Genomic DNA, 72,089 nt, shown 5'->3' with positions numbered 1-72,089 from the left:
TGAATATGTCCTAGTTAAAGAGAGGTCCCAATATTGACTTAGGTATTTTTAAATAGTAAATTTCAATTTATGAAACCAAAGTTTAGGTTTGAGAGTACAATTACGCATGAGGAATGCTACAGCACCCCAACAGCATCCATCCAAAGGATGTACCAACTAGATTTCAAATTATCCAAGCCAAAAAATGTTCTTGCTTTGCCAAAATGTTTAATATTGAAAACTAATCATAAAATTATCCCAATAGTTTGGTAGCAATTTAAGATAACTTTTTCACATCAGGAGTATTCATGGACTAATATCTCACTTTGAAGAGACTTCGTCATTGGATTGTTATATTTTATTCTAAAAAAAATTTAGTAAAGTCTCCAAATATTTGGTAAGACTTACTTTAAAGTAGATTTCTCAATAGTTTAATAAGATTTTATTGTAAAAAGATTTATAAAAATTTACTCTTTGAAAAAATTCATTAAGTCTCCCAATAGTTTGGTAAGACTTAATTTAAGAAATAATCCTCTAATAGTTTGGAGGATTAAAATTATTTTTATTATTATTTTTTAAAAAATGATTTTTTTGAATTTTTCAATAATATGGTAGATTCCATTTTTAAAAATTAAATCCATGAAAAATTTTTAATAGTTTTGTAAAATTCATGAATTTATTTTGTAAGGATTTTTATTTGAAAAAGATTTTTTTATTTTTTTTTCTTTATCATTTTTTTAAAAAAAAATTGATTTATGAAATTTTTCAATAGTTTGGTGGATTCCATAAATTTATTTAAAAATTCTTTTTTGAAATTTTAAACTTATTTGAAAAGATTTTTTTTTATTATTTTTTGTGTTTGTTCTTTGCTTCTTTTATTTTCTAGAAAGAAAAGATTTTTTTTTATAAAAACCAATAAAATTAAATAAAAAAATAAAAACTTAATAAATAAAATAAAATAAAATTGGAAAATAAAATGAAAATGAAAAAAAAACTTACGATTGGGTCGAGTCAAAGCATGAGTCGACGTGCGAGTCAGCAGGTCAGTGCTTAAATCTTGGGCTACTAAAACGCTGTCGTTTTGGGTTGCTATATAAGCTAAGTCCTAGCATTTTTTCTCAAAAACCTTTTGCTCTCTCTCTCTAAACCCTGTTTTCTTTACCTTCTTTTTAGGATAGCCAAGAACACCCACAGAAAACTTCAACCAAAAACTGGAAAAGCCATCGGTTTCTAGAAAAATTATAAAAAAAATTCAATCGAAAACTAAAAATTCCATCGGTTTTTGAAAAAGCTATCAGAATCCCACCAAAAAATTTCAACCCCGCCAAAAAATTCAACCGAAAAATTTATCTCGAGCCTAGATTTTTCCAAAAAAAATCTCAAAATTTCCCAGATTTGCCTATATTTCTTCCAAAACTCTCTAGTATCCTAATTCAAACTTTAAAAACATAAATCAAACCAGAAACTTCAAATCAAACATAGGATCCCCAAAATCAAAATCCCATAAAATCCCTTACTGTCTAAAAAAATTTCTCTAAACCACAACAACCAAAATTTTTTCCAAATTTCACTGTGTTTCCCAAAAATCAACTTTATCTTTCCTGGAATTTTTTCGTTCAATTATAGGTAGTCCTCAATCAATTTAAGGATCAGGCAGAATTTAATATCAGGATTTAAGCCTGGGTTGGTTCTATTCGAGCATGATTTATGGCTAATTTCTTGTTGATTTATTTGGATTAAAACTTAAAATGAATTAAAACCTTTGACTGTGTGAATTCAATTCCAATTTCAGTTTCTTGGATCATCGATCAAGAAGAAAGGAAAATGAAAAAAAAAAATAAAAAATAATATGATAATAATATGAAAACAATATAATATAATATAATATAATAATATAATCATACCATAATATAATAATATATAATAACATATCAAACTATATAATATGACCAAAATGATAACAAATGACCCTAATCGACCTCGAAACACAAATGAATGTGTATAAATATATTGAAACATTTTAAGAGTTTTTCAATAATAAGATTCTAATATATTTTTCAAAGAAAAATGAAATAATAAATTTTCATTTAAAAAAAAAAAGAAAGAGAAAATTTCATAAAAAATGAAAAAAAATTATGATAAAATAAAAGGAATTAAAGAAATTATTTAAATATCAAAATTAATATTTTTTTAAATTAAAAGACAACACAAGATTAATTAATTCAGTTCTTGGACGGGCTATGTTAATTCTTCTCTTTTCGTGTACTTTCAGATCCAAAATATTTTAACATATTTAAAATTATTTTTTTAATAAAATTTTAATTTATTTTAAAAAATTTATAAAAAATAAAATTTATTAAATAATTAATCACACCTAAACTAGAAGAAATGAATGATGACTGCTCGTGTTTTAGCAATCCCAAAACCGACACAAGTAATCTTTCCTCCAAGAACTGCTATGAGATAGGGGGCCGCACGCAAGCTATCAAATATCTCTAAGAACAAAAGGAATTCTCGTTGGAATTCCGAGGTAGATAAAAAATGGTTTAAAAATCCTAAACGGAAAGCTAACTTCGGGACTGCCGTTGAACTTGTCTTTAACCACGAGATGAAAACATTTCCTGGGGACAGGGACAAACATGGTAAGATTCATAATAACGGTTTCTTGATTTATATAAGAAATCTCCTTCAACATTTATATGACAGGTTGGGACAAAGAACCGATTTATCGTGGGCAGCGGTAGCTAGGGAATTTGTTCTCTTTTCATGTCCATTATTTTTGTCCCAACCTGTTTCAATTTTGTTTTATGAAAAAGCACTTGAAAATTGCTTTTAGCTTTTGTAGTTTTTTTTTTTTTTTTTTTTAAATTGTAAAAATCTTGTATGGTCCACCATTTTCTTAAACTCCTAAGTTAAGTGGAAAATATATTTTTAAAGTGTCTTTAAGCAAGATTTAAGCAGTGTTTAAAATTTGATTAGATAATTATTTTTTGAGTTTTAAAAAAAATAAAATCAATTAATAAATATACTTTAAAATCGACGAAAGTTTGTTTTTATTTTTTAATGTTATATATGAATGATATTTTATTAGCTCGTAATGATGTTGAATTATTTCATGAAATTTACACGTCACTAATTGCGTGTTTGGCACAGCTTTTTGAATGACTCCTATACTTTGAAAAGCTGAAGTCGAATATGTGGCAGAGTCTAGAAACCTTATGCGGGAAGTGGTTGATAGCTTCTAGAAAACCAAGAGCTGAAGCTACGATTTGTAGCTTCAATTTAATGGACTGTCTACAATTTATGCGTGGAGTGTAAGCCGGCGAACATGATGAAAATTTTAAATTTAAATTTTATTCCAAATTTATTATTTAAAATTTAAAATTTAAATTTAAATTTAATTTAAGATAAAAAATAAATTATTTAAATTCATTCGATTAAATTTATTTATCAAATAAAAAAATTTTAATTTTAATTTTTAATTTAAAACTTAATTATTTATATTTAAATTCATATATATAATAATAATTTTTTAATTAAAATAATAAAAATATATATATTAAAATATAAAAATTTAATTAAACTCATTAGTTATTCAAATTAAATATTAAAAAATTCAAACTCAATACCATTGATAAATGAAATTGTTCGAACTCGACGTCAACTTAATAATAATAAAATTAAATTTAAATTTTATTTAAATGATATCGAATAATTTACGAGTATTCTCGTACTTATAAAAATAGAGTTTTGATATTAATAAATTTTTATTTATTCTTACTTTATATTTAACCAAAATTTTAATATTACAAGCAAGCCACATGCACATGCACATTTTTCAGATATAATTCTTCCAAACCAAAATTTTTATTGAGATTTTTTTTTCTTTTTACTTAAGTACAACTATAAGAAACGAATAAATTAAGGTGTGATCCTCCAAAAAAAAAAAAGACTCTAACATGTGACAATAATTAAATTTTTCCAAGTCAAATAAATCAAACCACTTCCCCTGATATTCTCTAATTATCATGATTAAACTAAAAACAACAAAAACCCATCTCCAGATTGCCTTCTTTTATTTATTTTTTTTTCTTGTAGCCACCGTACTTCATTTTTCTTCTTTCATTTATTCTTTTACTTCTAAATTCTAGTGATATAATTCACTTTTCTTTTCTTTTCTTTTTTTTTTATTATATTATACAATCCAAAACTATCAAAAGGTACATGACATTATCTGTTAATTTTTTATTTTTATTCTAATACATTAATTTATTCTAGTACATGATACTGAGATGCTTAACACTCAGTGATCCAATAGCTGAATCTTTAATAAAGGGCATATGACATTCTTTTTTATTTTTAAAGCAATACTTTTACATATTTCTTTCATTTTAAAACTTATGACTTGGGTTTAACGAGATTATTTTTTTTTCTTTATTCACATGTTTATATGTGTATAAATTTATATATATTTATAGTATTTTTTATTAAAGGTTAAATTATTCTATTAACCAACCGTAACAGATTAAACAAAAATTTCAAATAGCAAAAAGTATAAATACTTCCAATATTATAATTATTGTGCAAAGACTAAATTCAATATAGTACAGATTAATAGCATAATTTGACCTTTATTAAAGGGTATCAAGTTTTATTGTATCATAAATTTATACTATTGTAATTCTAATAAAAATTATAAATACAATGAATATTCAATTAGTAGAACAATTAAATATAAATTTAATAAAAATTGCCTTACCAAATTTTTTTTTTTTATAATTTTAACATTTCTCAACTTTTTTATAATATTAATATCAAACAACTTTCTATATCTCAAAGTACTTTTGTGTTAATTTTACCAAACGTTATTGTAGTTTTTTTCTTACAACATTTTTATTTTAGCTTTATTCGAATAGTGCTTCTTACAGAAGCTTCAACCGAGCCAAATAGATCTTAAGCAGTTGTTATTCAATACTTTTAACATAAAAGCTCTTAAGATGCCTCTTTTGTTCTTAAAATTGAGATTAATAAAGATAGGTCTCAAAATTTGTTGAAACTTTTGCAAAACTCTTACATTGATCGTATGTTTAATAGATTTAACATGCAGAACTGTAAAATTAGAGATGCATTTATTTGAGAAAGGTGATAGACTTAATCTTAGTCGCTATTTGAAAAATGATTTAGAGAAAAAAATTCATGAAAAGCATTCCCTATTCTAATGCAGTTGGAAATATTATATATACACTGGTTTTGTACTATGCCAAATATTGCTTTTATAATAGGAATTCTTGAGAGATATCTTTCTAATTGTGATATGGATCATTGTGCTGTTACTATGAAAGTGATGAAGTACTTATAAAAGACTAATGGCCATATGTTGGTATACAAAAAAATGGATAATGTTAAGATAAAACGATATACAAATTCTAACTTTGCTGCTTGTTAGGATAACAGAAGCTTACCTTAGGTAATATTTTTATGTTCATTGGAGAAGCCATTTTAGAAGAGTGTGATTAGCTTTTTATACAATGAAAGTTGAGATTGTTGCATGCTATGGAGCTATTACGCAGCTATTTGGCTTAAAAATTGTATCTTAGGCTTTCATATTGTTGATTAAATCTCTAGATCATTGAAGATTTATTGTGATAATAAGTCAGTTGTGTTGTTCTCTTAAAACAATAAAAGCACTAATGGGTTTAAACATTTAGAGATAAAATATCTTATTTTATGTTATGAAAAAATGTAAGAATGTAGTCGAACATATTGGGATTAACAACATGATTGCTAATCCTTTAACTAAGGGGTTAAGACTTATAGTGTTTGATAAACATATTCAAATTATAGGTAATTTAGGGTCTTTTGATGTACTTCATTAATGAGAGTATATCATTTGTATTTCATACTCACACATCATGGTTTGCTTTTATGTTGGACTCTTTTGTGTTGTTATATCTATGTGATACTTGATTCCATACTTGGTTGATAATTATTGTTGGTTGAAATTCATGTTATTATTGAACTTTGGTAGTATATGTACACTTAATTAATTAAAATTTGTTATATGTTTATCAATATATGTATTATGAAATCTTAAGATTAGGTGTCTGTTTAAGTATGACTATTTTGTCACAAGGGTATGTCTCATGAATGGCACCATTAAGGAACCTCGAGGTGTAAAGTAGAAAACATCAAAACACATCAAGATGTCATAAAAATTTTTTAACAAGTTTAGAGAAATCGACAAAAAAACTGACAATAAAAAATAACCTACCAAGACCATAAATGGGTACTATTTTCTTACTATAGAGCCACACTTAGATCCATTATCGATAAAGTCACTAGTACTTATAACCACGAATTGGTTTTAAGTCAACAACAGACATAAAGGTTGACATGATTCAGTGTTAAATGGTTTTATTAGACAGGATGATTAAGATGCTGTTTCAAAGGTTAAATTATTTTTTAAAATTGTGATATGTCAAAGTAAACTTAATCAGTTTGGAGTCTTGTTTTTTATATCATATTTTCTTAAAATCAAATAACCTAGTTGATATTGCCCAAGTAGGAAAATGTTAGATTTTTCAATAAGTGGGTTACAATTACTTGATAATTTTATAATTTAACAAAATTACCAAATAAATTTAGTCCTAATACAAAATATGTATAAAAAACCAAATAATTTAACAATGATTACTTATATGTGAACTTTACATTTTTTTTATTAATCAATGTGATTAGGCGGTTTTATAAGTCTTTGACCCAAGTTTTTGATAGAAAAACTTCTAGTGTTTCAATACTAACATCCCCTCTTTACTTTTAATTTATGGCATTTACTTAATAAAAACTGCGGATAAAATAGAGCGAGTAGAAAACCTAATATCTCTAAAAAATGGCTTTGCTTTGGCTTATCAATTAAGGCTATTCAAACAGATGTCTCAATTCATTTATTTATTTATGGTATTCGAATTATCAACTAATGATCTTGGAGTTATGTTTAGATTACCGTCATTTACAACTACGTTGTTTCCCTTCAGCCATAGCCTTAAGATACCTCAATTATTCACGACTTTGAAATTTTCCTCTACACTGCTACCATGATCGCAGACGTCACTTCTGATCTCACTCCAAAAACTAATACGAAATTTTGATTAATGTACTCTCATACACATTTATATATTTTTTTTACAAAAGAGACCAAACAAGATAAATGATTTTAAGCATTAAAATTTAAAATTATGTATTCTTTTTAAAAAAATAATTACATAAATTAACCAACTAAATTTTAAATTCACATATTTTTATATTTTATTACTGAATATAAGGAAGGAACATTAATTAATTGGCTAAATATATTTTAATTACTTATCAATTAAAAGATAAAAATGTTCAAGATATTATTTGGTCCAATTAACTATCTTTGCTGTAATAATTAAGCAATCACATCACGAAAAAGGGATACAATACATTTTGAATATATCCTCTGAAAAACCTAAGAGTGAATTCGAATTGAATCTTCTTGCTCTGCTGGTATAGGAAGGTGACCCTTTTCTTGCAAGCTCTTGACAGTTTGATATAGGCACTGCTTCACCGGGGTGAACTCTAACCCCAAGTCCTTGAGCTTTTGGTTTGAAAACTTGTAAGGTTTTGCTCTTGGGTTCCTCTCATCTGAGCACCTTGATTTGTCAAATGTCACAATTACAGCATCTTAGTTTCCACATTTGGTTGAAAATATTGTAAAACACAAACAAGGTACTTAATTTCATCAAAATGTACATCAAACAAAATTGATTATTTTACCCAGTGTACCCAACGATGAATTCAAAATTTTTTCTACAAAATGTCCACTTATAATATATAAAAAAATTTATTGATGAATTTATTAATTTTATTGAACAAAAAAATTTTCAGAAAAAAATTTTGAAAAAAAATTTCTTTCAAATTTTTTTATTTTTCATTTAAAAAAAAAATCTATGAACACTTCTTCAATCTTGAAACCGCCATTGCTTCTACCGCTTGTTATTGTTATGATGGACTCGTTTTGGTAGGAATCACGTTATGTTCAGCTACCCTTCCAATTATGGCCCATTAAAAGACAAAAGGCTAATCTATCTAAAGGATATGCATGAAATTTTCAAATAGAATTCTCATAAGAGAAGTTGGGGACCCTGTTTTGGACCTACCTGCAGCCCCAGAATTCATTGACTATACAAAAAATAAAAGCTTCACCTAAATTTCCCATAATTGGGAAAGCACCATGATTGAACTTCAGTAGGTGGATAGAATAGAATAATCCTTTTAGCCAACTCTCCTGAGAATTTGACAAAGACATTGGGGGTTGGTGAAGATCAATCAGCACCACTATTTATATTAACTTATTGCTTTTTAAATTCAAATTAGAAAAAAAGAAAAAGAAATCATCACTTGCTCTAAAAATCCACTTCTTGTAGGAGTAGTAGGTAAAGATCGTGACATTTGTCAAAGCTGATACACCAAACTAGAAAATGAAAGATTGCCGATTCATATGCTTATCTTCGAATGCCTTCTGCATCTTATTTTCCTTTAATTTTTCGTCTTCCACTTTGACAGAAATTATGATGATGTCACCAGTGATGAGAAATATATCAATATTAGTATCATATTTATTATTATTTTTTTTTCATAATGGGATTCAACCTTTTTTCCCCAACTTTTTGGATTTCATGAAGAAGTTTAGCCACATGCTCCACTGCCCTCCACCTCTGTGTTTTTTTTTTTTTTTTTTTTTCGTTTATTTCTTAAAAAGAATTCAGCATGTAATCATGATTTTCTCCATGAGAAAATAACTTATTTTTTTCTTTTCCAAGTTTTTCAGGTAATCTGTGAGAACTGTTATCCAATCTAATTTCCTAGAAAGTGTCCCATCTTGAGAATTAAACTTCTCAGCACAGCAAAGAAGAGTTGTTAAAAGACAAGTAAAATACCTAGCGTTTAGTAGGTTGAAGAATATGGAAATAGACTATTTCTCTTCCACCACTATCTCATGCCATGTAAACCCAAGGTGGACCCTATTATTTCATTGTTTTATGAAAAAAAATCTATTTTTAAAGCAAAATCTTTGATAAATCCTTATTACGTCTCATTTATCTTATGTTTCAACGACTAAAATGACAATAGTAAAATTCAAAACCTGTTAAAATTTGTTATGATTTTCACTTGCAGAAAATTCAAAGAGCAGAACCAACTTCCTCGCCAAACAGCAAACAAGGGTTGCCCCCACTTACCTACTGCATTACCGAGTTATTATATTAAATTTAGAGCTAATTTTTTAACCGATTATGTAAAGCTCATATGATAAAAACAATTCAGAGAGTAATTAACAGCAAAACACTTACTTGGTAGGGATGGGATACTCAGGGAAGAACTTGGTCAGAATCTCCACCACTTCTCCACGGTGGAGAACGCTCTCTGCACAGAGGTATCGGCCGGAGGCAGAGGGATTGTCAAAGACAAGAATGTGTGCTAATGCAACATCTCTCACATGAATATAGGCTTGAACTGAATTGGCATAGGTCTTTGCTGAGCCGGTTAAGTACTTGAGGATGTGAATAATGCTAGCATTTACAGTTGATTGCAGCAGTGGACCTAGCACCAAAACAGGGGTTATCACCACAAGGTCTACCCCTTTTTCATTGGCCGTTTCCCAGGCTGCCTGCTCTGCCACAGCCTTCCCGTAGCAATACCAATTCTGCAATTTTGTACATTAATCAATCATTAAATCAAGTTATCAATGTTCTATTTTAATTCAAATTCTTGGTTTAGAAGCAACTGAATTATTCAGAACTATAGGAAATCATTCATTTCAAAAATTTAATTAGCTCTAATAACTAATGACCAAAATAATAACATAGAAAGAAAATGATCCCTATCCTTTTATCGGTTGAGGGGATGATTCTAATGATGGCTATCCTATTCTAGTACAAAGTGTAACATCGAGTATACATTCATAGTATTTAGCTGATTTTGGGTACAATATTTATTAAATAAGCATGGTGGTCGGATATTTTACCAAAACAAGGAGTTTCTAGGCCCTTCTATATTTGCAAGATGCGTTAATTCAGGTTATAGACAAAGGCCAAACCAGACCCAGTCCAGAAGCAATCAGGAAAGTACCCAGTCAAGCACCAGGTCAGTTAAACTTGACTTTTCCCAAGGTTTAATATTCCTAATCATTTGTGTTTGAGCCCACACTTTTGAACTCATGTCCTGCCATTGTTTCTATTTGTTTGTATTTTTGGAAGAGATACCATAACTAATTAGTAATTACAATCTCAATGAAGAAAGAAATAAAGTCACCTTGGTATTCTTGCAGAACTCCAGGTCACTCCAGCAAGACTCATCGACCACTACATCAGGGCTCCTGTTGGGGTCCATATACACTGCACCAATAGAAGACGTGAACACCACTCGTCGAACCTTGGCCTCTGCCGCTGCTATTATCACATTCTTAGTCCCATTCACGGCCGGTTCCACCATTTGTTCCTTTAAATTAATTAAAAGCAGCCAAACCATAGCCTTCAGTTTCACATCTCATCATAAATGTAATGTAGTACACCTTGTGAATTCCATACACGTAAATTATTATATTATTTTACATATATATCTTGTAGTTTTTAGCCGTCTCAACCAATATTTGAATTTTAATGGTGAAATTCAAGTCTCAAACTCTCTTTAATTATTCTGATAGATATTTAAAGCAGAACTTGGTGACAAAAGTTGCTTGTTAAAAAAGCATTGTCCAAAAACCTCATGAAACACAAGCATTTCAACCTGGTCCTAGTTGAGCTGTGTCTTCAAACTATTTTGGCAAATGGAAGAAAAGTTGATTCATCCTTTTTTCCCCAAACTTTCTATAGAACCAAACGGATATTCCGAAAATTATAGTAAAACAAAAGCAAATTAAAAATGAATAACTTACAGGATCATCAGTCACAGGTGAAGCTGTGTGGAAAACTCCATCACACCCATTAATGGCTTCCTTAAGAGACTCATAATCAAGAAGATCTGCTTTGTGAAGAGTTAGCCTCTCATTCGCTCCTTCAAGCTCTCTCAAATGAGCATTCTTGGGATCATCTAAACAAAAAAAAAAAAAAAAAGAAAACAACGCCCAAAAAAGTTATTCACAAAACTGTTTAACATAAACAAAATAACAAGAATTCTGTCTGTCTCCTTAGTCTTTACATGCCAAAAAAAAAAAAAAGTAAAGGAAACCGACCTGGGTTCCTCACAGTGCCTTTCACGGTGTAACCTTTTTCAAGAAGAAGCTTGACGATCCAGGAAGCGATGAAGCCACCAGCACCGGTGACACAGACGATTTGGCTCCAAGGGGAAGAGCTGTCAACTGGCATATTTTTTGTTTACGGGGAATTTGGAAAACGTTGTAGGTGTAGATGACGAGATTCTAGTGTTTTTATATGAAAATTTGTGAACGTGGCCTTCTTGCTTTTTGGTTTTGGTGCTCTGGTTTGTTCTGCTGTTCGGGGTATGTATTTATAAGGCAAAAAATGATTACCTCACTCACCAACCACAGCTAATTAAAAATTAGAGGAGAAGCTACGCTCGGTTTTACGTTTGTCAACTTTAAACCAATACGTAAAGGTTGAAAAAAGCAAGGCTGGTTAATGAAAATATTTTCCGTTTTTACTTTTTATTTTTATTTTTTGAAAATAGTTTTTATTTTTTATTTTTTATTTTTTGAATTTTAAAAAACATGTTTGGTATATAAAATAAAAATTTATTTTCAAAAACGAAATTTATGAAAATATGTTTGGTTTGTTCATTTTCAAAATAAAAAATATGAAAATAATAATTAAATAATTAAGTAAATTGCATCTTTTAAAAAAATGTAATTAAATAATAAAAGTAAATTGCAATTAAAATAAATAAAAAATTCAAATAAAAATCAATTCATAATGTTAATAAAAAAATAAAATATACTTTAATATTATACAACTAACCTCACCTCTTAATTGTTATAACTTTTGAAATCTTAATTGTACCTATAACTATTCTATAAAGATATTGTAGATACCTTAATTTGTCTGAGCTTAGGCTCGAACCCATTGGGCTTGATTCAACAAGGGTCCATTGGATTTAGTTCAGCTCTGGCCCAATTTTAGTTTTAAATTTTTAATTTGATTTTTTATTATTTTATTATTTTCGTCATTTTGATTTTTATTTTGATTTTATTTTTATTTTGGTGTCTTGATCCGAAAATTAAGCTTTAATTTTTGTCTCATTCTGGAATAAGGGCTGGTAGAGTTGGACTGAGATTCAAGGATTAAATCCTAGTCAAAAAGGGAATAGGACTTGATCAGAAATTGTTTATGATCAATACCTATAAATAGAGGCTCAAACAGGAATCAAAGGACATGGATCAGAAAGAAATAAGGAGAAAACATAAGCAAAAGAAAAAGGTTCTGGAGAATTATGAGCAATTTTTAGGATTTTTGGGAATTTTTTCAGATTTTTGGATAATTTTTTTCTGGGAATTTTCTGGAAAAATCTAGATTCAGACGAAATTTTCGGCAAAACTTGAGTTTTTCGACATGTTTTCTATATTTCGACGTGATTTTTCAAAATCTGATGAAAATTTAATTGGATTCTGAGTTATGTTCTAGAGAGAGGGGAGAGAAAAAAGGAGAAGAGAGAGAGGTAGGAGGAGAAGTCTGAAGGAAATGACCGGACTTATGCTTTTATACCAGGGCAAAACGGTACTGTTTTAGCATTAGTAGATACCCAAGATCCGCGCGTTTCTGTCTGGGTCAACCCGACCCGACGCAACCCGTTCGATTGACCCGAGTTCCAACAAACCATTCTAGCCGAGCTGAGCCTAGCCACATTCTTTGAGCCGCGCCTTCGAGCCACTTTTTCTGTCTCAAGCCAAGCTGATTCTAGTCGTAAGCTAAGCCGTTTTCATTTTTTGGTTTTTTTACTTGTTTTTTTTTTTTTATTTATATGTTTATTTATTTTATGAGTATTTTTTATATGATTTAATTTAATAAAATAAGAAAAAATAATAATTTTGGGGATAAATATTAATTATCAAATGATGAAATTTATAAAAATTTCAAATGATAAATTTTTATAAAATTTTTAGGTGAAAAATTTTGTCTAAATTTGTCCCAAATGGTGGAATAATATAGATAAAATTTCAATAACAATAATTAATTTTTATTTTCAAACCAAAAAGGCAAAATTAAAAACATAAAAAGCATTAAAATGTAAAAATTTTTAGAATTAAATACAAATTACTCAAAGAATTAGATTTGTGAGTTAGTTACGCCTAGTGAAAGCATTAACACCTCACAATGTCCATCCTAAAATGATATTAATTAATTTTATATTATCCTAAAATTATCTTAGCTAAATGATATTTTACTTAGATCCATATCTTATTTTATTTTCTTTAGTTGCATTATTAAATATTGAAAACTTTTTTGGTTTTCCAACATTCTAATTTTCATTTTATACATTTAAGCCATATTTTGTATATTAGAATTGTCTATTCGGAATGTTTAAATTTATAAAAAGAATCTTCAAATTATGATAGGATTTTCATAGTGTATAAGTCCTAGAACTCGTCCACTAAACACAAAAAGAGAAGTTGTCATCAATATTTTTTTGTTAGGTATAATCATCCACTTAATTTAATCTATGTTGGTTCAAGAATTGTTTTCCATGTTGTTGAATATGATCCTTGCATTGGTGGTAGTCTTGTATTGGTACCTATCATAATGGTTTTTGGGACTTTTAGATGAATTTTAATAAATCAAATCAAAATAAGAGGAGTTACCACAAATATTTTTTGTTATGTGTAATTAACCACCTAAAAAATTTATATTTTTAATAAAATCTTAATGTTAATTAAAACTTATTAAAAAAAAAATTTTTGGTTTACGAAAATAAAGTTGAGTTCAAGAATACGATTAGCGTAAAGAAGGATTAGCAACCCCCATAATGTTTGTTTTAAAATCGATACTAACTGATCATATGTTATCCTTTTGCTTTAATAAAAATAGTTTTAATTCTACCATATAAAGTAATTCCCTTGATTTTTTTTTTTTTGCAAAATACTTTTTTAAAACCTTTTATTTAGGAATAAAATGAAAATTTTGGGTTTCAAAAAGTTCTTTTGAACTCCTCAATATTTAGACAAAATTTTGAAAATATTTTTCCACTTGTGATTTTCATAATAATTCTTAACATTTGACATAATATTACTTCATAAAGAATAATTATTGGGAATCCTTTCAATATTTAGACAAGGACCTAAAATTATTTTTACTAAGAATATAAGCTTTTATATTTAAAAGTCTTTTTTTTTCAAAATTTTATTTTTTTCGTTTTACATTTATTATGAATTATGATGCATGTAATACCATATATGAAATAAATTACACAAATAAAAATCACACAATGCAATTATTTTATTTTATTTTTTTCAAACTTTTATTTTTATACTTTTTACCATTATTTCTTTGATAAAAATCTTTAGTGACAGAAAATTTCCTTAGTTCCTCAATATCCAAGTAAAATATAAGAAAATTGATCATTTATTAAATAAGAAAAACTTATAATAATCTTTAAAATAAAGATAACATTTTTTTTTATAAAAATAAATATTTGAATTTCTTCTAATATTTAGACAAGATTTTCAAAATCATTTTTACTTAAAATAATATTTTTTTCTAAAAATATCTCTCATTTTTACTTTTTTAAAAAATCATTATTTTCCATTTCACTTTTATTAGCAAGATGAGGCAAATAAAAATAAAAATAAAATGCTAAAAATAATCAATTTTATTTCTCATTTTGCAAACTTTTAATTTTATTACTTTTATCATCTTTTTTTTTTCTTTTCAAAGAATATTTAATTATAAAAATAAAAATCTTTAGTGTTGAAAATTTCTTTTAATTCCTCGTATCTAAGTGGAATTTAAGAAAATTAACTTTTCATTTGCAAAATTTCTTTATAATCATCTAAAATGAGAATAATTATTTGGGTTCTTTTCAATATCTAGGCAAAGACCCAAAAATTATTTTTATTTAAAGATATTATCTCATTTTTTAATAAAAATGATTTCCATTTTTATCTATATATTAAAAATATATAAATGCATATAAACATTAATAATATGGACCCAAGTTATAAGAGATATATACCTTACTTGGGCTCCGACCCAAAACCAAATCAAGGGCCCAATTTCTGATGGGTTACAGGCCAGTTGGGTTGGGATGGTTCCTGGGTTGCGCGTCGGCTGGTTCTAGGCGCACGAGCTCAACCCGCTCAACTTTATTTTATTTTATTTCATTTCATCTTCTAACCTAAAAAAAAGAAATCCCCTCTCTGTCCAAAAAAAAGCTGCTAGCCACCTCTAAAAAACAAAAAAACCCCAGATTTCGACCGTCGTGCCAACCACTAGCCACTGCTCTCCGACGTTGTTTCGAGCCCAAATTTTATCCCGAAGCTCCTCATAATCCCCTCATTCCCATCTCCAACTCATTTTATCATAAAAACCCCTGAAATAGCCTAGATCTAAAGATCTAACCTGAAACTTTAAGCTGCTGATAACCCATCTTACTGTCGTCCGATCTTCCTAAGATTTCAGTATGTTATTCCCCTCTCCTTACTCTTCATTTCCATCATGTCTGATCGTCCAAAAGCCTTTCGCTACCGCCTCTCTTCTAATGCTGACACCGTCCGTTTCGCCGTCTGCGACCAGCTCTAACATCTTCTTTCCTTCTTATTTTCCCTTTAAAGAACCCACACAACCCAAATCACCCTAACCGAAACCTAAGGAGATGTTGTCTCTGTTTTTGTTGCTATATATATATTTTGGTGGTGGTTTGGTGCTGCTTCTTCCCTAATCCAGGGAATGTGTTTGGATTTTTTTTTTGGGCAGTTGATGGCAGTAGGGTTGGGGTATTATGTTCAGTGCAAGGGGGTGATGGGGGTTCATGGTGGAAGCTGTGTCTCTGCTAGGATGATGGAGCTGGGATTTTTATTTTTTGGCAAGGGTTCTCGGCGGTTGAGTTAGGCAAGGCTGCCAACAATGTGGGTTTGAAATGGGTGGTAGTCGGGTAGATTGGTGAGGTTGGGGGAGGTTTTTAGGTGTTTCAGTTGGGTTCCTAGTTTGGCTATAGGCGATGGTTGTGGTGGTCTCAAGGTTTGGTAGTGAGCTGCATGGGGCTCAGGAGTGCTTTTGGGATTTTCAAGCCTTCTTTTTTTGTAAAAATCTCTCCCTTCTGTCTTGAAATTTTGGTTGATTTTTATCAACCTTCGGGATCATTCGCAGAACCAAAGCGGAAGAGGGAGATGCTGGGTAAAACAAAGTGGTTGACAACTAAAGTAGCTGAAATTCAGCTGCCATAGCGGCTAGTAGGCTGGGCTGGCCGGATGGTGTTGTGCACGGCACCACCATCTCAGTCTCTGTTTTGTTTGTTTGTTTTTTTTTTTCTGATTTTTTTTTTAAATTTTTGTGTATTATTTATTTAATTAATCAAAATTTAAAATTGGACTTTCGGCTCACAACTGAACTTTAGTACTTTAAGTCCAAATGAGTAAATTTCGAAAGGAAGCTTCTAAATACACCCCACATCCTTATTAATTTTTATTTTAAAATTACATACATAACAAATACTAAATTTATTTTTCAATAAATTATAATTTTACTTTATTTTTGTTTCTCTTTCATCTTTTTTTCTCATATATCCAATCAAATTTGGTTTTTTATATTTCTAAATATTTATTTTTAAGAATATTACATAATTTTAGAAAATTTATTTCTAAAAATTATAATATATTTTCAAAAATAAAATTTTGAAATTTATATTGTATTTTAAAAGTAAGGGGTTTTGGAAATGAATTTTTCAAAGTCCTCTCGAAAATGAATTTTCAAAAACCTTAAAGGATTTTCAAAAATAAATTTTCGAAAGCTTTTAAAATTTTTTAAAAATACATTTTTGAGAGTCTTAAAAAGGTTTTTTGAAAATGAAAATGAATTTTCAAGAGCCTTAAAGCTTTTTAAAAATGGATTTCTAAGAGCCTTTAAAATTTCTTCAAAATGTATTTTCAAGGGCTTCATTTTCGAGAGCCAAAGTTTGTCGAAAATTTATTTTTAAGAAACTTGAATTTTGTAAAATTTATTTCATAAACTCTATCTTATTTTCGCATGCATTTAAATTAAATCAAATAAAATAAGTCTCGAAATCTTACTTTTAATTAATGAAAGATTAAAAAAATGTAATTTTTGGATTAATTTGATGGATTTATAATTAATTTGGGTTTAAGATAAAAAAAAGAAGAAGAGAGAAGCAAGAAAAATGTTAAGGGTATGAACAAAAATCAATTATTGAGGAATGGGGTATATTAGTAAAAATAAAAATATTTTAAGTTTGAATTTAAGGTATAGTTAACAGTGGGGTATATAGAGTAAAAATGAGGGTATAAATAAAATTTTTTATTTTGAATTAATTCAAATTGAATTGAACTTTAGTTCATGCAAAATAATATAAAAAAATTAATCTGAAACAAAACTTAAATGAGCTTAATCAAATTATCATGTTTGATTATGTCCAAATTAGTATATTTGAGTCAAAATCAAAATTGAATATGAGCGATTTGTCTTGAACAAAATTAGTTATTTATGGTACTAATTTAGAGAACTAAATTACCACGTGGCCGCAAGACACACTTGAGGAGTCATTTTTCTTTAGACTTTTGTCCCCATGAATTCTTGGAATGCAATAGGGGTAGTCAAATAACGATAACTCTATAAAATAAGTTATTTTTAGTGTCTAATTTTGTGAATTTTATTTTATTTTTTTGTGACAAAATAATTTAAGTTTCTTCCCTAATTTATTTAAATTGTTAATGTGTAGGAAAATTTTAAGAAAAAATGAAAATTTTTGGAGCAATTTGATTGAATTTTGAAGTTAGAATGCAAGATTAACCCGAGAGCTCAATGCCGCATTTATTAATACAAGTAGTAAGCTGTCTAGGAATTTTTTAAATGTTAAATTGGAGCTGAATTGAATTGGAATTCATAGTTGAAATTTCAAGGCAGAATTTGGCAGTGGAGTATGATGCAAAACAGTGCAGAATTTTAATGCAGATTTTATGCGGTCTTAGGTTTTACACAGACCAGATTTTTTATGCAGTGCAGAGCAGAACATTGTGCAGAAAATGCAGAAAAATCAAGGCAGTTCAACTGTGCTTAAAAGTTCAAAACATTATGCAATTTCATGCAGGACTTAATTCCCAGACCATCCAGTTTCGGTTTACAGCAGGCAAAATTTTTTATACCAGCATTTTTGGTGCAAAAGCATGATGTTCTCTTTAGGTGCATATGCAGAGGATAAACTTTAATTGGCATGGCATCTCTTGAATTTTAATCGAACAAAGAGGATGACTAGAATGCTGACATGGCAAGGAGCGCAAAAATTCTGTTCAAGAATTCTAAACTGAATTGGTCTCCCAATTTGCCTAGAATTAACTAATGTCAACTTAGAGTTTGCACTGGGCTGGTTTTATTGGTGCATGAAAGAGTTCAACTTCAAATTAAACTCATAATTCTTTCCAGGAGGAAGTGGCATGAGAAGAAGCTAAGAATGCATGGAGAAAAATTTTAAAGAAATATTTAGAATTAAACTTGAATTTCGTTGCAGGATTTTTTTTTTATTTTTTAAATTAGATTTTAAATATGAGAGAAGTAAAATTTTTTATATTAAATTTTAATAGATGACAATATAAAAACAAATATAAGTGTATTTATATTGTTAATATAAATTATAATTTAATTACATATAAATGTAACTTTTTATTAAAATAAGCTATTAAATAATATCTTTATTAATATAATATATAAATATAAAATAAATAAATAAATAATAAAATATATTCTTTTGTATATCTTCAGGAGAGTCGGGGTAGAGCAATCTAAACTTGATTTCAATTTGATCCCGTAGTTCAAGGAAGCAAAATTTAATTCAATCTTTATTTAAAAAATATATTTATTGGATCGTGACGAATTTAAATTCATCGAATATAGATTATTTTGTTATGTCTACATCTATTGATTTTTTTTTTATAAAATTTATCAAATAAATAAAATTAAAAAAAGAAATCAACTAAGGTGGTATATGAATTTATAAATTAAGGTACTAAATAATATTTTAATAAAATATATATACAATTATAAAATTAAATAAATAATAATATATATTTTTATATATATCAAGATCGAGGCATAATACTCAAAATCTTGCTCTAATTTGAGGTCAATTTTTTTTTAAAAAAACCTCAACTCTATTATTTCGAATTAAAAGAAAGTACACTAATTGAATTAATAAAAATCCATCAAGTATGAATTATTTTATCATCTCTATATTAATTAATTTTTTATTACAAAATTTATCTAATAAAAAATTAAATTTTAAAAATAAAAAAAAAACAAAATAAGAGAGGTACCATTTAGACACTCATGATGGAGTAAAACATTTTAAATTTGTCCTTAATTCGACTCAATTTTTTAAAATATAATTTGATCTAATCTTGATTTTAAAAAATACACTTATATTGAATCGATGAAAATTAAAACAAATTAAATACGAATTATTTTATCATCTATTTTTATTTTTTTTATAAAATTTATCTAATAAAATATAAAACATAAAATATAAATTGATAAAAAATAAAATAAAATAAAAAATAGATAATGGAGGAATGCAGGGTTGCCACGTGGATGCCCAATCTTACTCTGCAATGTTAATCTTATGACCGTCTCATGTCACGGTTTTTTAGGAGTTCACATTACAACAGAAATTGCATGCGAGGAATTTTAATGGTAAGTGGAGTCCTAGGTCGACTGAAGAGTCCAAAACAGAATTTGCATTCTGTTCTTCCAAGAAGCTAAAACCGAAAGTCCAATAGAATCCTTAAGCAGCTGCAACCCTTTCAGATTTTTTCAACCTGCTTTGGAGAGCTCAAACCGCATCAAACCTATTCCAAATTGAAGCTTGAATTGTATCAAGACAGTGGGTTAATCTCATGCAAATTGCTAGAGCTGAAAAATCTGTTTTGAAGAAAGGAATTTCCCTAAAAACCGAGACCTCAAAAAGACTTCCATCTCTTAAAGAATTCATCCAGCCGAGCCTTCAAGTCCTGTTTATCTATAAATAGTGAATAAATAAAAATAGGAAGAATATGGACTTGGGTGAAAAATTTGTCCTTAGGCTTAGGCTTTTTTTTTTTTTAAATTGTTTTTAAGGGTTTTTTAAGGTTTCCTTTAAGTTTTTTTCTGTACAATTTTCATGTTACTTTTATGCATTGCTCTTATTGGAGACCATTAAAAAATTTTTAAAATAGTATAAGTTATTATCAATCTTTTTAGCTAAATGCGTTAGTCACCTTTTAAATTTTAGTTTTTTAATAAAATTTTAAAATTAAATAAAATTTTAAAATTAAATAAAATTTTATTAAAAAGATAATTTTTGAGTTTACGAAAATAATTTGAGTTCAAAAGTATAGTTACGTGTGAAGAAGAATTATACCCTTATAATGTCTGTTTTAAAAACATTATATCTTAATCATGTGTTATTATTTAATCTTGTCAAAAGTGGTTTTAATTTTTATATTTAAAAATAATTTTTTAAAATTTTTTTATTATCAAAATTTTGGTTTTCTAAATTATTTCCTTTTTATTTGAAAAACAAATTGAAACCTTATTATTAAAAAATTCTCAAAATGTTTTAATATATTAGTAATATTAAGAAAAACATTTTCACCCAAGAATTTCTTAAGAATTACTATTCGAACTTCCTTAGAACCCTATCTTCGGAAGCTCGTATTTTTAATTAATTAATGCAATTAATATTCATACATTATTATATGTAACCTTATTTAAAAAAAAAAACCTCTTTTCTTTTTTTTTTTAATTAAGTAAATAAAAACTATTTTGTATTGAATATATTTATAAATACTCATATACTTTAACAACATTTTAGAAAAAATATTCTCACCTAAATATTTTTAAAGAATCACTACGCAAATTTTCTTAATATCTTATCATCGAAAAAATTTTGTTTTTGTTTTAAAAATATTTTTTATTACATTTCTTTTTCTTTTTCTAAAAAATATATAATTTAAAATTTGAATGTGCATAAATAAATAAATAACTTAGTAAATATATATATAAAATAATAAAGAAAAAAACTAAAAAAAATTACAAAAAAAAATCGATCAAAGTTGGTTAATGATTCAAGAAGCAATTCAGGTGGTTCAGGCTATTTAGCGTGATTAAGGCATGGTTCAGTAATGGTTTAGCAGATTTGGAACAATTCATGGGTGGTTCAATTGATTTAAAAATGGTTTGGTTGGATCGATTTAGGGTTAGGTCAATAGTAGTCAATGCTTGGCTGGGTACTTGGACCTTGGGTCGAGTCATGTCTACACATGGGTCTTTGATTTTTTTTTTCAGCCTACAAAATACAAATTTTTTTTTTTATTTTACTTCATTTCACCCTTTCTCTTCAAAAAACTTCAAAGTTGTCTTAACTTTTCACACGGCCAACCACCTTTATTTCCAAAATTCTACCACTAGTCATTGCGTTCGCCACCACCCCAACCACCAATCGCCACTCGTCACTCGTAGTTTGAGCCCAAAATTCACCTAAAAAATCCCCTTTTCTTCCTCTTTCTACTTTTCAACTTGGTTTTGCTTAAAACTTGTCCTAAAGTCCTAGATCTACTTGAAAAATTTGACAAAAAACCCAAAAAATGCCAGTCTTTTCTATGCCAAAAATCCTTACCTTAAACTATCTTTTTCCCCTTCTCCTAAGTTCCCATTACTTCAAAAATCTAGTCCTACCCTATGGAAAAACTCTTAAATCGAAAACCCCTTTTTTGTATTTTTCTTGTGTTATTTTTTTGGGTGTTTTTTAGTGCTATGGTTCCCCATTCTAAGGGATGAGCTTTTGTGTTTTGGTTTCTTTGGTATGCTAGAAAAATGTTTTTTTTTTATGTTTATTTGGGCCTCGGGTTAGGATTTTTTTTTGCGTAGTTTCAGTTCTTATGCAAATGTGGGTTTGTTGGGGGTCATTGTTGGTGGTAATGGGAAATGGGAATAGGTATTTGATCTTTGGCCATGGGCAATTTTGTGGTGGATATGGTGCTTGGACTGGTGATGGGTGAGGTTGTTTTGAGCTCTCGATAAAGTTTTTTTTCTATCTCATTGGCCTCTTTTTTTGTTTAGAAGAATAGCTTTATTTTAAAAAGTAATGTTGGGATCAAATCCCTTAATTTCAAGGCTTAAAATCCTTAATTTTAGGGATTAAAATCAGCTTGCTAGCTAATTTTTTGCTGGCAAGATGGTTCGCCTTAAAATGAAGTTGGTAGGGTGGCTCCGTAAAGGTAAAGGGGGTTGGTGTTGTGCACAACACCATGCTTAAGTTTTTGTCTTTTTTTTTTTTCAATTTTAATTATTTTGTTTTCATTAATTAATTTTTAATTAAACTTACTAATTACTTTTGATTAAAAGAAAATAGGCTTTAAATTGAAAATTGGATTTTATGCTTTCAAACCTAATTGATTTGGACCTTGGGTTTGTGGATTTTGAAAGGGACTGGATCTTGGCCTAATGCCTTAGATTTCAATTTTGGTTTTAGACTTTAATTTTAGACATTTTAAAACAAATTGCATTTTGAAGTTAATCTTAGGGTCCTTATTGACAATTCATAGCTAAAAAATCAATGTTAAATTGACTTGGTGGAAATTTAAATATAAGCTCGAAAGCTGAATTAATTTGGAATGTGAAATCATTAATCTAGACAAAAATTGACATCTACAGTTCTCTAATTTAAGTTTCAATTCCAATTGTAGGCACTATATTTTGTTTGAATCTATTAAATTTTAAAATTTACTGGACTTAGGAATAACTAGACATGTTCAAGGGCTGGGCTACCCATCTAAGCCCAAAGGCTCACTTAAGTTTTAAAGAGCTTAAATAAGAAATTAAGACCTGTTAAACAGGTTTGGGCATAATTTTTTTGCCTGTATAAATTTTGGGCTAGGTCTTGGACAAAGAATTAAAACTCAATGTCGCGATGTCTCTAGTCCTAGGGGTGAGTAATCCAAAAGCTGAACAAATGGAGAAATTTAGAAAATAGGGGCTAAAAATATTTTTGATAAAAACAAAATAAGAAGTCATCACTAATTTTTTTAAGGTGTGATAGGCCACCCAAAAATTTTGTTAATAAAACATTTTAAAATGGGTTTAACAATTTTATAAAAAGAGCAAATTTGCGATATGCAAAATTAGAGTTTAGGTTTGGGAGTTAGTAATGTGTGATGAAGGATTAGCACCCTTATAGTACCTGTAAAAAATGGTCATATTTTTTTTAATGTTTAAAATTAATTCTTTTTTTTTTTTTTGGGAAACAAGAATAAATCATTTTAAAAAACAAAAACTTTTTTTTTTATTTTAGATCAAAATGAAAACACCTTAAATATCAAAATACACCTTTCACTCTTTTATAATTAGGTAAAGTTTAAAAATATTTCTAATTTAAAGGTTTTCAAATTGCCTCACTAAAACTGACATAGCACTTTACATAAATGGTAATCACTAAGAGTCCCCTTATAGTTAAGCCAGATCTCGTTGGCTATATGTAATTGAGTTATTATCTTATTGAAAATAATTTTCTTTTGAAAACTCATTTTGAATAACTTGTGCGTGATATGCATAAAAGTAATATATGATGAATGCATGATGTAGACACTCCATTTTGTCTGGAGATTGTTCTGGGATCAAAAATAGGCCTTTGACCATATAGTGGGCCTGATTGATAAGCTTTGGGCCTAAAATTTTTAATTGTCAAAAAAAGTTAAAAAGAAGGCAAAAATTAGAAAATAAAAAAAAGGAAAGAAAAAATGTGTTTGAAAATTGAGAAATCATCAAATCTGTAGATTAATGGATTTTGAAAATCAAATCTCTAGGAATGAAACCCTAAAAATAAATGAAATTAATCAGTTGAACTTCTTCAAAATTAAAAGAGGTTTGATCTCTATAAAACCAACAACAATCAACCATACAAAACGGGGCACAACAATCAAACTTTTTTGGATGTTTAGTTTTGGGTTTTGGATTTTTTTTTTAAAATCGGTTTTAGGTTTTAAAATTTGTGAGGTTTGATTTTTGATTGCTGTTTTCGGGTTTTGATTAAGTGTCATGGTTTTGCTTTGGAATTTTGGGTTTTATTTTGGAATTTTGGCTTTTGGTGATTGTTATTTGGTTTGAAGTGTAGTTTCATTTGATTTCTAAAGTTGGGATCTGTGGTTTTGATGCTTGATTTGAATCTTAGATTCTAAAAATTTTTGGAGAATTTTTTTGGAAGTTTTTTTTTTGGGTAATTTTGGGTTTATATGAATTTTTCGATTGAAACTTGAATTTTCCAATGAGGGTTTGCATTTTTTGATGGATTTTCACAATGGATAGAGGGGGACTAAGGTGGCCATTTTATAGGTTCATCAAGTTTCTGAAAAAATTTAAAGTTTCTAATGGTTGTTTGCATTTCATGACATTGGAATTAGGATCTCTAGCTGCGTTCTTAGATTTTCTGGGAATGGATGAATGTTTAGAGAGGAACCAGAGAAAAGTCCAGCTAGAGAAAGAGAACCAGAGCCATATGTGGAAATTGAATTTTTTTTTTTTTTTACTTTTATAGTAGGGCAATACGGCATCATTTTGAAAACCCTAACCCACGTGTAACCCAACGACCCGCGTGAAGATCTTCGCTCCAAATATGACTCTATCATAGATTTTTCTTTTTCTTTTTATTTTTGTTTTCTGATTTTGATTTTTTGATTTCTATTTTTTTCTTTCTTTTTTTATTCTCTTATTTTTTTAGTATTTAATTTTTGCATGATTTTATGACTTTATTTAATTGCTTGATTATTAATTTATTTATTTGTGTGATTATGTTTGATTGCATGAGTATGTTTCATTTTATTTATGATATTTATTTTTGCATGATTTTTAATTAATTGCATTAATTGCATGAATATATTATTTTTGCATTGTTATTATTATTGCATGATATTATTTACATGATGATTTTTGTTTATTTTAATTGATTTTTTTTCTTTCAAATTAAAAAAATGTTTTCAAAAAAAAATATTTGTTAATCCTACCAAATTATTGGAGGATTTAAATCTCGAATTAAATCTTACCAAACTATTGGAGGACTTAATAAATTTTTTTGAAAAATATTTTTTTAAAAAAATCCTATTAACAGATTGAAAGATAATTTTCAATGGAAAGTCTTAGCAACAAATGGGAAGACATTTCTAACTATAAACTCAGTTTATAGATATTTATTTCTAGAAGTAAAATTAAAGAAATTTGATGACAGAGCCTCTTCAAAAAGAGATACTAATCTCCATGAATATTCTTGGGGTGAGAGAATTATCTTAAATTGCTACAAAACTAATAGAGTAATTTTAAGATTAATTTTCAATATTTTGGTAAATCATAAATATGCTTAATGTTTGGATAATTTGAAATTAAACTAGTACCATTATTTGGATAGGTGTTATGAGGGTCTTATAACCTTCCTCATGCATAATAGTATTCTCAAACCTAAAATTTGGTTTTATGGACTAAAATATACTATTTAAAGATACTTAAGTTGATCTTGAGACTCTTTTTTAAATGGGACAGATTCAGTTAGATGGCTAATCGCACCTAAACAAAAAAGATTAGTGGTAACTCTTAAAGTCGATTTTTAGTGATAGGTCCACAGATCTATATGTTATGACATATAATATGAATGACAAGATATGAATGCATATAATAATGCAAATGTATGATTGATTTGGGGGTTGGTTTGGTTTTTTAAGGTGGTTTAGGGTTTAGGCGATGGTTTAGGGTTTGGAATGTTGTTTAGGGTTTCATGGAAATTATGCATGTGGCAAGTACAAAAATGTCATGTGACAATTACAAAAATGTCATTAATGATGCATGTTACAAAAGCATGACATGAGAACAAAATAATTACAAACTTAGGTATTTACAAAACTAAATCACAAACAAGTTATGCATGTAAAATCAAGAAAGAAATGGATCAAACACAAAATTTTTTAAATTTTGTATCAATGTCCTACCATTGTTTTCACTCAAACCTAACCAAAAAAACATAAAAAATCATCCAATCAACCTAATAAAACAACATCCTTTTATTGAAAAATTTGATCCAACATCTAAAAAACTTGAATATCATAACATGAACACAATCTAATACATGGAATTAAAGAGCAATCAATTACCAAACAAAGAATAAGGTTTGGCCAAAAAGAAGACCACCATGAGCGAACATATCATGATGTTTTCTTAAGCATACCTTTATCCCATTTCATTAAAACAAGCATTGATTACTTGGAAACTTAACACATGAGGAGATTTATAACATTAAAACCATTTCATCAAGTAGGTAATGAACCAAAATTATAAGAAAATCACATGAACAAGAAAATTAACAAAAAAACAACGTATATCATTAACTAAGCAAACATCATGCAAAGCTCTAACAAATTCATCATTTAATCATCATAAGTCGCATTTTGAAGCAACAAAACATTAAGAAAGGCCAAGAAGAGGTTTAACCATGGTGAAGGAAAGCTTGGTTAATTGTGGGTTATGTTGATTGTTTTTACTTGTTTTTTTAGCTTTAGTCTAACTATTGATTGATTGGATGAAGTTTGATTCAAGCTTTGAGTAACAAAAAAAAAAAAAAAACACTATAAAACTTTTAAAAAAAGGAAAAAGTAAACAAAATGATATGAAAATGCTATGGAAAATATGATGAAAATGTTAAAAAATATAAGATGAAAGTAAAAAAAGTATACCTTCAAACAAGCAAGCCATAAAGATTTTTCCTCTCATTTTTTTTCTCTCATTTGTTTTCATGAGCTCTCTTTCTTCAAATTGCAGAAATCCTGGCTTGCATCCTTAAGAAGATGATGAGATATCTCAACCAAATTAAATCCTAGCCACTTGATCATAAACTCATATAAGGGTCTAAGTTTCACTCTTATTTTTGGCTTCAATAAGCCAACTTTCACCTTTGGGTCAAGCCTCTCAAGATGATCTAATGGTCCAAGATGCACAATGCCAAAGGTTGAACTTTTACAGCCATTAAAACCAAGTGAAAAGATTATTTTGCCATTATTACAAAGTTTTCAATTTTAAGCTATTTTCTTAGAAATCATTGATCTTTTGTTCATTTTTTGAGATTTTAAAACACCAAAAATCATGAAATAATATGAAATAATGATCTGAAAATTTTGTGAAATTCCAACTTCATGAAGTGTTAAATTAAAAAATTATCCAAAATGGATATTTTGATAATTTTACACATCCCAAAGGATTATAGTGGTTTCGAGTGCTCTAAAAATCATCAAATATTTTAAAATCATGAGCTAAAAAATTTTGCAAAAAATCAATTTTATGAAGGTCAAATTACAAAATTACCCTTATAAGGTATTTTGGTGATTTCACACCTTTCAAGGTACAATCAATGTTTTCAATATTTAAAAAAATCATCAAATAATATGAACTATGATTTGGAGTGTTTTGTGAAATTTTAACCTTGAAAAAGTCAAATTATGAAGATACCTGTAAAGGGCATTTTGGTAATTTCACATCTCCCAAGGTGTGATATGGGTTTTTAATGCATGAAGAATCATTAAAAAATTCAATTATGATTTGAAAATTTTCACAAAAATTTGAGTTCGATAAGGGCAAATTATGACAATACTCTTAAGGACATTTCGATAATTTTACACTTTTCAAAGTGCAATTAGATTTTTTAATGCTTTAAAATCACAAATTTCAATCTTAATCCACATTAATTCCAATTTGGTTGTAAATTTTGAAATTTGACATGAGTTCTAACCATTTTGACTTTTTTACTAGTTTTGATTAAGTTTGACTTTATTTGACCAAGTTTGACAAAATTTAATCAAATTTGACCTTGGGGCATTTAGGTCAAAGAGGCTCCAATTTTGATTTTAAAAACTTGTCAAAATTAAAGAAATATTAGATTTGAATCGGAATGAATTTTAAGTGCTTTACAAATGGCCAAAATTTTATCAGACAAATTTAGATGTCAATAGCTACCCCTTTTTGTGTATTTCTAAGAATAAAAAATAATATAAAGATTAAGGACATTAATTTTGTCTGGCATAAAGGGATGAGAAAGCTCTGTTTTCATAAGCTTATTTATTTTTATGTTTGAGGAGGTTTTTTTTTTTTTTTTTTTCAAAAACATTCAAAGTTGGCAATGATTTAGACTAAACTGTAAATTAAAAAATAAAATAACCAAGACTGAACCGCAAGTAAAAATAGAAAGATGATCAAGATTGAATCTCAAGTTAGGGATGAAGTGACTGTGATTGAACCGCAAGCAGGACAAGTGATCGAGATTGAATTGTAGGTTGATCGAAATGGCTGACACTGAACTGCAAGTTAAATGAAATGACTGAGACTAAATCACAAGTAAAATAAAGTGACCAGGACTAAACCACAAGTCAAACAAAATGATCGAAACTTAATTGCAAATCAACCAAAATGATAGATTCAATTGTAAGTCAGATGAAATGATCGAGATTGAATTGCAAGTCAAATGAAGTGATTGAGATTGAATCGCAAGTCGAATGAAGTGATCAAAATTGAACCATAAGTTTAATGACGTGACCAAGATTGAACTGTAGTCGGATGAAGTGATCGAGACTAAACTACAAATAGAACAAATTGATTGAGACTAAACCACAAGTCAAATGAAGTGACTAGGATTAAACCACAAGTCAAATGAAATAACTGAGACTGAATTACAAGTCGAACAAAATGATTGAGAGTAAATCGTAAGTCAAACAAAGTAATCAAAACAAACTATAAGTCAAATGAATTGATCGAGACTAAACTATAATTCGATTAAAGTGAATAGGATTGAACCACAAGCTAAGAAACGAGGACAACCGGGGTTTAATCATAAGTCAGGAAATAGAAGCTTTAATAAGGGGACTTCTATAAATATAGGTAATGAACTTTAAAAATCTCATTTTGGGAAGGGCTGAAAGTTTGATTTTGAACAAGTTTTAAAAAATCTCATTTTGAAAAGTTGGTTTACACAAGAAGTTTTGAAAAAGATCTAAATCTTTTTGAAAAGAAGCTTTCTTCTTTTTATCTTTTTTTTTTTTTTAGTTTTTTCTTATTGAAAACTATTCATTCTTTAAATGTATTTGTTTTTTTTTTTTTTCAAAATCAAATTCATTCTGTATGCAATATATGTGATGAATGTAATGAAAAAAATGAGTGTGATTTAAACAAATTTTGTTCATATCATGTGTTTGTGCTCATGGCAACCAAGTTTTTATGATCTCAACTATTTTCAAGCTCTTGATTTTTAGCAATCAATTACTATTTTCCTTGATTAAAATCCCTTTTATTAATTCAAATATTCTTTTTCACCTTTTATTTTCATCCTTTTGCCTTAATTTTTTCATTAGTTGTTTGTTAATTCTTTACCAAAGATAATTTCTTTCTTTCTTTTTTTTTTATTTTTTTTCATTTTTTCTTCATTTTCTTCATTATCAACATTCATTAGCATTCATCATTTATTCAGTTTTTTTTATCATTGTCCCATTCCCCATTTTCCATCATTTTTATTCATTATCTTTCATTTTTCATTCATTTTCCCACATTTTGTTCTTTTTTCCCTTTCTCTCTCTTTTTTTTTTTTTTTACATTTTTTTACATTTTTTTTAAGTTTTTTTGTTTTTTTTTTCCTTTTGTCTTTTTCTTAGTGTTGACTTCATCAAGTTTAATGATCTATTCAAGGTATTTGCTAGCCTGGGCTTAAATCTCATCAGTGCCAACTAGACTTGGCTTAATTCTCTTTGGTGTGAACTAATTTGAGTTAAATCTTTGTAGGTGCTAGCTAAATTGGGCTTAATTCTTATCAATGCTAGTTAGACTGGGGTTAATTGTCCTTAGTGCCAGCTAATCTTTGCTTAATTTTTCTTGGTGCCAGCTATTATAGGCTTAATTCTCCTTAGTGCCAGGTAATCTAAGATTAAATCTCCATTGGTGCTAGTTAAACTTAGCTTAATTCTTCTTAGTGCTAGTCAAACTGGACTTAAATCTCAATAAGTGCTAGCTAAAATAGGTTTAATTCTTCTTTAATGCCAACTAGATTGGGCTTAATTCTCTCTCTTTTTTTTTTCAAAATTTCTTGGCATTCACTTTTTCTACAAACTCAATTTATGATCATATCCCATTTTCAACATTTTCTCTTTTGCAAATTCTTTTTGCTACTTTTCAAGATTGGCTTTGCTGTGTCAACTGCACCTACTAGTCCTTTTAGCTCTTCTTCAATGTTTGGTTAAACATCTACAAATCTTTTTTCCAGCAGCACAAGTACCATCCATTTAGCCTAAAATCACCATCTTTGAATAGTATAGGTTTTACAACCTCAACTACTACATCAAATCCTTTTCAATCAACATCATCAAGCTTTTTTGGCCTAACTTCATCAATAACTTCAGTATTTAGTTCATCTACAACTCCTACATTTAAAATTGGTCCATCTCTTTTTAGCTTATCTGTCACTCTTTCATTTTCAATTTTGCCATCCATTTTTGGTACTAGTGGAGCTCCGATAACAACTCCAGCATTTGCTACTGGTTTAAATTTTGGTAGTAGTCAGACATCCCCTTTGTTCAATTCTACCCCTGCAATTGGGCAGACAGGTAATGCTTTTGGGCAGGTAACCTCTACCTTTGGATAGAACAATAGTAACTTTGGTCAAACAAGCATTTTCAATACACCTTCCTCTGGGTTTAGTGGGAATATGTTTTTGAGTTCTCTATCGGTGGCTCTTTCTAGTAACCCATTTGCCTTTGGCCAACAACTCCCACTTCTGCTTCACCTTTTAAGCCAGCTCAGCCAGTTCAGACCAGTGGTGCTTTTAGCTTTAACAATTTTGGTCTGACATAATCAGATGGTGGATCAGGCATTTTTTGTTAGAGTAATATTACCCTATCGAATTTGTTTGCTACACAGAGTGCTGCTACAGTACAACCCGTGACTATTACAAACCCCTATGGAACACTCCCTGTAATTCTTCAAATTTCCATTATGCGGGCTGGGACTGCACCATCTGTTTAGCATGCCTGTTGTAGACAAACCTGCTCCTGTTAGAATTTCACCCTTGTTGACTTTTCGACACCTTTCACAAAGGTAGATTAGGTTGCCTGCAAGAAAGTATCAAGTTTCTTTGAAAATACACTTTCTAAAAAATTATTTTTGAGGAAAAGCTGAAAGTATCAATTTTTCTTGAAAATAAGCTTTCTAAAAAATATTTTTGAGGAAAAGTTGAAAGTATCAATTTTCCTTGAAAATAAGCTTTCCAAAAAAAATATTTTTGGGAAAAAGTTGAAAGTGTCAATTTTTCTCGAAATTAAAGTTTCAAAGAAACATTTTTGGAGAAAAGTTGAAAGTATCAATTTTTCCTGCACAAAAGCAATCATTTTTTTTTCTTTTCTTTTTTTTTTCTTTAATGTTAAATAATTCGACGATGGAGCCTCTGCAAGTAAAACAATAGTTTTCTTACATACTTTTGAGGTGAGGGAATTTTCTCAATTTTTTGTTAAAAGTATTAAAGTTAATTGAGAATAATTTCCAATAATTAATTACTTGGTAAATTTTTAAGCCTTATTGGATAACACAAAATTAAGCTAGTACCATCTTTTGATAGGCATTGTAAGGGTGTTATAACCTTCCTCACACGTAACCAAACTCCCGAACCCTGTTCTGGTTAGTAGACTTAAACCTATTCTTTTAGAGATCCTTAAACTTAAGTAATCCTTGGAAGGATAGATTTTTTAGGTGACCAATCGCACCTAGATAAAAAAAATTGGTGGCGACTCCTTAAGTCAATGTCTAGCGATAGATCCTTAGATCTAGACGTTATGATAGTTTGATGACTCCGGGTGGGATCTCTGAGAGTTAAGCCAGCAAATAAATTTGTGCTATCCAAAAGCCTAATAAAATTGAACCCTTTTGTATAGATTTTTTATTCATTCATGTTTATTTACTTTATTCATTATGTCATTCATATGCATGTGCATAACATGAGCTCTATACCCGAGCTCCATCCCTCTAGGAATGAGTAAAGAACCTATTGCTTTTTTGAGGTTTAATGCCTCCGTAGTGGCTAACGAAATACTCCCACTCAAATTGAGCATTTTTCGCTTATAGCCTGTAATGGGTGAGGATTGGGATGCCTTACTAGTGTATGACGGACAATAATGTAAGGAGCAATTTGGGAACCTTTAGACTTTAGCCTTGAACTACATATAGTGAACCTTAGAAGTGCCTAACCCTAAGATAGAGCCATTTCTACCCAATGATAGATATACCCTAAAACTAGGACACAAAAAATGGTGTTTATCTAATCATTTTGATTGTCTGACTTTGTGCATCATTTTTATTATCATATGTAACATTATGCATCGGTATCATTTTCATTTCATCTATGAAACTAACTATGTTGTTTGTCTGATTTTATGCATCTGCATTATTTTCATGATCATGTTTTAACACAATCATTTGCATCCATTTCATATTAGATTGCATCCATAAAAATGTACCTTTCATTTGTGCATCAATGTATCATACATAAAGCATAGCATAGCATTTCTAATCATAATTATGGTGCTAAAGGTTCAAGGATAGCTCCACCAAGCAACCCCACTCACCAACACAATACAAGAGCTTAATGGAATAAGAAAATTTCAATCGTCTTGAGAAAATAGAGAAAGCTCAGGAAAAGTTAGAAGGGGAGTTGAATAAGATTTTAGAGGCTTTGAACAAGTTAAACAAGGAGAAGGCAATAGAAGAGAATGCTAGCCAATAAGATCATCCCTTACAAGAGGTGGATGACCTATTGTACCCTTATGGTTTTAAGCCACATCAAGTCTAACCTGCACAAGGTCCACCATCACAGCAGTTCACCTATCTTGTAGGGTACACATATCTCAGAATACCATGAGATTCAAATCAAGGACAATACCAAAGTTATATAAATTTTATGTTTACTGAAAAGGCAATAGAACCAATATCAGTCTCTAATTTGGATGATCTAAAAGAATAAAAAAAAATTGAAGCCCAAAGAGAAGGAGCTTGTAGAAGCCTTAAAAGCTGAACAAAAGATAAACTTGTTAGAGAAAAAGCTACAAGTAGTGGAAGGAGTAGGTTTTTATGGTTCTGCCCATGCTGATGGACTCTGTTTAGTCTCAGATGTGGTTATCCCTTCGAAGTTTAAAGTGCCAGAGTTCAAGAAATATGATGGTACAAGGTGTCTGAAAACTCACATTATTATGTACTGTCAAAAAATGGCTGCCCATGCCAATAATGAAAAGCTCTTGATGCACGTCTTTCAAGACAACCTCACTGACTCTACTGCTAGATGGTATGTTCAATTAGACAAGACTTGTATTTGTTCTTGGAGCGATATGGCTCATGCTTTCATTAGTCAATATCGGCATATAATAGATTTGACCCCTGATCATCTTTCTTTATAGAATATAGAGGAGAAAGCAACTGAATCATTCAAAGAATATGCCCAGAGGTGGAGGGATATTACTTCTCAAGTACAACTTCCTTTTACTGAGAAAAAAAATTACAGTGTTGTTTGTCAGCACTTTGAAATCTCTCTATTATGAAAAGATGATAGGGAATGCAACAAAGGATTTCGTCAACATGGTGATCTCTGGAGAAATTATTGAAAGTGCCATAAAAAATGGCAAGTTGAAAGAAAGAGAAACCAAGAAGGCACCCGAGAAGAAAGAGACCGAAGTTCAAGCTGTAGGCTTTGATAGACAGTTCAGGGGATATCAACCCTATCTACCCCAAGATTACTTTTCATACTATCTTGCTGTGAACAATGCTTTATCTTATCCATACCGACCAGCCTCACAACCATATAATTCATCCATATACCAGCCCATTTTTATCCCCTAAGCCCCTACATACAGTCTTAACATTCAAAACTCTTGCAAGAGCTCAAATTCATCTTGTTAGCCTAGCAAGTGGTTCATGATAGTAATAGACTATTCGAAAAAAGCTCGTATTTGATCAAATCCTCATGACTTATACAGAGTTAGACCGAGAGCTCTATAATAGCCACTTGATTTCCTTTAAGCCATGTGAACCCGCTCAAACCACCTTATCCTAAGTGATATGATCTTACAGCTTACTGTGACTATCACTATAGAATTGCTGGCCATTTTACTAAAAATTACACTACTTTAAAGCATAAGGTGCTATGATTAATCAAAGATGAAAGGGTAAGTTTTGATCAAAGAAGAGCAACAACACCTAATGTTAGTGGTAATCCATTACCTAATCACAATGTCAATGCTCTGAATGAGAATCAAGAATATGTTAATTCAAAAAGGCCTGAAGATTCGTAATGAATCAAGGGGGCAAGATAAAAATCCTTCACCTGATTGCACAGTGGTATGATTTTAAAGAAGGATATTAAAACTGGTTGAATGCTACTTGTCATTCTAAGAGTTCTTTTAAAGTAATGTTAGGATTTCTTTTTTGCAATATGATTTCACTTGTTATCATTTTAATAAAGGCAAGTTAATGCATTTCATTACATTTTCTCTTTCACTCGACCATTACTCCATGCTTTGTTACCTTTCATAAATTTACATTCTTATTCTCAAATTTCAAATGATGAATATTTAGACAATGATAACAATAATTTTGAGATTTAATTTTGAGAACTCATCCACATTAATATAAGAGATGATTTAAACAAAAAAGTAAGCTGTTACCAGAGGTGAAATAGATATGTTTTGAAAATGTGCAATCTTTTATACAGGTTCATGAGCTTTGTTCAATAGATGATGTTCAAGAAAAGTATTCATAATTGAGATAAAAAATGGCAATCTTTCTTTTACCATTTGAAAAACCATTTATTGTTACCCCTTTGAGCCTATTATGATTTCTTTTTCTGAAGAACCTCAACCAAGGATCACCCTCTACATTGGGGGTTAATTTAAAAAAAAAATTATCACAAAAGGTCTCAAAGATGGAAAGAGAAAGAAAAGCAAAAGACAAAATAAAATGCCACACATGATTTGGGATAAAATAATGAGAATCCTTTGTGTGAGGAAAGAAAAAAGTAGTGAAATGATGTGGGGGCAAAATGCCAAGTTGCATCAAATAATCATTTGGTCTTGAACCTTTTTAATACATGTTTTGAGCCTATTATATCCATTTCTTTTATGACCCCTCACCTTCACCTACATTACAACCTTGAAAAGTCCATTTGGGATTAAGTGTGAATGCTCAACTTGAATGATCATATGTTAAGTGAAGGCATGCTCATGATGAAACAATGGAATCATGCTATATTGCTCTAAAGTTTGATGTGTGGAAAGATATCAATAATGGATGAAAAATGAGAAAAAAAAGAAAAGAAGATGATGGAAAAAAATGAAAAAATTGGAGAAAAAAATAAAGAAAGGAAAAAATGAAAAAAAAAATTCAAATTGAAAACCTGAAAAGGTGATTTGGGTAGAAAAAGATCTAGGTCAAATGGTTCACATGGATGGAAGATCAAAGACATCTGAAGATCCCTCAAAAACTGGGGTAAAGTTCGTCAAGCTCAAAATGACTTCAACAGTAAATGGAATGAGTTTTTGAAAAAGAATCCTAGATTAATGTTGAGAATTGTCTGAATATTCATCGTTTGGACATACCATTCATCCCAATGACATGTATCCAATTTATTTCCTTTCCCATTTGTTTTGTACCAAAATAGATCTTCATTGATTATCTTTACCATAATTCATCTTGTGTTCTTTTATTTTTACATCCCTAGAATAAATAAAAAAATTGTATGAGTACATTATAATTGTCAAGAATTGAAATGATGATTAATGAATGACAATGTGCATAAAAAAGTCTTGCATTCCTTTAAAGAGAAATCTAAGATGATAGTGGTAACAAAATGAAAAAATGATAGAAACCTAAAAGAGATGATTTGAAAAGGACATATGATGTGACCAAATGGAGAATATGATGATGGATTGGATAATAAAATTGAGATGGGGCAAATCTTGAAAAGTGGTATAATCAAGTGATGAATATGGGGATGTATTGGTTGATATAACCTATGAGTTATGGTTAAGTGATGAAAATGATATGGAGCAATAGACGAAATTGGTGCTGAGAAGCTTATAAATGATGACCAAGTGACAGATGATGAAATTTGGTTTAAAACAGCTAGTAATGAGAAGCTTATGAATGATGACCAAGTGACAGAACATGAAATTATTTTGAGATGGTTAGTGGTGATAAACCTGGCATGTAGGGTAATAGGTAAAATTTATTGGCACTAAGAAACCTTCAGATGGTGATCAAGTAATGGAAACAATGATGATCAGTTGATGAAGCTTGTTTCAAAATGTTGAGAAGCTAAATAAAGGGAAAATGTGGGATGGTAGGGTCTTGAGGACCATATTCCACAATTATTTAGGATTTCATGACATTATTGACATTCGCATTACATGCAACATGTTGGCATCGTTGCTTAAATAGTACATTCACATAATTTGATGTTTGGACATGCATGGCACTATGAGAATCTAGGTTGTTGCATTTGCATTTTTGATCATAACATTCATTCATGCAAATTTTTGAGTCACTTGTAAAAGAAATTATGAATATTTTGATGAGAATTTTTTAGAACTCAAATGAGAATCTTTGAGTTTCAAAATGAGAATCTTTGAGAAGTGAAATCCTAAAGTTTGTCCAATGTGAATCTTCGAACTAGAATGAAAAGTTTTGAACTTTTGGATGTGAATCTCCAAAATACAAAGCTTCAACTTTTTGGATATGAATCTCTAAATTTTTAAATGAGAACCTTTGAACTTAGATGTGAAACTCTAAGTTTTATTGCTGAGCCTTTGAACTCAAATGAGAAGCTTTGAATTTTTAGATGTGAATCCCAGGCTTGCCAAATGTGAACCTTTAAAAAGCCTTGAACTTTTGGATGTGAGCCTCCAAAATTCAAATGAGGATTTTTTATGCGAGTTTTGCAAGTTGCAAATGCAAATCTTGAGATCTTGCAAATTTGAATGAAACTAAAATTTTGAGAATCAAATTTCAGTAAATTCTTACGAAGTTGGAAGGTTCTTGTGAATCTGAACCTATGAATGTTGAACTTAAATTGTGAATCTTTGAGTTCCCATTACAAAATTTCTTCAATCACGATCTATAACTTCTTTGGACATGATTGTCAAAAAGCAATTTATTTTTTCAAAGTTTCGTTGCCTCTGTTTAGAGGAGCAATTTATTTTTTAAAGTTGTGGTGCCTTTGTTTAGAGGAGAAAGTTGTGGTGCCTCTGTTTAGAGGAGCTTTTATTTATTTTTCCAAAGTCGTGAGCCTCTGCTTAGAGGAGCTTTTGTTTATTTTTTCAAAGTTATTGAGCCTTTATTTAGAGGAGCTTTATTTATTTTCCAAAGTCATTGAGCCTCTATTTAGAGGAGCTTTGTTTATTTTTTCAAAAGTTGTTGAGCCTCTGGTTAGAGGAGCTTTGTTTATTTTTCAAAAGTTGTCGAGCCTCTGATTAGAGAAGCTCTATTTATGTTTCTCAAAGTCGTTAAGCCTCTGATTAGAGGAGCTTTGTTTATGTTTCTCAAAGTCGTTAAGCCTCTGCTTAGAGGAGCTTTGATCAAAATTTAACAAACAAAACAAAAAAAAGAAAAAAAAACAAAAACAAAAAATGTCAAATTGAGTCTTGAATGGGTGTCTACGTCTTTGCACAATTCTTGCTTCACAAAAATTGTGTAAAGAGGGACAGCTGTAGACACCCTATTTGGTCTGGACCCAAGCCCATTTGGCCTGGTCCAATAAAGATTGGGTCTAAGCCCATTGGACCTAGTGTAAGATCCAACTAGCAGGCCCAATTGACTTTTATTTTTGTTTATTTTTATTTTTCTTTGATTTTTTTAGTTGATTTATCTATTTATTAGATTTATCATTAGTTTAACAAGATTTAGTGATAAAAAATAAAAAATTTATATATTTGGTCCTAAATTGGAGGTTGTAGAGTTCCTATAGGTTTTAATATGAGGTAGGATGAGTCTTAAGTTTTGGTAACCCAATCGAATGAGGACTTTGATCTGATAAAAAATTTTTCTGATCTGGTCCTATAAACAGCAACAAAGCAATAAAAACGGAGGGGGAGGAAAAAGAGAAAAGAGAATCAAAACAAAAGGGGAAGCCCCCATCGCCACAACACAACAATCACAGCCTGTATTTTAGTACTGGTATATTTGGTTCCTCCACACCTTTTGTTCAAGTCAATCTGCATTTGGTTTCAGTACTCCTGCTTTTGGTGCTATGAGCACCCATGCCTTTGGTTCCATAAGCACCCCTACCTTTGATGCTATGAGCACCCCTGCCTTTGGTTCAACTGGAAGTCTAGCATTTGGGAGCACTGGAACTCCATTTGGTGTGTCTAGTGCCCAGGTATTTGGAACAGGGGGCACATTTGGAGCATCAAGCACACCTGTTTTTGGCACTTCGAGCACTCCTGTTTTTAGTTCTTCTAGTTCTGCATTTGGGGGTTCCATTCTTCCTATTTTTGGGCTTCAAACACTCCTCTTTTGGGAGCATCTTCTACTCCTTCATTCAGCTTTGGGTCTAGCCTAGCTTTTGGCCAATCAACGCCAACATTCGGTAGTTTTCCTTTTGGAACTCAATCTTTTGTACTAGCATTTGAAAGCACTAGCTTTGGCCAATCACCATTTAGGGGTCAACGTGGGGGAAGTAAAGTAGCTCCTTACACACCTACAACTGAAGCAGATAGTGGGAGTAGTGCACAGCCACCTGCAAAGCTGGATTCAATATTAATGATGCTTATTTACAAAGATAAAAGTCATGAGAAGCTAAGATGGGAAGATTATCAATTAAGGGATAAAGGTGGACCACAGGTAGCTGCTCAACCTTCTGGAGGGATTGGTTTTGTTGTGTCAACTGCACCTAGTAATCTATTTGGCTCTTCTTCAATGTTTGGTCAAACATCTGTAAATCCTTTTTCCAACAGCACAAGTACCAATCCATTTAGCCTAAAACTGCCATCCTTTAATAGTACAGGTTTTACAACCTTGACTACTACATCAAATCTTTTTCAATCAACATCATCAAGCCTTTTTGGCCTAACTTCGTTAACAACTTCAGTATTTAGTTCACCTGCAACTCTTACATTTGGAACTGGTCTATCTCTTTTTAGCTCATCTGTCACTCCTTCATTTTTAACTTTGCCATCCATTTTTGGTACTGATGGAGCTCCGATAATAACTTCAGCATTTACTACTGGTTTAAATTTTAGCAGCAATCAGACATCCCCTTTGTTCAATTCTACCCTTGCAATTGGGCAAACAAGTAATGCTTTTGGGTAGGTAACCTCTACCTTTGGACAGAACACTAGTAACTTTGGTCAAACAAGCATTTTCAATACACCTTCCTCTGGGTTTAGTGGGAATATGTTTTCGAGTTCTCTATCGATGGCTTCTTCTTGTAACCCATCTGCCTTTGGCCCAACAACTCCCTCTTTTGCTTCACCTTTTCAGCCAGCTCAGCCAGTTCAGACCAATGGTGCTTTCAGTTTTAGCAATTTTGGTCTGACACAATCAGGTGGTGGATCAGGCATTTTTTGTTAGAGTAATAATGCCCTACCAAATTTTTCTACTACACAGAGTGCTATTGCAATACAACCCGTGACTATTACAAACCCCTATGGAACACTCTCTGTAATTCCTCAAATTTCCATTATGCGGGCTGGGACTGCACCATCTGTTCAGCATGCCTATTGTAGACAAACCTACTCCTATTAGAATTTCGCCCTTGTTGACTTCTCGACACTTTTCACAAATACGGATCAGGTTACCTGCATGAAAGTATTAATTTTCTTTGAAAATACGCTTTCTAAAAAAATATTTTTGAGAAAAAGCTGAAAATATCAATTTTTCTTGAAAATAAGCTTTCTAAAATATATTTTTGAGGGAAAGTTGAAAGTATCAATTTTCCTTGAAAATAAGCTTTCCAAAAAAAATATTTTTGGGGAAAATTGAAAGTATCAATTTTCCTTAAAAATAAGTTTTCAAAAATGGATTTTTGAGGAAAAGTTGAAAGTATCAATTTTCCCTGCACAAAAGCAATCATTTTTTTTCTTTTCTTTTTATTTTTTTTATTTTCTTTAATGTTAAATAATCCGACGATAGAGCCTCTGCAAGTGAAACAGTAGTTTTCTTGCATACTTTTGAGGTGAGAAAATTTTCTCAATTTTCTGTTAAAAGTATTAGAGTCAATTGAGAATAATTTCTAATAATTAATTACTTGGTAAATTTTTAAAGCTTATTGGATAACACAAAATTAAGCTGGTACCATATTTTGATGGGCGTTGTGAGAGTGCTATAACCTTCCTCACATGTAACCAAACTTCTGAACCCTATTCTGGTTAGTAGACCCAAACCTATTCTTTTAGGGACTCTTAAACTTAAGTAATCCCTAAAAGGATAGATTCCTTAGGTGGCCAATCACACCTAAATAAAAAAGATTGGTGACGATTCCTTAAGTCAATGTCTAGCGATAGGTCTCCGGATCTAGATGTTATGACACATACCTTTATCCCATTTCATCCAAACAAGCGTTGATCACTTGGAAACTTACCACATGAGGAGATTTATAACATTAAAACCATTTCATCAAACATGTAATGAACCAAAATATAAGAAAATCACATGAACAAGAAAACCAACCAAACAACAACATATATCATTAACCAAGCAAAAATCATGCAAAGCACTAATAAATTCATCATTAAATCACCATAAGCCACATTTTGAAGTAGCAAAACATTAAGAAAGGCCAAGAAAAGGTTCGATTGGTGAGTGAAAGCTTGGCCGAACCTCCAACTTGGTTAATAGTGGGTTGTATTGATTATTTTTGCTTATTTTTTTAGCTTTAATCCAACTATTGATTGATTGGATAAAGTTTGGTTCAAGCTTTGAGTAAAGAAAAAACACTATAAAACTTTTAAAAAAGAAAATGTAAACAAAATAATATGAAAATGCTATGGAAAATGTAATAAGAATGCCTAAAAATGCAAGATCAAAGTTGAGAAAGTATACCTTCAAGCAAGCAAACCATAAAGTTTCGTTCCTCTTTTTTTTTTCAATTTTTTCTCTCCTCTGTTTTCATAAGCTCCCTTATTCCAAATTGCAAAAAACATGACTTGATCCCTTGAGAAAATGATAAAATATCTCAACCAAATTAAATCCTAGCCATTAGATCATAAACTCTTATAAAGGTCTAAGTTTCATCCTTATTTTTGGATTTAAGGAGCCAACGTTTACCCTTAGGTCAAGCTCCTCATGATGATCTAATAGTCTACAATGCACACTACCAAAGGTTGAATTTTTATAGCCATTAAAATCAAATGAAAAGATTATTTTGCTCTTACAATAAAATTTTTTTATTTTTAAGCTATTTTCTTGGAAATCAATGATCATTTGTTCATTTTTTAGATTTTCAAGTGCAAAAAATCATAAAATAATATGAAATAAAGATCGAAAAATTTTCATGAAATTTTACCTTCAAAAAGTGTCAAATTTCGAAATTACCTCCAATTGGTATTTTGGTAATTTCACACATCTTGAGGTACTGCAGTGATTTCGAATGTACCAAAAATCATTAAATATTTTAAAAACAAATTTAGCAAAAAACTGACCTAGGAAAGGTCAAATTACAAAATTACTCCTAAAGGGTATTTAGGTGATTTTACACCTTTCAAGGTACAATCAAGGTTTTTAATATTTCAAAAATCATCAAATAATATCATACTACAATTTGGATGAAATTTTGAAATAATATAAAAAATCATCAAATAATATCAAACTAAGGGTATTTTCGTAATTTCATATCTTTTAAGGTATGATATGGGTTTTTAGTGCATAAAAAATCATTAAACAAATATTTAATTATGATATGAAAATTTTTACGAAAATCTGACTTCAAGAATGTCAAATTACAAGAATACTTCTAAGGATATTTAAGTAATTTTACACTTCTTAAAGTACAATTAGACTTTTTAATGCTTTAAAACCACAAATTTCAATCTTAATTCACATTGATTCCATTTTGATTGTAAATTTTGAAAATTGACCCGAGTTCTAATTATTTGGACCATTTTGACCAATTTTAACAAAGTTTGACTTTGTTTAACCAAATTTGACCTTAGGGCATTTGGGTCAGTTAAAATGTGTCATAGATCTTTATACTCTTTGGATTTTTGGAATTTAGTCCCTATAATATTATTTAAAGGAATTTAGTACTTTTGATATTATTTTTAAGAAATTTAATCCCTATAATATTATTTTTTAAAGAATTTAGTTCCTATGCATTGTTAACAATTGAACTAAAATCCTTAAAAAAAATACTATAAGGATTAAATTCTTTTAAATAATAGTAGAAGGACTAAATTCCTAAAAATCAAATAGTAAATGGACCTATGGCACATTTTGACCCATTTGAGTCAAATTGGCTCCAATTTTGATTTTAGATACTTGTTAAAATTAAAAAAAAAGAAAGATTCGAATCGAGTTAAATTTTAAGTATTTTACAAATTGTTAAGATTTTTCCCAGATAAAATTAGGTGTCAATACTCGAATTCAACCAAGCTTGACCCAAATAAAATATATATAGTTAAAATATTAAATTATATAAGTATATATGTATGTGAATTTTTATTTTTATTTTTTTAAAAAAGAGTTTTTAAAAAATTTTTATTATATAAATTAAATTTAATGGTAGTTTATACAATAAAGGTGTTTGGATAGAAACAAAATTTCATCATCTTATAATAATCCCTTAGTTGATTAGGATAAAGATGTGATAAAGATTGAAGCTAACATGGTCGAAAGCCTAGATTACTTATCAAGAGTATTATTCGACGAAGGCAACTTGAATATAGAAATACCACATTCAGCAAAGCTCTTTGAAGATAAAGATTAGTTTAATCCATTAGCAATTGAGTAGGAATCAAACTCTTGTAAATTTCTATCCTTATGGTCGAACCTCTTCCTATAAATAAGAAGGCCATTCACTTGATTTCATCATCCCTCACCTTTCAATCTTTTCTTCTCTTTAGTTATTAGTTCTTTTCTTTTAATTTTTAAGTTATTGGCTTAGGTGACAAATTTGCCAATAACAAAAGTTTTTTTTCAAATTCTTTTCTTTAATTTAAGAAATGTTTGTTTTCTAGATCTCTTTTTCTTTAAAGCATTAGTACTTCATTACTTTCAATTTCAATTCTTGTTTTCCTACTTCATTCCTTTCGGCAATCATTTTCTTTTCTCCTATTCTATTTTTGATTTCATGTATCATTTACATTCATTATTTTATGCTATGCAAGTTTCGATTAATGTTATATTTCTCTTACAAGTTTTGAGTTCAATCATTCCTACTTTGTTAATCTAAGTTTTAGTTCATGCAATTCTTATTTTATGTCTCGTTATTTTTGACAATCATAAGTTTCTTTGTTTTCAAGATTTCAATTCTTGTTCTTTTAGATCTAGTTTTTGTCTACTATCTCTAGCTTACCAAGTGACAGTTGGTGGAGTTAAAATATAAGCCTACATTGTTTTCACTAATCTATTTTTATTTAGTTTTGCAATCCACCCTAATCTTTGAGCTATTTAGATATAAGCTAATTCCTTAGAAGATGATACTTGAATACTTTCACTTTATCACTTGATTTGTGCACTTGCAAATATTGTAGAAATAAACAATCAAGTTTTTTGTGTCATTGCCAGGGATTATAATAGTGTTTTTAATATCAATAAGGATTTTCTAACTTTTCTAAACTAAACTTTTTTACTTTTATTTGCTATTATCTTCTTTTTATCTTTTTTTATTTGCATGTGTAGATTTAAAAGTGTGGATTTAGCTCCAGTGGATCAAAAAATTGAAATTACTTTTAGGAGAAAAAGGAAAGAGTAATATGTACCACTTACATTAACACCAATGGCCAATGTAAACAATGAAGCTCAAAGAACCTTGAGAGATTATGCAATCCCCAATTTTGAGAGATTTCAACCATCCTTTCAAAGACTAGCCATTCAAGCAAACAACTTCAAAATCAAGCCTTTAATAATGCAAATGGTCCAAACTTCTATGTAGTTTGGAGGGCTACCATGTAATGACCCTAACCTTCATCTCTCTAATTTTCTTGAATTAAGTGATACATTTAGATATAATGGTATTTTTGGCGATGCTATTCGATTAGGACTTTTTTTTTTCTTTCAAAGACAAGGTGAAAGTTGGTTGACATCTTTACCATCTAGCTCCATTATAACCTAAGATGATTTGGTATAAAAATTTTGGACAAAATTCTTCCTACCAGCCAAGACAACCAAGTTAAGGAATGAAATAACCACATTCATGCAAGTAGATGGTGAAAACTTATATGACACATGGAAAAGATTTAAAGAGTTATTAAAGAAGTACCCACATTATGGTCTACCCCAATGGTTACAAATCTAGATATTTTACAATGATCTTACACCATATATGATAACAACCTTGGACTCAGTTGCTAAAAAGCAATCATCAACAAGACAATTAAAGAGGCTAATGAGCTGATTGAGGAGATGGCTAATAACAACTATCAATAAGACATGGAAAGAAAAGTATGCAAGTAGTTTGTCGATCTAGTTGAAATTGATGCAATCACTTTCTTAAATTCCTATTAGTCACCCTCATAAAAAAATAGAAGCTTTAAGAGCTAAATCCCAATCCAACCATGTGAATGCGATCCAAAATCCCTTAGTTTCATGTGATATTTGTGAAGGACCCCATTCAAGTGATAAATTCTTGTCTAAGATAAAGTCAATCTAGTTTGTTCAACAATCCAAACCCACCTACAACCTCTATGGTAGCACCTGCAATCCAAGTTGGCATAACCTTTCTAACTTTTCTTGGAACCAACCTTACAATAAGCCACCACCTAAAACAATAACTTTCGCCATAGTCCACAAACTTTCAACCCATCCCAAGAAAGTAAACCAAGTTTTAAGGACATGTTGACCCAATTAATGCAAGTTAACAATGCCAATATTCAAAGCCAAGCTACATCCATTAAACATCTTGAAACCTAGATAGGTTAATTAGTCCAAGCCATAGCCAATTACCCTGGAGGTATACTGAATCCAACCCTAAAAGGCTAGACAAGGAAGTTTATAATGCAATCTACACATTTAGGGATAATGGGATGGATGACTCTAATAAGGATGATATCATGAATGAACCAATAGTGGTAAGCCTTTTTAGCTTTATATAACAACCTAAGGTAAACCTTATTAGGAAAGAAGATATAGTAGAGGATGAGGAACTACTGAGGTTCAAAAGAGAAATTTTATGAAACTTTGACCCTATGGCACTTGAAGCTCCTGAAAATACTCAACCCTATGAGGAAGACACTAAGGAAGAAAATTTTGAGATGGATTATGAAGAGGTTCCTAAGGAATACATTAAGGGCTCTGCTGAAAAAGGTTAAATGCCATTGCAAGTGGAAAGAAGACAAGGGATTGGCATAATTTTGATCTCTTCGAAAGAATGTTATTATCCTATAACAACGAGGTTGAATTTCAATTGCATAAATAACATTGTTGAATATAAGGCCTGTGTCATAAGTTTCCAAGCTGCTATAAATAAAAAGATTAAAGCATTGAAAGTATTTAGGAATTAAGCTCTAGTTATATATCAGTTGAAAGAAAAATAGGAGATGAAAGACTCAAAACTTATCATATATCATAAGTATATCTTAGAGTTAATCAAGCAATTTGAAGATATTCAATTTGAGCATTTACCTCATGAAGAGAATTTTATTGTTGATGCCTTAGCTACTATAGCAGTAATGATTCGAATTAATGATAATACTAATATTCAGCCATCAAACTAGATGTTAAGGATGTGCCAGCTCATTACTCTAATATAAAGAAAGAAAAAGATGAGAAGCCATGATATTATGATATCCTACAATACATTAAGAATCGGTAATACCCCAACCAAGCAACTGAGAATGAGAAAAGAGTCATCTAGAGACTAACTATAAGTTTTTTCCTAAATGGTGATGTCTTGTATAAAAAGAGCCGTGATCAAGTATTATTGAGGTGTGTAAATACAATTGAGGTGAAAAAAATTATTGAAAAAATACATGATGGGATATATGAAGCACATGCTAATGGATATATGATGACCAGACAAATCATGAGATCTAGGCACTATTGTTTGACAATGGAGAGCGATTGCATTGACTATGCTAAAAAATATCATAAGTGTCTAATCGATGCTAATAAGATTCTTGCTCCACTTATTGCTACACATGTTTTGGCACCATTCTGGCCATTCTCCATGTAGGGTATGGGTATTATTGGTCTTATTATCCCAAAGGCTTCTAATAGGCATAGGTTCATTTTTATGAAGTAGATTATTTCATGAAATAGATGGAAGCAACTTCATTTGAAAGTATGATATGATCTATGATCTGCAAGTTTATAAAGAGAGAGATTATTTATAGATAAAGACTTAAGAAAAGAATCATTTCAGATAATGCTAAGAATTTAAATAGTAAGATGATAAAGGAAATATGTACCCAATACAAGATTAAACATCATAATTTAGCGCCATATCGTTTGAAAACAAATTGAGCAATTGGGACAACAAGCAAGAATATAAAAAAAATTCTTGAAAAGATGACCAAGACCTATAAGGATTGGCTTCAGAAGTTGCCATATGTCCTTCATGCTTATTGGATATCAGTGTGTACTTCTATTGGGGTAAACCATTTTTTTTAGTTTATGAGATGAAAGCTTTATTGTTGATGAAAGTGAAAATCCCATCCTTAATAAGGGAAGTTGGATTGAAAAAGGTTGAATGAATTCATGAGTGTTATGAGTAATTAAATTTCATTAAAGAGAAGAGATTAATAGCATTGTATCATGGTTAGCTATATCAGAAAAGAATTATGAGAGCTTATGATAAAAAGGTCCAATCTCATTATTTTCGATAAGGAGATTTGGTTTTGAAAAAAAAAATCTTCCAAGCTAGTATGATAATAGAGAAAAGTAGACTCTGAATTAAGAAGGGCCATATGTTGTGAAAGAGTTTTCTCGGGTGGAGCATTAATATTAATATTAACGGAGATGGATAGAGATGATTTAACCAATTCTATAAATTCTGATGCTGTGAAAAAATATTACGTTTAAGAAACAAAAAGAAAAAAAAATGAATGAAAAAGAAAAAGAAAAACTCAAATCGAAAACCTAAAAGCGTGATTTGAGTTAAAGGGGATTCATTTAAATTGAAAACTTGAAATGGCGACTTAGATGAAAGGATACAATATCAAGTTTGGGAACTCACTAATATGAAGGCTAGCATGTTCCATGAGCTCTAAGTTGTTAGGTGTATCAAGTGATTGATTTTTTGAAAAACTTTCAAGATATGTTATAATGATTTTTTTTATTGTTTATTTTAGGTGTTGTTACCCCATACCCATTTTTGTAACTATTCTTTTTGGTTAATGGCCAAAGTTGTTGTACCATTCTATTTAACTAAGAGATATTTCATTTCATTTCTTATGCCTCTCTTTTGATGACTATTTCCTATTTATTCCTAATCCATCCTTTGACTTTTCCTAGAAATACCTTGCAATGGAAGAAATGTGTGATTGCATTTTTACTTTTTGAAATTGAAATAATAATTGGTAAATGAATAATAGCGTGAAAGATTTCTACATTACCTTGGAAAGGTTGTGAGTGATAGAGGCAAATATGAAGTGTTTAGTTCTTGGTAAAGACATTGCATTTGGAGAAGAAAGATTTCTTTAAAAGGAGAATATGGGAGTTAACATTGAATGAGAAAGTTGATTGAGAATCAAATTGATTTGGTTTTAGTGCTTGAAGATTGAAGAGTTCAAAATCCAAAGGAAAGAGGCTTAAGAACTTGTGTACTATAATTGAAACGATGTTAATTGACATTTGCATAGCATACATTGCATGTAAAAATGTCTAGTGCATGAATCTAGGAAATAGGGATATTGTAAGATTCCATATAGAGAAGATAAATATGAAGACTTTTTAATGAAAGCATTTCAAATTCTCATTTAAGAAGAAACCTCTGAGGTAAGATCTTGATCCTTGAAAGAGAATATTTTTAAAAAAATCAGTCATAGTCAAGAAAGATTTTTCAAAATTTTTTTTTTAAAAAGTTGTGAAGCCTTTGTTCAAATGAGCATTTTTCAATATTAGGAATGATTTGTAAAACCTTCAAGCATAATCTCCTAAAATTTTTTCAAACACGATCTATAAGACCTCTGGGCATGATTGTTAAAAAATCTTATTTATTTTTAAAAAGGCATCAAGACTCTATTTAGAGGAGTCTTATTTATTTTTCAAAAGTCATTGAGCTTTGATTTATAAGCACCTTATTTAGTTTTCAAAAGTTGTTGAGCCTCTATTTAAATGAGCTTTACTTATTTTTCAAAAATTGTTGAGCTTTTATTGAGAGGAGCTTTTATATTTTTTCAAAGTGTTAAACATCTGTTTGGATGAGTTTTTATGTTATTCAAAAAGTCTAAGTATTCGTTTTAAAAAAGTTTTTTAAAAAAATAAGTGTGTTAAGTTGATTATCTAGATATGTAGGTTATCTACGTCTTTGCACAATTCATGTTTCACAGAAAGTGCACAAAAAGAGGCAATTGTAGACACCCTAATTTGTCTGGGGTTGTAACTGTTTGTTTTTTTTTTTATGTCTAAAAAAAACATAAAAAGAAAAGTTAAGAAAGTTTAGAGGGTGGTCAAATTTGCTTAGGACTATTTCTTTAAATCATAAAGTTTAGATTAAAATTAAGGTTTGAAGTTTGAATTAAAAGGAAATTGAAACTTTTTTTAGTTTAAGGTTCTTATAATTTGAAACCCTATAAATATGAACCCAAAAGCAATAAGAAGGATATGAAAAAAAAAAAAACATGAATAGGCAGAAAAAATATACATAATAGAAAACAGAGAGAGTACAATTGCAAGATTTTTGTTTTTTTCATAAATATTTTTGGCAAAAAAAATATTTTGATTTTTAGAATTAGAAAGATTTGATTTATTGTTGCTAAAAGGTTATAGAAGATTAAGAGAGAGATCATGTGTTAAAGTGAGTTTTTTGGAAATTTTTTGAAAAATTTTTAGATTCTGGTAAAAATTTTTAGTGAAATTCATTTTTTTTTACAGTATTTTCTAGTTTTCGATGAAGTTTTCGACAAAACTTGAACTTTTCAGTGAGGTTTCTAGATTTTGATGAGGAATTCTAGAACATGGTGGTTGGTAGTCATCGGTTTCTAGAGAGAGAAGGAGAGGAAAAAAGGAAAAGAGATAAAGAGCTAGTGAAGATTTAAAGGAAGAAAGGAAATTTGGGCTTATATAGTGTCAGGAAATGACGCCATTTCTAGGAGTTTTATTTTGACAAGATCCGTGCATTTTACTACCTCGAAGTTTGACCCAAGCGCTTGGCCTACCTTTAACCCACGTTCTAGTCCTTGGCTTGAGTCAAGCCAAGCTAGAGAGTTAGTCATTTCAACTGTCTGTTACCTTACAGCCGCACCTTAGCTCCAGCCAAACGAAGCTGCTTTATTTTGTTTATTTTTTTGTTTTATTTATTTTAGTTTTATGTTATTATTTTTATTTTTAAAATATTATGCATGATTAAATTGTAGAAAAATTAGAGAAAATAATTAGAAAAATATAAAATTGAAATTTTAATAAAATTTTTAGAATAAATAAATAATTATCTAATGATGGAATTTTTTTTAAAATTACAAATGGTTAATTTCTATAAAATTGCTAGGTGAGAAACTTTTCTAAATTTATCCCAAATAGATGAAAATTTTAGATTAAAATTTCAATAACATTAATATTTATTTTCAATTTTTTTTAAAAAATATAAAATAAAATATCAATAAATTTTGGAATTGAATTAATAATTATCCAAAGATGAGATACTTATAAATTTCAAATATTAAATTTTCTAAGAAATCTCTAGGTGAGGAATTTCTTTAAATTTATCCCAAATGGTGAAATAATTTAGATTAAATTCCAATAAAAATAATTGAATTCTTTTCCTAAGAAAATTAAGATTAAATCTAAAATTTGGGTGAAAATATTTGATAATTATCCAAAGATGAAATCTTAAGAAAAAATCATAAATAATTGAATTTTCATAAGATTTCTAGGAAAAAAGTTTTGTTTTTTTTTAAATTCAACTTACATGGTGGAGGAATTTAGATAAGACCTCAAATAATAATTGTCATATTATTTTCTTTCTAAAGAAATAAATGACAAATAACCAGATTTCAATTTCTAAGAAAGATATTTCTAAATAGACCCAAGTGGTGAAAATTTTAGAAATAGAAATAAAAAGTGTAAAAATAAATTTCGATGATGAAATTCTTAATGATTGCAGATGGATGATTATTTAAGATATTTCTAGGTGAGAAAAAATTTTTAATTTAGGCTCAAATGGTGGAAGTATTTTGAAAAATTCTACCAGATTGATAGAGAAATCTTAAGAATTATTTTCAATATTAAATTTAAGACCATTAGAATCAAGACCATAGGATAATTTAAAATAAAATGGTACTATCCTTTGGATGGCCATGTAGGGGTACTATAACCTTTTTCATATGTAACTAAACTCCTGAACCCTATTCTAATTAGTAGACTAGAACCTATTCTTTTATAGACCTATAGTCAAGCTTAGGAGCTCCTTAAAATGATAGATTTATTAGGTGACTAATCACACATTAATAAAAGATTAGTGGCAACTCCTCTTATTATGTCTAGTTATAGGTCTGTAAATTTATATGTTATGACAGTTAGAATGATAAGTTTACTGAGCTGGCAAATGCTACTTAGAATGTTATTTAAGTTTTTATATAAAAAATTTTATCATATTACAATTGTATAAATGATTCTTATATTTGAGATCACTAAATATTTTATATGTATAAAAGGATACGAGTTCGAAATAACATAGAATATATAGAGGTAGATGAGTGTTTAACAAACAATGCGTTACTCTAAATGATTAAGAAAAATATCTTAAGCATTCTTGAAATTTTAAAAAGATTTAAAAAAATCAATTGATTAAATAGTTAGAGGTTTAATTAGTGATCAATAGGGTAAAAGTTCAAATCTTATTACTTCAAAAAAATTTTCATTTTTTAAAGCCAAAAGTTTAATAAAAATTAATGTGCTACACACATGTCGTGTTGAGTATTTCAATTAAAGTTGGTTTAATTTTTAAAGATTAGTCTATTTTTATTTAAGTAGATTAAGAGTTTTGTACATGTTATAAATTTTTTATTTTACCAAAAAAGATGCAAAAGGACTTTTAAAAGAGTTAAAACTCTTATTACATGAGAAGAGTGAGGATTCTTGGCACATGCTATTATTCAATAAAAACTAAATTTAAAGTAAACATAATAAGGAACTAAACTGTACTAACCATTAAATGATACAAAAAAGAAAATGTTAATAAATTATCTCAATCATAATAAATCATCTGAAATCCTTTTTTTTATATCGTTGGTCAACTAAATCCAATACAAGTAATAAAAAATCTGGAACATACAAAAGCAATAAGAATATTAAACTTCAAATACCAGTATATGCTAAAAAATTAATTAATAGGAATCAAAAGAGAATTTATATTTGAATTTGAAATAAATAATCAGTCACTTTTTGGTAAGATGTAGAAAATTAATAACAAAAATAAATGATAAAGCCAAATAAAAAAATGAGTTCAAAAGCAAAAAAGAAAATTTTTTATTGAAATCAATTGGAGTTTAAACATTGCCATATTTCAGAGTTGAGGATATATATATATATATTGATATCGAAAGGATTAAAACTTGACAAATATTGTCCGCCTTTTAAATAATTGTTTAAACTTTACCTCATTTTTTATGTTTCAATCTTTTTAGTGGTTAATGCTAGATTGATTTGGGAGACAATTGATCGACGATCTAATCAATCCACCCATTCTCGCATTTTGCTTTCCTTTTCTCTTTTTTTTGGATTCTTTTTTCTCTTTGTCCAAAGCTATAAGAAAAAAAAAACAAAGAAAGAAAGAAAATTAAAAGAAGAAAATATCCATAAAGAAAAATGAAGGATGTAGACAACCCTAGGAAAAAGTAATAGAATTAATAACAATAAATCCCTTGCAATCATAAAAAACTCAACTATTTTATATCATTCATGTCATTCATGTCTCCTTGCTAAAATCCTGAGAGCAATGAATTATCATATTTGAAACTAAAATGACTAAAATAACTAGGTCTCTCTTAACTAAATCATAAACTTTTAACCTAAATATTCCATATACAATGAGCCCTTAAACCCAAAAATCCATCAAACAAAAATAAGGGTAACTATTACCTTCACAAGTTTTTGGGGATTCTTTTAATAGGATAGCATAAATTGATTTAATCAATTTAAAAACCTGATATAATTGGAATATTGATAGGTTTTTTATGGATACAATTTGACTCTTTCTTTGAACTGAATAAGCCTTTGATTTTTTATTTAGCCAATTGATTTGGTCTAACTTTTCAACAAAATTTGAAAATATTTTAACACTTATATGTTCTATTTATCTATCTATCTATCTATATATTTATCAATCAATCAATCAATCAATTAATTAATCAATCTATTTATCTATCCGTCTATAACAATATATAAAAGTAGAGTTTATGAAGATTTGAAATATTTGACAAATGACAACTACGGTTAAGGGAAAAATTTTGAGAAAATTGAAACTAAATTCAAAATCATAGCATTCGGGTCGAATCAATTTTTTTCAATTTGATTTGGATATTAAATATTGAAACTTAGTTCAGATTGGTTTTCAATTAATAACCAACATTTATTTCAAAACACACATATGGAGAAAAAAAACAAAAGTGATCAAATGATTAACAATAACAAAAAATCAAAAGAAAAAAATAAATCAATCTTCAAAACTCACAAAGATAAGAGAAAAATGAAAGGGCAACTAAGAGGTAAATCAACAAAAGGAAAAAAATTATAAAATTAAAAAACATGTTAAAATCATGAATGAACCAAAAAAGTAAGAGAATGAAATTGATAATAAAATAATATGAAAAAAATCAAAGAAGGAAAGAAAGAAACAAACCAAAGGTTTTTTGTCATTGGGATCACAATCCATTTCATAAATTGAAATAAACAATGACATTTTACCTCATGTGGATTGTAAAGCTTTAAGGTGTGTTTTGTTTTTAAAAGAACTAAAATTTTCATATAGATGTTGACATGATATGCTGAGAGATTAACTTTTCATTAACTTGTCCTTTATATTATTGTATTTATAAATGGTGACCTATCGGGCTAAAAGATCTTTCACTTACCCTTTATCAATAACGGAACTAAAATTTCTACATAAAGAGAGTCAAATCAAACACATGTACACATATACGTGCATATATACATATATATATATATTTAATAACACTATAGGTAAATTATTTTATAGAAAGAAATTTTCACACTTTACAAATATATTCAATTATACTAATCTTTTTATTTTAGAGTAAACAAATTTTAAATTTTTATGTAAACTTGAAAAGTAAATAACGTTCTTAAAATTTTAAAATGGTTTAATAAGTTAAAATTTTATAGAATAAAAATTGAAAATAATTATATTTCCTTGAGAGGATCATTCATTTATTTTGAAAAATATATTTAAAAAAACTCAATTCATAGCAGTTTATAGACTCAAGTAACTTTAAAAATTTTTAAGGGCAATGGCCCCACATGCTCCTACATGGCGTCGTCACAGCCTTTTTATATATATTGTATTAATATCATCACAAATTTACCTTCTAAAATATTTTTATTAATAAGAATCAATTTCAATGATTAGAACGAGCCTTGGTTGAAGTAGTATTTTATAATAATGATTTTACAAATTAAAAGAAAAAAATACATTTGAAGGTGATTTTTAAAAACTTTACATTCAAATTTTTTCAAAATAAAATACAGTTTACTTAATTTTCTTTTTTGTTTCTTTTTCTTATGCACGATTTTTTTTGTCCTTTTAAATGTTAAAGATACCTTTACATTTCATAAATATTGTTTTAATTTTTATTGTTTTAGTCAAAATTTTAAAATAAGACTTTAACTACTTTAAATATTTGATTAAAATAAATTTTAATAAGCATGTATCTGAAAACTACTTTATTCAAAGTTTTGAAACAATATTTTTAAAATTTTAATTAATAATAATTTTATAAATAATAAAGATCAAACTTAAAACATTCTATTAAAAATTCAAATACTAATTATGAGACTTATAAAAGCTCATAAAATAAATATATTAAAATATTAAAAATATCTATTATGGTGGATACTTGTAAAGAATATTTTATAAATAATGTATTTTTTTATAGAAATTTATTAAATAATCGTAATTTAAAATATGACAGGTAACACGATATGAAAATAATACGAATAAAGGAAACGGAGATAACATGACTTATAATTTTAGAAAAATCATAAATAAGAATAATAAAACTAAAAAATTATATTTTATATTTTCGTATTGATACGAATTGTGATACTTGATTTTTGTATAAAGCATGACATTAATGCAATATTTTACTCAATAAGATGATACAAATTATCATGACTAAATAATGCACTAAATGTTGGCTATGAGGAATCCATCCAAGGTTATAAGGGTGATAACTTTTTGATTTGATTTGATTATTTTAATTAATATATAGTATTATAAATTTTTTAAATTTGATCCAAATTTAGATTGAATTCTTTTTTTTTAGAATTGATCTGAAACAAATTGTACCAGTTTAGTTTGGTTTGTTTGATTTTAAAAATTATTTTAAAAAATTTTGATATTATTTTAATATGATTTGTATTTAAATAGATTTGATTATAAAATAATTATTTTTATTTTATAAAAATTAAAAATATATATAAACTATTAAAAATATATAATCTGATTCAATTCGATTATTTTTTATTTTTTATTTTTTAATTCAAAATTTCCATCTAAATTTATTATATATATTTAATATATGAATTTAATCCAAACCAAATAAAAAATGAAAACCAAACCAAACATAGGTAGATTTTCTTTATTTTTTTTTTATCTCATGGACCATCATGAGTAACATTTATAAGAGGATGATGATCTGCAGCACAGGCCAAGACTCCTTTGGGGACGCAACAGCGCCAAATCCTAACAGAGCAATATCGTGATATGATTAGATTGAATAAACCCTTCTCTATGGCTTCATGAAAGTTCATATTCTCCAACCCATTGACCAATAACAATACATTTTAAGAAAAACAATACTATTTTAAGAAATGATTTTCTTGTGGATAAAATAAAATTTGATGTAACAAACTTTGAATACAACAGTAACTCAAAGTTCATAGGTGCTACATGGTTATTCCATAAAAAAAATAAAAGGAAAAATTCTCAGCCTAATATTGTGATTTAGCAATAACAATGGAGTATTAAATCTGAAATTTAATTTAGTTAGTTTATATAATTATTCTTATAAGGTGACGTACAATAGAGTTAAAATTTAAATACTAATAACGGTAATTTTTTCTCTTAAGTTGCAACCTTTTGTGTATAAAAAAAATAATGGAGTATTGCATTAAACTGAGAAAATAACCAGACTAGATATTTTATTGTGGAACTCTTTCGACAACTTACCCAAAAAATAAGATATTGAGATTTGGTATTCAGTGTACACTTGATTAATGGCCTTTAGATTGAGCATTTATCTCTAGTGCTTCCTTGAGCTTTCTTCTCGGTGCAAAAGCAAAATTAGGAGACACACCATTCCCAATTTGCCTATGCTTGTGTTGGATGTTACCAGCAAATTTATAACTATAAGGAACCCCTGTACGTGCAAGGCAAAATAATGTTTAGTCACCACTCACCTGAAGATGGCAATACAAGAAGACTTTTTGAAACAAATATATATACAAGTGCAAATTGCAAAATATACTAAATTTTTACGTTAATTTTTTTAAAAAAATCATTCAGTTGCACCACAAAAGTTGCAATTAATTCTCCATCTATCTTAGGTAGCAAATAATGAATTTCAAACCCCAAAAGGTTGTAAAAACTAGATTATCAATTTGAAGCTGTCCATCATATTAGATATTCAATATCAAATAGTAAGCAGTTCAGAGAACATGCATCACAGGTGCCCAAGTTGGTTATCCAAAAATTCAAAAGCAACAATTTATGAAATAATTCAAAAACCTTAATGCTTGTATGTGTGCACGTATACACAAACGTAGGAGTTGACAAAAAAAAAAAGCAAAGTGAATGACTGTTCTGTATTATTACACTATGAGAAATGGTCTCAAAGGAATTAATTAATTAAGATAATGACGCTAATTAATTGAGGATAACTAATATTAGTAGCTGTTACTAATTAAGATAAGTGAGTTTCCCTTAATTCTTGTATTATATAGATCTTGCTAATTGCTTTATAATATGGTACAAAACTAGATCATACAAGCATAAAAGTTAAGCTTCCTTAAATTGTTGTATGTCTAGATCTTTCTAATTGCTTTCTAACATGGTACAACACTATATCAGGACAAGTGTAAAAGTCTAACGTAAAACAAGTGAGGATAAAAAAAAGAGGACATGCAGGATGTAGAAGCTACATACTATGAAAATGTACTCCCATTCTTCCTTGGCATGGTTTATCTATGAAGAAATCTTACGAGACATGCATATGAAATTCAATTCCAATACAAATTTAACCCTCAACTTTATATATAAAAAAAAAAACCTTACATTGATTGATTATTGATGCTAGAAAAATATTTTAGTTGTAATAAAATTTGTGAGATTATATATATATGGTATTACCCTACTAAGACCTTCAATAAACTTGCTTTGCAATAAAGATACTAAAATCTTTTCGTACCAATATGGTTTTATGTTTAAGCACAAAGTAATACGAACGTAATTGATAAAAATATATTTTTCGATGCATAGCTTCTAATGACCAGTGCTAATCATTTTAAAGAATCTTCATGAGACATGGGAAGAAGATAAGCTTTGAAATAACAATGTATTCTTACAACGAACCGTCAAACATAACTCAACCAGGTCTAAATATTCCAAACTAATTGGGGTGACAAAAATACCAGGGATAAAAACGAAAGGAAAACAATATGTCGAAAAGAGATATTAAAACTAAGAATTGTATATATCTATATATTTATATATGTAAATGAATTACATCATTTTAAACAAAAGACTAAAGCATACCCAGATATGAACACATGAACTATTACATAGTATATAGAAAAATTGAAAGCATGAATGATTAGCCAAAAAGTTATATTTATAAGAGATATGAGATTGAACATAAAACCTATTATTGCAAATTATTAGTAACTTAATTTGATGCCCTAACAAACAACATATCTTCATTCTTTTAAAATAGCATGGTTGATTAAAGCAATAATAAAATAAACCAATGAAGAAAAAAAATTCAAATTTGCAATAATATGTATAGTAATTGAAGCATGAAAGGTAAATTGATTATACCTCTAAATTCAAATTAATAGTATTTGAAGACAAAATGAGAATCTATGAAATCAGTCTCTCTTCTTTCTATTTATAAATGCATGTTAGAGAAAAGAGAGATAAAAAATAGAGGAAGTAATGCTTAAAAAAGGAAACCAAATCAGTAAAAGAAAGAAACAACAAATGTTGACCTCATCGATTTCTTGTTGGTTTCTGAATTTCTCGCATTCAATAACCATTGTTTTTTCAGATTTTCTCTGCACTTCAAATCTTTGTTTTTTAGGAAATGCTTTAAATTTGCTGCTCTGGCACGTCATTGCCCTTGCCCTTTCTGTAGCCATTGCCGTCTGTCTCCTAGATTCTTTGAATTTCATTGGATTGCCTCACTTTTAAATGTACAAGTGGCAGGAAATTTGCTAGATTGTCGCCTTCCTTTACCACAATTAAATATAAACTCCTCATTTTCCTAATTATTACACATTTGGATTATTTTTTAATTTTTTCATATCTTCGCGACTACAATCTATTTGTCAACTTCAATTTGTAAGTAATTTTGATTTTATATATGAGCTAATGTATCCAACTTGGTCAAGTTTAATGCATAAATTAATGTTTAGTCATAAACATTAAGACATTTATGAGGATTATTATAAATCAAAGATTTTTAATGACTAATTATTAATAAACATCTCTTATTTGATATTCATTAATAATATATAATCATGTATGTTGCATATGAATACATCTTATTAGTATATTTTTAAATTATAATTTGGAAACATATATATATTATAATGCATAAACATTTAAGTTACATGCCTTTCTCAGATAAACTTTCTAAGCACATCTAGATGACAGTCTTTTCCTTTGATAACGTGCAGCTATTTCTTGAGCAAGGAAAATATTCTCCACCAAAATTTTCCTTTAATGAAGGCACTTTAACAAAGACTAATGATGGAAGGAAGGCACAATTTAAGGTTATTTGCCAAGATTCTAATAATACACTTGTTTAGAGTATTACAACATGGGATATCAAATGGATAGGAGCTTAGACTCTTTAAAAGCATGTGGAATGGTGACTTGCAAAATTTCCTTGAGCATATCAATTGTATTAATCTCAATTTAAGAATATGTCTTATCAAAAAGATTTTGATAGTAGTTGAAAGCTTTATTCATCATTTGGTTAAAAGAATCTAGCCTATTTCCTTCAGTATCATAAAGAATTCTGATAAAATTATGAGATTGCTTGGCACATGAAATTGTGATAATTGGAACTTTGGTGCTCCTACTAACCATGTGTTGCATTACTCAAAGGGCTTGGGTCACCCTTCCAATTGTAGTGAAATGGTTTTAGGGTTCAATCAATTGGATAGCTTTACAAGTCTTACCAACCATTGCCAAAGGTTCAAAATTCTAGGTTCTACCATTTGACAGGGCCATGAAACAATTATAAACACAAAGTGTATGATCCCCAGATGTGAAAAGATATCTATCCTTTGTAAATGGTATTCTATTTTCAAATTGTTGTAATACAATGGTATTTTGTGTTGTTGATTTTGATTAAACATGAAAAACCTGATAAGAAGAACTTCAACTTTCAAATTCTTTTATTTTTTTCACCAAACAATATTTTAAAAACATTAATGTTTTAAACATGATCATTTATAATTTTAAAAATGTTTTAAATATTTGCTACATAATGTTTTAAATCATTGGATTTACTAGCAAAAATGCCAAAAATTACTTGTTAAAATTCCAAACTAAAATGGAAAAGGAAATTAAAGATCCATTATCAGAAGTATCATGAGTCTAAGAGGCAATTTCTTTCAAAGAAGTGAAAAAACTGTTTGTCTGTGAAGAAGTACTAGGAAAAAATCTTGCTTTTAACATTGACAACCAGTTAAAACACTAAAAGCCCATATGCCACAAAGGCTACTCTCTCCAAAAATATGATATTTAAAATAGTTAGGTGATATGTTCAGATGTCTGAAAATTAACCATAAACCTATTTGTGTAAGAAGAGTTGATTTAGTGTTCATCTGGCTGAGTACGATCACATTGCTGTATTTAGGCCTTGTTCTAATTTCTTTATCAATCTCCTCAAAATTTTGCTCAAGTTTACAAGATAGAGCTTTCAATGGCAATTACTAGGGCAGTGGCATCCATTACTGAGGAGATGACACTTATCAATTATGATATCTTAGATTAGATTGCATATTGCTCAATATATATGTAATTATTTTAGTTTTTTTTTTCAATTAGGGATAAAAACACTTATTTTGTATTTTTAAATTACATAATTATTGATCTTATAGGGTTATTTATTTAGTATAATTAATGCACTGGGAAAGGCAATTGAATTGTAGCATGAATTTTACTAAGTTCTTTGGGGATATCAATTTATTAACATAAATTTGATCAAATATTTTGGCGCATAACTTGTCCTATATATATGATTGTTTGTATAGTTTTTCATGAAACTGAGATATGAGTAAGATTGTTACTGTAAATTGATTTTACCTTTGCAGATCAATTAGGACAACATTTGTACTCCTTTTTTTTCTTTACTAACCCACATCAATAAGGATGATGACCGTGCTCTTCCAAACTATTTCCAAACCCCATCTTAGGCCTTGGTTCAGACCTAGCCTTTGAGAATATTTAGAAGGGCTCCCTTCAGGGTAAATGCCCTATGATTCCTAGTTTTGAAAGGTTTCACATCTATCCACTATAAGTTCTGATCTCTCTTTTAGGATTGGTTTGCGTTATTGGACTTCATTTTTCTTTCACATCAATATTTGTATCGGATGTGTTCGTCTTACTTTTCTAAATGCAAGATTTTGGTAATTTCTTTTTTGATGGAAGGAAAAATAATTCTTTGAATATGAATACATGCATGTAACTATCATTTTGGTGATTATCTATAATTCTATTCTATATAAACTATGATAATTCATTGTCTTTGGAATATGTTGTGATAATTCAATGTCTTGATTAAAAAAAAGGTCAAATTTTTATCAACATCATAATTTTCTTTCAAAATTTAACAAAAGATAAGTTGAACAAGTGCATTTGAGTATAATTCAGCTTGCAAAATTGCTATTGAAAATGATAACTCTTAACCATTTTAATTAATAACAAAGTTGACTCTTGGGATTGGAAAAGCCTTTATAAAATTGTGATGCATCTCTTCACTTGATTTTTGGTTATATAATGGAAGAGGTCTCTTCAATCGATCTAATATAAATCTCATCTCTTTTATTTTAAGAAGTGAATTGAAGATTTTCAAATTAAAATCTCAACTTCTAAATATCGAAAAATCTCTTTAATTTGAAGACGATGGAATTGACATTTTACATTATTGTTTGATCAAGACTTTTAAAAATGTCTTGATTTTTTTTTTTTTTTTGAGAAAACTTGGACTTATAGACAATAATGTACAATATCACTTGAATCCCACATCCCTATGATATCATAAACGAAATATAAGCGAGTTGTATAAGATAATCATATCCCAACATTAAAACATACTTACCTGGACGGGGTCAATGGGTGATCGGAAAGACCCATGGCCTAGGGTAGTGACTTCCATTGCACTTGGGAGGGGTGCTGCTCTAAGGTCTCCCCAAGTGGGAGAGCCTACGTCATAATTTGTGGCAGCGGGGGTCTGCGTTCGCGCGGCCCCTACCCAATGATAGTTTGAAATGTTCGTCCTGTACTGCCATGGAACTTATTCCTATATGCTCTTATGTCTCTCTTATGTTATTTAAAAACTCTTTTATTCTTACAAATTTCAAAGCAGCATTTTAATGAGATTTAGATGCGAATCCTCAAATTTTTAATTTAAAAAATTTCTTGGCTAATGTATACTGAATTTTGGAAACACTCTTGGAAGAATGTGTCTAATTGACTTGCAACAGTTAAACCATATGGTTGTGTATTAAAGCTGCTTGAATCTAAGTATGGCAGCATTCAATGACACTATTTGTGGGAATTCGAAGGCAAAATGGCATGCCGGAAATTCCCATCTCAGGTGCGTTAAATGTTAGTACATTTTATATGCAGATCATATATTTCTATATTAGAGAAAATGAAGACAGAATCGATTACAGAGGAAAATTATATGCAGCAAGAACAGCAACATCGGGAACAACAAAGCTCTCTTATGCCTCTTATCTACAACATGAATGAATGCAAATTGAGAAGGAAAAATAAATAGAAAAGAAACTATGTCTTGATGATTTGTCTATTACTTTCCAACATCTAAAGAACACGAGGAAAACAGATGTTCCGATCACAATCTGTGAATGCAAAATGTATTCTGTATTCGCACTTGATTATAAGATGAAAAAATAGCAGGAAATTTGGAGCTGTGTATGCGAAAAAAGAAAGACGACAGTGAACTGGGAGAGGAAGTGTTCTGGTCAAGTAGAAGATAAGGAATCGATGTGGACAATTTTGAGCCCTCAATCAATGTTAGGGAAAACTGTTTTAAGACATTTCTTTCACAAGCCTGTAGACTTGAGCCATTTCGAAATCCAACCTCTCTATAAATGGAGAGGGCTAGGAGACGCGTCAAACCCTTAAAACTAGGAATTGTAGGGCTTTTCCCCTAAAGGAGCCCTTCCAAATATTCTCGAAGGCCAGGGCTGAACCCAGGCCTACGAGGGGGTTTGGAAATAGTTTTCAACCAGCAATAGACGCGCTTCGGTTAGAACCTCATTAGCTGCGTCATTGCCCCAAGCGCAAAGATGGTTAGTACTGTTTGCTGTCTGTGTTTTATAGAACGAGGCGAAAGATTGCGATGTCTTCCTTGCTGATGTGGGTTAGTAAAGCAAAAAGGAGATTACAAATGTTGTCCTAATTGATCTGCAAAGGTGAAAGCAATTTACAGTAATGAGCTTACTCATCTCTTAGATTCATGAAAAACTATACAAGCAATTATATATTTATATATACGGGACAAGTTATGCGCCAAAATATTTGATCGAATTTATGTTAAAAAATTGCTATCCCAAAAGAACTTAGTAAAATTCATGTTATAATTCCATTGCCTTTCCCAGTGTATTATACTAAATAAATAACACAATAAGCTCAATTATATAATTCATAAATACAAAGTCAGTGTTTTATCCCTAATTCAAAAAAGAAAAAAAAAAACCTCTAAAATAATTACATATATATATATATATTGAGTAATACGCAGTCTAATATAAGATATCATAAATGATAAACTTTATGCCTTTAGCAATGGATGCCAATGCCCTATAATTGCCCTTGAAATAAGAATGTGTTTATGAATGTGCTTATGCCATAAATTTAAACCAAAAATTCATGGCTTATGGAAAGTTTTATCTTGTAAACTTGAGCAAAATTGTGAGGAGATTGACTAAGAAATTAAAGCACGGCCTAGTAAACTCAACCTAATTACTTTATATATATATATATATATATATATATATATACTGCAAATAAAGCAATAAATTGATTAGAACGAAATTATTTAGAAATTTATTACTACTCATATATACAATAATATGATCAACCAATTGAAAATAATTCAAAAAGTACTATTGGTATTTGTTGGAATCACATTTGCCAAGAAGGAAACATCTTCATAATAGTCGCAAGCCTGCGCTATAAAAAATCACAAAAGCAAAATCTCAAATGATCACTACTACCAAAAGTTTTCAACATATATCAGAGACAAGAGGTTAAAACAACCTAATAATCTGTCTGCCTTTTTCCCCTCTTTTCTACAACTATGGAGTCAATAAAATCATGCCAAGTACAAAAAGATTTCAATAAAATCATGCTAAGCAGGACAAACACTCCTCACCCTCTACATGTATAACTTTCAGCTTTCTCAACTTGTTTTTAATAATCGACACATCCCATAAAAGCCCCGTTGTAGTACATAATTTCTTACATTTTTTTTTATATATGAACATAACTTCAAATCATCAAACAAAATGAAAACTTGAAAGTAGGCAGAAATAGGCTCATCATGGCTCAAACTTTATTTTGTTTAAGTAGGATAATTTGCTATCCTTTTCTCACACATGCAAGAAAATAGAAGAAACAATAAAAAATCATCCTATCCTAAATCTATTAACTTTAAATATGTTTGTCCTATTAAACATGTTCTATTTTCAAGTCCTCTTTATAACAAATTCAATAAACCACAAAGAATAATCAAGATACAAACCACAAAAAAAACCATCACACAAAAGTCAAACCTTGACTTCTTTGTACAACTTTTATTGAAAATTGAGGAGTAACGGTCATGGAAGTTTTGTTTTGAAATTATATACAACTCATAATTATTACCAAAAATAAAATGACCCATTACAGCTCAACTATTGTTCAAATTGCAATTTAATCTATCCAATGCTAACTCCTCCCTTGGCACTTACATTAGATTAAAAAATATCAATGCATCTCACTCTATCACCACATTTATTAACAACAAAATTAATATTCATATTTAAAACATGGCTTGGACATTTTCTACATATATTAGCTCATAATTTTTTACCATCCTAACCATAAACAAAAGCAAATTTAAAATACAAAATAAAAAAAATAGCCACCGTCAATTGCCATCATAGCAACCAAGATGCAAAGTATGTACATGGCAATTGCCATCATAGCAACCAAGATGCAAAGTATGTACATGGCAAAAAAAATCCAAAAATTATCATTATCATCATTTGAACACATACCTCTTCTAGTCACTAATTAATCAGTAAGAACAAAAATTAAACATTGAAAAATTACATGTAGATGAACTTCATTTACTTCTATAAGCATTGTAAAAAAAATTCAGCAATTTTTGCATATTTCTTCAACTTCTTCTTGTTCCATTTTTTTGTTATTCTTTACAAGGAAAGAGACAATGTTGCTTAGCTCCTTAATTGAAATTTCATAACCCTATTTTCGTAACATAAAAGAATCAAATTTAGTTAAAAAATACTTAAATATAAGAAATTAAGAGATCACCTATTATTACTCCATTTGAAGAAGACATTTAATACCATACTTAGTTAACAGCAATGGGTGGCAACAAATAACACATTATAAATTATTATTTATGAACAATTATACTTTCTTACTGTTAGCATTGAATTAATCATTATTTTGCAATGATAAAATATTAAGCTAAATAAGCTTGAATAAAATTTTAAAAAGGATTTATTTAGTACATGTTCCTAAGTTTTATTATTTTTTGTACTAAATAAATAATGTGTTTTTCAAAGTGTAAACAAACCTTTCTTTATTTTTATATTTTTTTAAACCAAATCTATCTTTAAAGACTATTTATTTGAGCTTAAATGAAAGTCCAATTCTTGTTTTTAAGACTCATACAATTTTGATAATATTGGTTTTGAGAAATAGTATAATTTAATAAAGTTGTTTAACAAGAACAAAATTTTCCAACATTGAACTTGTTTTATTTTTTTGTATTAACTCATAAGGTTTTAATATTTGAATTTCATATGATTAGAAAGCTCTTTGAGTCTACTTTCTAATGGATCAAACAAAATCAAAATCCAAATTTTTTAAGAAAAGATTTTGAATATTTACTAAACACTTTGCAATTATCTAAAAACTGCACAAAGGGTAGATTTGAAAATTCAATTTAATTTGTATGCAATGAATTAGGTGATAAATTTTATATGGATAGAAAGCCTTTTAAGTCTAGTTTCTACATCTTCAAACGGTTTTTGATTTGGAATTGTATAACTCAAGATATGATCAAATTAGTGAGTGGAGTACAAAATAGAAAACAACAACCACCCAGCTTGATTGAATTGATCCACTAGCTAAATCAATCAATCCCCTTCTTGTATGGATCAATTGGTTTAAGGGTTTTAAAGATAGGATCGATCCCCTCTTGAAGGGACCGGTTGGTTTTTACATAGAATAAAAACTTTGCTCCAAACTTTGAAAAGGAATTGATCAAGATCGATCACCTAAAATGGGATTGATTGGTACAAACTATGGATCAATTGTTGTGACTTTTCACACATGAAATTTTTTGAATTCTAACTAACCCAATTGATCCCCCCCCCATAAAGGGATCGATCCCCTATGCCCAGAAGTGCTCTAACGATTAGTTTTTCAAGCTTCAGTGGGTACTTTCAACTCTAAATCATCTTCAAATGGCTAGTTCCTCATTTTCTCTATATATTGGGCATTCCAACACACCAAAGAGGTTTATGAGTTAAGAAAGCAAGATCAAACAAGCCATATATTTATTCTATCAAAGAAATCAAGAGTTTTAGAGCTTTAAAGTTTATATCTTTGATTTATTGTATCCAAATCATATTTGTTGTTTATTCATCATTTCTTTGTACTTAAACTTAGAAAACACCTAGCTTTAGAGAGGTTGTTCTATTGTTTGCAAAATTGCCTTTGATATACAAAGATGGAAGATAACAAGAGGTGAGGTATCCTTTTGGGAGCTTTGTAGTGAGATTGAGTAAAATACTATAAAGAGTAAAGATTTCTATCTTAAGTAAAAAAAGATAGGATTGTATTTTCAATTCAAGATTAGTGGATTGAAATCTTGGTGTGGACAACCAAGAAGAAATGACGTATATGCCTTGTGGAGAAAGATCAAACCTCTATAAATCTTTATGTTTGATTTCCTTATCCCTATCCCTTTTTCTTTATTTTCATTATTAATTATATTTAATTCTAGATATATCAATTGTTATTACTTGCATTGTATTTTGATATTGATTTTAATTTTTCATTCAATTGTTTTGAAATTATTATTTGGGAAGAACTTAGAGAAATCTAATTCACTCCCTTTTGGACACTATCTTACCTAAAAAGCTACCATCAAAGCTTTGGTCTCTTTTTGTAGATTTAACCACATTAAGTAAATATCTTATGGCTCAATTTAGGTTCTAAGATGGTAAGGAAGTCTCAAAGCTCCTATGTTTGATAAATTTGAATTTTATGAATGGAGAATGAGGATGAAAGTATTTATAATGGCCCAAGATTTTAGAGATTGGAATGCGATAAAGAAAGGACTTGGAATTTCTTTAAATGATGCAAACTACATGTGGTAAATGATGGAGGATACCAAAGCTAAGTGCTTATTATATGTACCTTTTGACTCTCACAACTTTAACCTGGTATCAAAGTGTTCAACCTCAAATAAGATATGATAAAAGTTGGATGAAATACATGAAAGACTACAATTCAATTGAATGCATCATGTCACATGGCTCTTGAAGATCTGGAGGTAATCTCTAAATCTATTGATTCAATTTCATATACTTTTGATGAATTACAAGATGCTTATAATGAGCTATATATTGAATGTGAATCAATGAATAGGAAATATAAAAAAAATGATTTCAAAATTGAATGTTGAAAATGATTTTTTGATGAATGCAAAAAATATTTTGGAAAAAAAATGAAAAATTGAAAATAGATTTTGAAACTTCTCAAAGTGGAAATGAATTTTTAGAAAAAAAATATTGTTTTGAAAAAAAAATTTAGATGAATTGATGAATGAAAAAGAAAAGCTTTTAAAGAGTTTATTGAGTACTAAAATGATCAGATACAATTTTTGTCATTTTCATAGTCATACTTCACCTACTTGTCCTATTAGAAGAAAAGTCCCATTTAGAATTAAGCAAGTATGGGTTCTTTAATGAACAAGAGACTTTGTGACTAACTCTCAAGGACCTAAAGCAATTTGGGTACCAAAAATCAAATGAGATAGTCACTTGTAGGTGTGCTAGAGCAAAGAGTTACAATGTGATATTTAAGATTGAAACTGTAAATATACAATGGAGATGGGTAACCTCTAAACTTTTATGAATTTGAATTTGGTTCTCTATTCTTGATGAATTTTGAGTGCTAAATTGTTATATGTTTTATTGATATATCTTGATTGATTCTAAATTGTTTTGAAGAAAATACATGCCCACATATGCTTGTTGATATTGTGTTTAATGCTTGAGATATATTTTATATATGCTCGGTGTGATTAATTGTGCGCTAAAGTGTTTTTACATTTATGCACAAACTTAGAGGGAACATTCAAAGCTTAATGAATTTGAAATGTTATGTTTTAATGATTTTTGCTAGAGCAAGCTTTAAAATATTAAATTTGTTTTAGCAAGCTTTTAATTTTAAAATGAATTTGAATATCTTGAATTCAATGATTTAAACTTATTCAAACAAAGAAAACTTGATAACTTGCAATGGTTTCAGTTTTTCATAAGTGTTACATGCAAGTTTTAAAAGATTTTGGAGCTTAAAATATCAAATATTGTTTTTGAACATTTTTTGGCATAAAAACCATTTGGACTTTTTCAAAGTGTGATATAAAATTTTTCTAAATGGTTTTAGGAGCTTAAATGTGAGTTTAAACATATTTAGCCATCTTAATAGTCTTTTTCAATAAAATATAGGGTTTAGGAATTGAATTTTTGATTTTCTTGTTTCTAAGGCCAAATGATCACTTGCACAACTTTGTTTTGCAACTTGTTGGAATGGTTTAAGACAGTTTTGTATTATTACACTATGAGAAATATTCTCAAAGGAATTAATTAATTAAGATAATGATGGTAATTAATTGAGGATAATTAATATTACTAGCTTTTACTAAGTAAGATAAGTGAGTTTCCCTTAATTCTTGTATTATATAGATCTTGCTAATTGCTTTATGATATGGTACAAAACTAGATCATACAAGCATAATAGTTGAGCTTCCCTAAATTATTATATCATCTAGGTCTTTCGAATTTCTTTCTAACATGGTACAACACTAGATTAGGACAAGCATAAAAGTTTAAAGTAAAATAAGCGGGGATAAGAAAAAAAAGGTCATGCAGGAAGTAGAAACTACATGCTATGAAAATGTACTCCCATTCTTCCTTGGCATGGTTTATCTATGAAGAAATCTTATGAGACATACATATGAAATTCAATTCCAATACAAATTTAACCTCAACTTTATAAAAAAAAAAAATCTTACATTGATTGATTATTGATGCTAGAAAAATATTTTAGTTGCAATAAAATTTGTGAGATTATATATATATATGTGTGTGTGTGGTATTAACCTGCATAAGACCTCCCAAAAACTTGCTTTACAATAAAGACACTAAAATCCCTTCGTACCAGTATGGTTTTATGTTTAAGCACAAACTAATACGAATGCAATTGATAAAAATACATTTTCCTATGCATAGCTTCTAATGACCCATGCTAATCTTTTTGAAGAATCTTCATGAGACATGGGAAAAACATAAGCTTTGAAATAACAATGTATTTTTATAGTGAACCATCAAACATAACTCAACTAGGCCTAAATATTCCAAACTAGTTGGGGTGACAAAAATATTGGGGATAAAAAAGAAAGGAAAACAATATGCCACAGAGAGATATTAAAACAAAGAATTGTAGATATATATATATATATGAATTTAATTACATTATTTTAAACAAAAGACTAAAGCATACCCAGATATGAACACATGAACTATTACATAGCATATAGAAAAATTGAAAGCATGAATGATTAGCCAAAAAGTTATATTTATGAGAGATATGAGATTGAACATAAAACCTAATATTACGAATTATTATTAACTTAATTTGATGCTTTAACAAACAACATATCTTTATTCTTCTAAAATAAAATGGTTGATTAAAGTAATAATAATATATACCAATGGAGAAAAAAAATAAATTTGCAATAATATATGTAGTAATTGAAGCATGAAAAGCAAATTGATTATAACTCTAAATTCAAATTAATAGTATTTGAAAACAAAATGAAAATTTATGAAATCAGTCTCTTTTCTCTCTATTTATAAATGCAGATTAGAGAAAAGAGAGATGGAAAATAGAGGAAGTAACGCTTAAAAAAGGCAACCAAATCAGTAAAAGAAAGAAATAGCAAATGCTGGCCTCATCGATTCCTTGTTGGTTTATGAATTCCTTGCATTCAATACCCATTGTTTTTCTTGATTTTCTAGAGCTTTTAAATATTTGTTTTTTAGGAAACACTTTAAACTTGTTGCTCCGGCATGCCATTGCCATTGCCTTAGCCCTTGCCCTTGCCCTTGCCTTAGCCCTAGCCATTGTTATCTATCTCATGGATTCTTTGAATTTTGTTGGATTGCCCCACTTTTAAATGTATAAGTGGCAAAAAATTTGCTGGATTGCCTCATTCCACCCCATAATTAAATATAAACCTTAATTTTCCAAATTATTACACATTTGAATTTTTTTTAATTTTTTCATATCTTCATGACTTCAATCTATTTTTTAACTTCAATTTGTAAGTAATTTTGATTTGATATATGAGCTAATGCATCCAACTTGATCAAGTTTAATGCATATATTAATGTTTAGTCATAAATATAAAAACATTTATGAGTATTATTATAAATCAAAGATTTTAATGACTAATTATTAATAAACATCTCTTATTTGATATAGGTTAATAATATGTAATCATGTATGTTGCATATGAATACGTCTTATTAATATCTAGGTTACATGCCTTAAATATACTTTCTAAGCACATCTAGGTGACAATCTTTTCCTCTGATAAAATGCAACCATTTCTTGAGCAAGGAAAATATTCTCCACCATATTTTTCCTCTAATGAAGGCACTTTAACAAAGACTAATGATGGAAAGAAGGCATGATTTAAGGTTATTTGCAAGATTCTAATAATACACTTGTATAGAGTATTACAACATGAGATATCAAGTGGTAAGAGTTTAGATTCTTTAAAAGCATGTGGAATGGTTACTTGCAAAATTTCCTTAAGTATATCAATTGTATTAATCTCAATTTAAGAATATGTCTTACCAAAAAGATTTTGACAGTAGTTGAAAGCCTCATTTCTCATTTGATTAAAAAAATACAGCCTATTTCCATCGGTATCATAAAGAATTTTGATAAAATTGTGAGATTGCTTGGCTTTAACCACTTTGTTAAAGAAACTTGTATTTTGATCATTGGCATTTTATATTATGTTGTAAAGAATAGATTAAGGTAAATGAAAAATAAAAACATCATAGGATATTAGAATTTATCATCTTTTGAGTGTATGTCCTTTGCATGTAATCTACATTATGATGGTTAAACTTCAAACTCATTTGACCGTTTAGGATGGTTAGCACCAAAAGGGTAGAGGTTAGTAATATCGACCATAATGCATGCCTAAAATGTGTATATACTTAAAAAGATTGAGGTGAGTGAGACCTAAGCATGATGCATGAATTAATAAGATGGCTAAATGAGAGAAGAAAGTACTAGCTCAAAAGTAATACAATAAGATGAATTAGGTTGACTTTAAATTTTTCTCAAATTAAATTTTAATGAATATATATGGAAAATTAACAATGTATGAAATATGTGAAAGTTAAATCACAATTTAATTTGAAATTAAATAGAGAAGAAAGGATAGAGAATGCAAACACAATAATTTAAATAGGTTTAGCTTTTCTCCAAAGGTACATATATCCTCTCCATTTGCTTCATTTGCCAATCAATTCAATTCACTATTCTTCAATTTTACAAATATCTTTTGGAAGCTAAGATATATTATTTACAATCACTATCTTTTTAAGACTAAGGTATAACCTCTAAATACCTACCTTTCAAGGCTAAGATAAAAAACAAAAAAAAAAAAACCTTTAAATTCAATGTACCAAACTCATAAAAAACTCAAGATAATATCTTACTTCTTGATACCAAATAAACTGTAGGTTTTACAAGTGATTTTACAAACTAAAATTATCTTTCAAAGTTTGGATATTTGATAATTTAGTAAAATGAGAGACACATGAAGAATGAATAAAAATTGGATATAAGAATTGAAAGAATTAAAGCAAGCACTTGAATGACATTATTGGGGAGGGTTTTTTTCACATGTATGATGTGGTAAACAAGGTGGATGGCAATGAAATAATATTTCAAAAGATTGGTTAGTTTGTTTCTGCAAATAAAAATGTTGGCCCAACACCTTTTTTTTTTTTGAATCTGAAGCAAATCCATAACATAACTTAACGTAAAGTGGTCAAATATGGTTGAGAAATATTAGGTCCTTTTGATGGTGGCTTGGTACAATGTTAAATTGGTGTTTATGGCAATACTATAGGCTATAAAAAGGAGATGAATAAAATTTACTAAATAATAGACGAGTAATGAAGACATCACTAATAGTGAATAAAATAAACACATAACATAAGAAATATTTGGAATATAACACATGAAATAGTTTGGAA

The 72,089-nt window shown here is 29.0% G+C and overlaps 1 protein-coding gene, 3 non-coding genes and 1 pseudogene across 6 annotated transcripts; 2 read left to right on the top strand and 3 right to left on the bottom strand.

Moving 5' to 3' along the window:
* Positions 1-7,318: 7,318 nt before the first annotated feature.
* On the bottom strand, positions 7,319-11,520 carry LOC111278784 (cinnamoyl-CoA reductase 1-like). 3 transcript variants are annotated; one of them, XM_022865405.2, is made up of 5 exons: positions 11,231-11,520; positions 10,934-11,088; positions 10,312-10,497; positions 9,351-9,703; positions 7,319-7,652 (listed from the first exon to the last, which is right to left on the bottom strand). In XM_022865405.2, the coding sequence occupies exons 1-5, from the start codon at positions 11,361-11,363 to the stop codon at positions 7,469-7,471; spliced, it is 1,011 nt and encodes a 336-aa protein (XP_022721140.2). In that variant the 5' UTR covers positions 11,364-11,520; the 3' UTR covers positions 7,319-7,468. The 3 variants fall into 3 exon arrangements, with proteins under 3 accessions (XP_022721140.2, XP_022721141.2, XP_022721142.2); XM_022865406.2 differs by lacking the exon at positions 7,319-7,652 and adding an exon at positions 7,659-8,287; XM_022865407.2 differs by lacking the exon at positions 7,319-7,652 and adding an exon at positions 9,073-9,242.
* A 10,573-nt stretch (positions 11,521-22,093) lies between these two features.
* Positions 22,094-40,053, top strand: LOC111278360 (nuclear pore complex protein NUP98A-like; annotated as a pseudogene).
* A 4,518-nt stretch (positions 40,054-44,571) lies between these two features.
* Positions 44,572-44,678, bottom strand: LOC149517332 (small nucleolar RNA R71). The gene has a single exon (XR_016344357.1). It is a non-coding gene; the product is annotated as a small nucleolar RNA R71 (small nucleolar RNA).
* Positions 44,679-61,340: 16,662 nt separating this feature from the next.
* Positions 61,341-61,500, top strand: LOC149517331 (U1 spliceosomal RNA). The gene has a single exon (XR_016344697.1). It is a non-coding gene; the product is annotated as a U1 spliceosomal RNA (small nuclear RNA).
* A 922-nt stretch (positions 61,501-62,422) lies between these two features.
* On the bottom strand, positions 62,423-62,566 carry LOC149517330 (U4 spliceosomal RNA). Its single transcript, XR_016344344.1, has one exon. It is a non-coding gene; the product is annotated as a U4 spliceosomal RNA (small nuclear RNA).
* Positions 62,567-72,089: the final 9,523 nt, after the last annotated feature.

The sequence above is a fragment of the Durio zibethinus genome, chromosome 8 (genome assembly GCF_047325235.1).
Source record: "Durio zibethinus cultivar Kanyao isolate XHJ-2024 chromosome 8, ASM4732523v1, whole genome shotgun sequence".
In the NCBI taxonomy this organism is placed as follows: domain Eukaryota; kingdom Viridiplantae; phylum Streptophyta; class Magnoliopsida; order Malvales; family Malvaceae; genus Durio; species Durio zibethinus.
Note: the sequence above shows the minus strand (reverse complement) of the source record. Positions and strands in the feature narration are given on the sequence as shown.

Excerpts from the sequence above, each read along its gene's own strand:
- LOC111278784 (XM_022865405.2), bottom strand. The coding sequence starts at position 11,363 with ATGCCAGTTGACAGCTCTTCCCCTTGGAGCCAAATCGTCTGTGTCACC. Across the intron at positions 10,498-10,933 it reads CACCTGTGACTGATGATCCT|GAACAAATGGTGGAACCGGC; the intron begins GTAAGTTATTCA and ends ATTAATTTAAAG. Across the intron at positions 7,653-9,350 it reads GAGTATCCCATCCCTACCAA|GTGCTCAGATGAGAGGAACC; the intron begins GTAAGTGTTTTG and ends TGACAAATCAAG.